The following is a 72,089-nucleotide window of genomic DNA, read 5'->3' as shown; positions in this document are numbered from 1 at the left end:
TAATGAACATTTTTTTATATATTTTCATTATGCTTTGAGATTTTGTAGGAAGGTTATAGATTATGCTAGGTATTATTAGCAATTTGTCATCTGATTGTTAAATAATATTTTTTGTCTTTTGCTTTGGAAATATATTACTATTTCAGCAATGAGCCTAAACTCTTGAAATTGATTTCACATTTTGCACTGCTAAGGTGACGCCATGTTGAGTTTGATCTGAATTATTTTGAAGAGCAGGGTGCTAGTATATTGAAGTGCAATGGCAATTATGCAGTCTTTTAAATGCTCTGGTTTATATTAGAAATGCTTTCCCATTTGAGTATCATGATGGATTACCTATGAAAGCTCATCTTTTCTCACCAGATGCATTCTTTATTGGTATTGGAAAATAGAACTGCAGTATCAGCCTCTTTGCTTTTTTTTTTTTTCTGCGGTTAATGGTCTTGGTGGAGTCTGAAGTATAAGTTCCATTTAATGTCTGAGAGAGGTAAATGGGGACACATGATTCGTGAATAGTGAATAGGAGATCATGCATTTGGGTATTCTAGTGAGGAATAAAACAAAAAGAGGGTGGATGAATGGGCTTTTAAACTTTTTGAGCTGCAGCAGTCTCTGAATCCATCTTTTTCACCAAAAGCTTCCTTCTCATCATTTCTAAATGCGTAAGAAATTGGATTCTTTGATATGACTTTTAGGAGGTTGCCAAATTGGTTGTGATGAATGTGCAACGTTGATTGTTCTACTCTCAGTATCTGGAACTTTCTTGAACTGGGAATTGCAATCATATGGTTCTTCACCGGATAAACTGATTTTATTTCTTGGTGCTCACATCCATTAAAAACTTTCAGAAACATCTGAAAATATAGGGAGAAGGGGAGGCAAGAAGAGAGTTTGAAGGGTATTTAGTATCTTTCTTTATCTTTGAAGTTGGAATTTGAAATAAGTTTATAAAATGCAACTGAAGTTAAAGTTTAGGAGAGATTGTGCAATTGTCTTTTTATCTATTAGTTATTGTGAGGGATCTTGTTATGATGAAATATTATTAATATTTTATTCTTTCAAAAGGATTTAGTGGATTGAAACTAGTCTACTAAATTAGTCTTGTGGTAGTTTAGTATCTACTGCTTCCCTTGATTAGCTTTTGATGTGCATGATATAACAAAATCTTTGTGACAAGTACTCAAGTTTGAAGGTTGAGGAGGTCATTTTGCTTTTCAGCTGAGGCTTGAGACTAACTAGTTGACTCATTAATTTCTTGCATTATCTGTTCTTTTTTGTTACCTTGGGTTGCTAGTGGTTCTTATATTTCTTGGAAGACAGCTGTTTCAAATTGATAGAAGTTTGATATATTCTTTGATAGAAGTTTGATATGTTCTTGGCTAGAGGTACAGTGTATGGTATGGTAATTACTTCCCCAGCAGCCCTTGCTATGATGAGCAATGAAGTTCCATTCATTGCAGTAAGTTCTTTTATTGTCCAAGTTGCGAGTTGCAAAAATAGAAGAATCACTATTAGTGAGGTGAGGCTTAAATTTCTAAAAACAATTCAAGAATATCTAAGTGATTGTTATAACAGTTATTTATATATTTATGAGATAGTGAAAAAGTTTTTGGAGGAGAGAAAGAGTATTTTTTTTTTCTTAATTTTTTTTAAAGAAAAATTAATAACAACATAATTAAAAGAAAGCTGAGAATTTAGTTGTCTTTGATGGCTTCTTTGACTTAAAAGAATCCTAGTTCACAAGATGTAAGTAAACGATAAGATGTGGTTGAGAAGTCAAGACTCAGTAATCACTGTTACAAGGACGATTAGACATGTAGAGGATATAGAAATCAACTTTGTATGAACTAGAGAATTCCTTTTTGAGCAAGATAGCTGTAACTTTAAGTAAAATGACTTGCAAAAAAAACTAGTGGGTGCCTCTTGCATCAGATGAGATGCTCACTTAACCGTAGAGAGACTCTACCTAAATGCACTAACGGTCAATTTCATATGCAAAGTGAAAGACTAATTCAGCTTTTGATAAGGTAGATCAATAGTGTCAAAAGAGTAATTCTGCTTTTGATTACTTTAAGAGCACTAATGCATTTCCTTTCTGCACCTTTGCTCTGTGGTGCATGCTCCATGTACCTTTGACCTTACTGGTTTTATTCAATGTCTATATTCTATATCTATGTGTTTTCTTCCTATGTACATTGTAATTGGTTGTTCTCCTCTGAAGAAGTTCAAACTTTCTGATATTTTTATTTGTATGACTGTTGCTTCCATGGTTTTAATTTGCGGGGCTTTATCATTTTTGTAGTAGGAGCTTGAAGTAAATATTTATGATCCAATAGTCGGCTCAGGTACTAAGTGAAACAATTTTTCACTAAGAATTTGTGAAAACCAATCATAGTTCGTAAACAATTAGGTGATGTCAATCTTATTGGATTCTTTATAACTTGGCACTGGCCAATCACTTCCCAAACCCATTGACGAATTTTGTTATTTGAATCATCTCTGAGTAAAATTTGGTGCGGACATTTGGTATGATGTCTTTCTTTTTCCATTCTGTAATGGCATCTTTCTGAATTATACTGAATCATTATGCCCCCCGCCCAATTTAGGTTTAGAAATAGGTGGTGAGATGAACTTGGCTGCGGGGATCCAGGTGGCTCAATTGGCTCTTAAACATCGCCAAAACAAAAAGCAGCAACAAAGGATTATTGTCTTTGCTGGAAGGTATGTTGGATAATACCTGTTAGCCACAGCGTTTTACATAGTCTGTTGTTGTAAAATGTTAATGAAACAATAGGTGCTTGCAGTTCCATCAAACATGATAAGAAGGCATTGGAGATGATTGGAAAAAAGTTGAAAAAGAATAATGTTGCACTTGATATTGTTGATTTTGGTGAAGAGGATGACGAAAAGGCAGAGAAGCTGGAAGCTCTTCTTGCAGCTGTTAACAGTAATGACACCAGCCACATTGTTCATGTTCCCCCTGGTCCAAGTGCTCTTTCTGATGTGCTTATTAGGTAGAGATTAATCTTCCCTTTATATTTTCCTTCTGAAAGTTTGGTTTCATTATTTTTCTGGTCGATAGAAGAGAGAGAATCGACTATGTTGTTTTACTGATTTCTTTTGTCCAATGGCAGTACACCCGTCTTCACTGGTGATGGGGAAGGTGGAAGTGGTTTTGCTGCTGCAGCAGCAGCAGCTGCAGCTGGTGGTGTCTCTGGTTTTGAATTTGGTGTGGATCCCAATCTGGATCCTGAACTGGCCCTTGCTCTTAGAGTTTCAATGGAGGAGGAGAGAGCCAGACAAGAAGCAGCTGCCAAAAAGGCTGCAGAGGAGGCTGCTAAGCAGGAAAAAGGAGGGGAACAGCCGTCTAGCTCACAGGATGCAACCATGACAGAAAGTGCCAGTGTCACTGCTTCTGAAGCTGACAACAAGAGACATGATTTGACGGTCAGTATCACTCTTTGCTTGAAACAAGAATTGTTGCTTGCTTTCAGTAATAGGCGGAACATCTTTTTACATGCTTATTTGTGTGATGAACTTTAATGTTTTTTCTTCTATGTTCCTGAACTTGCTTGTGCAATTTAATCTTGGTATCTCCCAGTTTGTGTAAACATTTGCGTTAGTTTGAACACTTGACCTGTCATGCTGAGCTCACATGGGGTTTCTTAACATGTTACCTGAGCATCAGGACTTGCTCTGTATATTTACTTATATTGAGAATGTTTTGGTGGAGATGCATGATTCTCCTATGGAATGAAGTTTATTATTTCACTTCCAATAAAAACAGTTATTCTTACTAGAGGTTTGGTCCTAAGTCCTATCTGATACCTTCTCATATCATTTCTTGGATTGTTTTATTGCTTGCTTGTTCTTCATAATCCCTGGCATGAGGTAAGTTAACCGGTTTACATTGTAACTGGCATTAATTTAATCATAGAATGAAGAGAATGCTCTCCTACAGCAAGCTCTTGCAATGTCAATGGATGATCCTGCCTCTAGCCAGGAATTGCGAGATACAGATATGTCAGAGGCAGCTGCAGATGATCCAGAGTTGGCACTAGGTGAGACCTTATGTCCTTTGGAGCAACTTTAATATTTAGGCATGGCTATATGGTTTGTCAGTCTTTTTTCTTCAGTGAAAGCAGAGCACTTAATTCTTCAAGTTTTTGAAGTTTGGGCTAGTTTCTTTGTACTATTTGGACAAAAACTCGGAAGTTTATGCAGTCACATGCTTAGATAGATGTATCTGGCAGGACTCAGGATTTGTGGCATTTTTATTTGGCAAGAAGTCTGCTGATCTTGTGTATCTTTGTCCTCTTCAATTGAGAGAGACCTGCACTCCCCTTAAAATCTGGGCATTCTAGAGTTTTAATTTCCTCTATGAATTCATTGTGTCGTTTTAAATACTGGGTTTATTATAATTGTTTGCAATTTCTGCAACTGTTTATGTTAAGTCCCTGTCTCTGGTGCTTGCAGCTCTTCAATTGTCTGTGCAGGACAGTCCAAAAGATTCAGGAAACCCAACAGATATGAGCAAGTTGTTGGCGGACCAGTCCTTTGTATCCTCCATCCTTGCTTCGGTATGTATGGCTTCTTCAATTTGCAATCAGTATCTTTATCTTCTTACCAACAAATAGAGTAAAAAGATACTGCTTTATGCAGTTGTATAACTAATCCATTGAATTCATTGCATTCGCAGCTTCCTGGCGTAGATCCAAATGATCCTTCAGTCAAAGATTTGCTTGCTTCCATGCAAAGCCAGTCTGAGGTGAGTTCATTAAGCTTTAAGGTAGGATGAATAAATTGGAGTGTTGGAAGAGGTTGAAGCTTGTTGCTGATTGGGGACCAATGATATGGTCCTTCAGTACTGATGACATTCTGGTCCTTCAGTATTTCTTTAAGTGCTGGGCCATGGGTGCTGTCTTCGGGTTTTCTGAGAAAATATTATAAATGCTGAAACGAAATAATTGTACAGCTAGATAATAAGATGTTGAGAGCTTCATCCACTGCAGTTGTTGAAGATTAAGATGTGATGATTTCTGATTCCATTATTTTATTAATCAATGTTACATTGCAGCCCCAAGAAAAGAAGGACGAAGACAAGCCGAAGGAGGAGAAATGACCACTCTCTGGTGTTGTATTCTCGTGTGAGATTCGAGTATCAGATTTCACCCAGTTAAAGAACTATTATCAGCTTAGTGAACGAATGTTCGAATTTGAAGGGGGCAGCACACCAACTTGTCGGACTTGGAGTGTCGTAACTAGCTTTTGGGTTCTGCAAATCTAAAAGTCCTTCAGTGCAACTGTTAATGTTTTCTTTGCATCCAAAAGGGCCTCAGACGGGCAGGCATTATTTGAAAGGTGAAGAATGTGCAGAACATTGGATTGTATCTCTGTGATGTTTCAATATTATATACCCTTTGAACTAAACCGGTCTTTTATTTTCTTCAGTTTTTTCGACCCTGATGTGTGCTACTTGTCACTTCTCCATTTTTCTGTAACTAATAAAAACAGTCGTGAAAATTGCGTGCATAGTTCGGTAGACGTCTGTTTTAGGCTGGTGTGTGGGGTGAAAACTAGCCGAGCCGTTATTATTTATAACGAGATTAAAAGCTCACGAACATGAGTAGAATTTTTGTTTTTTCAAGTTCGACTCGAATTCTTATCGAGTTTAAAAAAAATTAAATTCAAATTATTATATATTTTGAACCAACTTGAATAAAGCAAGCCGAGACAGAGTTCGAGTCAAGGTCGATACTCTGTCATCGTTTTATATCCGTAGGTGCTGGAAAGGGACAAAACATTAATCAATTAACGGAACTGCGTTTCTTCTCCAGTGCCCCTGCAAGAACGGGGCATGTGCGATGGGCATCAAGGCATAAATGTGGACAGTCCCAGACTACCTTCGGCTTAGGTTGAGGTGATCTATGCATGGTTAATAAATCTTTGGGCCTACAGAAACTTGTTATTTACTTATTCACCCCTGACTTTTGCCATATTATGCTAATTGGTCCCTCAACTTTTGATTTTGTTATACTAAATGCGTCTTCCGTGTAACTAATGGGCATTTCTTCAATTTTAAATAGGTAATCTTTTTAATAAATACTATTATGCGGTTCAAAGTATTAATAATTTTTAGTGTACTCATTAATACCATTAATTTTTATTGATATGATATGTCTTTCAGTATCATCAATAATCGATATTGGTCTTTTTCAATTTGCCACAGTCTAAAAAACTATTGAAATATTTGATCGGAATCAACGAATAATGGAGGATCACTATCAATTGGTTTGATTGTAAATGATAAGTATCAACTAGTTTGATCGGAAAAAAAATTAATTAAAGAGAGAGAAATATTAATATTTTTAAATCTAGCAATTTTCAAATGATTTAACTCATACCGTAGATTTTATTGTTCTACTAGATTTTCAACAAAACTAATTCTACAATAATCAAATATTATTTTGAAATTTTATATCATAAATTATTAACAATATCAGTGTATATACTAAAAATCGCTTAATAATTTAAAGTGTCTATTATTATTTTTTACAAAAACTTGTTTAAAAAACTGAAAAAGCATATAAACTTATATATATATATATATATTTTAAGAATAAAATTCTTTATTATAGGTCTTTTAGTTTGATGTGACTTGATGAGGGAGAGTTCAAAATTTTGGTTGGGGTCTATTTATGGCATGGTGGTACTCTCACATGGGTGGATTGAGTCTCTTTACGCCCTCCCAATTGATCATCTAATGAAAGGAAAAGAAACAGGGGATTATCCATAAATTAGAGGTAGGTACCATGTAACCATCAAGTATTAACAATTAAAATTTTGAACATATTACAGATGGTAATATTGTCCTTTTTTTTTAGTTACATACGACAGATATAGAGTAGGGGACTCGGATTTGAAATCTTATTAAATTGAAATATATATTTACTATCAGATTAAAGCTTATCGGTATTATTATGTAATATTGATAACCCACGTACGAAAAGAAATAAAATTGATGGACCATCAAATAATAAACAAATAATGTCCAAGTAGAGTAATTATAAAAATAAAATCATCATCATTTTTCACATGTTATTTGATTTTAGTTAGTGTTTGTTTTATTTAATGTTATCTTATATATTCAAAGAAAGTTATAATTATTTATTTTAATATTTTATTTATTTATTTGTCATGTCATGTTTAATTATTTATGTATAATAATTTTAGTAATTATTTTTTGTGTTATTATTATATAGTTTAAGTGAAAGGAGATTGAAGGCAGACGTATAAATGATCCTTCAAATGAGAGGTGGTCCAAGCAGTAGGTAGGTAGACACAGAATGTAATCTAATGAATCCTAGAGAGAGAGATAGCAACATTTCAAAGTCTGAGAATTATAGTTAAACTTGTATTACTATTAACATTATTTCGATTATAAAATTTAATTTAATTAATTAAAATTTAATATTAATTTATAATAATTCTAAAAATAATAGTAAATTATTTATTAATATTATCTTTAAATTAATACTATCAATAAATTATTTTTAAAATATTTATTTATTAATTATAATATTATATAAATTAATACTATCAATATAATTAATATTATCTTTTTTAAATTAAAAATTATTATATAATTAAATTAATTAATGTAATATTTAGAAATATTATTTTTATAATTAAAATAATTATCTAATTAGAAAATTAATTTATTAGTTAATATAATATTAACATATAATTGATATGCTATCTTTTATAATAATCATTATCTAATTAAAAAACTAATCATTATCTAATTAGAAAATTAATTTATTAGTAATATGTTATTTTTTAGGATTAAAATAAGTATTTAATTAGGAATGTAACTTATTAATCAATAAATTAATAGAAAAAACTACAAAATTACACATAAGCTTGAATTATGTGTCAAAAATAATAAACATATCAAAATAAAAATTTTACATATCAAAAATTAAGTACACGTATCAAAAAAAATTTTAGATCTCAAAAATTAAGATATATATTAATTTTTAAAAATTTTAATTTCCACTTACAAGTTTTATTAGTTAGAAAAATTAAATAAAGTTGATAGAAAGCAAATTAGAATGGTTAAACTATAATTTTTATATATATATTGTCATATACTTGGAACCAAATAAAATTTATAACTATAAGGAGGTTGTAATTTAATAAAAATTTAAGTATTAAATTTTTTTATATAATATTTAATTTTGTTGTTGAAATTATAACAACTAAATAAAAACATACATTAATATTATATCATGTAAATAAAACTGAAAAGATAAAACTATAATAAAGTAAGATAAAGAGTAATATATATATATATATATATATATATATATATATATATAAATATCTTCCTCCGATGGAACTTACAAAATTTATAACTTATTTCAATATAGAATTTATTTTTATTTACAACTGACTAAATTATGATCAAAATTTATATATATATATATATATATATATATATATATTATTTTAATTTTCACATGGCAGAACCTTATTGCTTTTAGATATATAATAAATATTTTTATAAATTATTTTATTTTAGCAGTTAGTATTATTTAATGTTACAAATGAATTTCTTATATATTTAAGAAAATTTGATTATTAATTTTAATTATTTATTTATTTATTTATTGTCATACAGTTTTTTATTATGTATGTGTTATATACTAAAAATTATCTTTTGTGTTATTATTATACAGTTTAAGTATAATTTTAAATGAGATATTAAATCTTTTTGTTAATTTGACCACTTTATAATTATTTTGACTGAATTCTTATGAGAAATAAAAGTTGACTTTCTAAAAAGTATAAGGAATTTTCACTGATGACAATTTTCAATTATATTATTAGTATATCAAACACGAATAAATAAAAGGTCTTGTTAAAATTAATTATAAATTTTATATTTTTAATCATTTTATTTAATTGTTTTAAAATTTTAAAATAAATTTTCATAATTTTAATTTGTTTTTAAAAATATTTTATGATGACAATTTTTTAAAATTTTACGATAAAAAGAATGATGTTGAAAGTCGATTGTGCCTACTAAAAGAATAATAATTGTGAATCAATGAGTATAGCTTATCCTAAACTTAACAATATAGTCATTAAAAATCTCACATATATGCATCATTTCGCATATATTATATCTAAATGTAACAAATTTTTAACGGACTCATCTTTAATTGTAGTAAGTACTATTGATTTGTCACGTCATTTTTCTTATTGTAATAATTTAAAAAATTATTAATGAAATTTATTTTTAAAAATAAACTAAAAATATAAATATTTATTTTAAAAATTGTTAAATAAGTAAATAAAATTATTAAAAAATATAAGATATAAAATTTAATTAATAATGAAACCTAATAAAAATCACCAATTTCATTTTCTGAACTCTACTTAAAATTAAACCAGACCACCTTAAAATTAGACTTTCATTGCTTGGTGCATGAAAAATCTTTTCCATGTTAGGAAGAATCGTATTAAAGAATAAACATTCCAAAAAGAATCGTTTAAGAAACTACATGATCTGTTGTATCACTCTAACCAGTATTGATGAGAGTGGAATTTCGATATTTATTTAAAGAATTATTAAAAAAAATTAAGAGAAATAAATATTTTAGAATAAGTATATAAAAGTACCACGCAATTTCATCATTTGAAAACTTTTAGTATGTGATTTTTTCAGATGAAAAGTGACATATGGTTACAAATCGTGACAAAAAAAAAAGCTATCATCGTCTAAAGATTTTAATCGGTAAAGACTTAGCCATCTTCACTCTGATTAGCCATTATTATTATATTTCTCATATTTGATAATATGAGTTTAAAGCTTAACAACTCAAAACGCCATTGTTTGACCGTTAAATAGATATCAACAGATCAATGACTTCTTAAATCGTTATTTAACGGTCAAATATTAGAATTAGAAATTATTAAGCTCTAAACTCATATTATCAAATACAAATTACATAATAAAAGTAGTTGAATTCTTACAAATCGAAACTTTTAAATAATGTAATACCTTTTTTTGTCACGATTTGTATCATGTGCCTCTTTTTGTCTAAGAAAATACATACTAAAAATTGTCAAATGATGAAATCACATTGTACTTTTATGTACTTATCCTTAAATGTTATTATTAAGACAAGAAAAATATAGTGATGGTTGACTCATTAAAAAATCTTACATTAAAAGAATCCATTGAGATAAAATCTTGGCAAAACAAAATAGTGCAACCGAGTTACATAACAGTCTCCTAGTCATGACTATTGATATCTTTGTATGAATGACCAACCTTGCAAGACAAAGAAGATGTGAGATAGGGAGCTAGTGGCGGACAAGCATGCCCATTCCGATGGTTAAGTCAATAAGGATTCAAGAGAGATTTATAATATGAGTGTGAGTTGCAATTATCTTACCTTCCTTCTTATACTCCTTTCTTATATAAATGGTTCTTTCTGGTCTCCCTTCCAACTCTCGCATGTCGTTGCTCCCATTTGGCGAACTCTCTTCTCATTGACTAAGGTCTGTTGTCATATTCAGAGTGTCCCTTTCTCCTCCTATCACGTTAGTATCGACTCTTTGGCTTGCTGAGGTTTACATAGTTGCCTTTTTCTCGTGTTCTCACTAGGGGCTACTATGATGACTTTCCTTGGCTTTGGCGCCTTGTCTTGTTGCCCAAGCCAGGTGATTGGGCGACCAGATCTAGGTACTAATTCTGGCTTAAAGTTTTGACACGTGTCTTAGCTTTCTTTGGCCAAAGGGGGTTGTTAGGGGATGGTCACCATCAGTCTACCTCTAGAGATTGAGCGGCCTCCTTATAAGATTTTCTAGTCTCCAATTTGGGTCTTGAGTTCAGTTTTTTATTTCGGTCTTTTCATACTAATTGTGATAGTTAGCTACAACAAGGTTATGAAGCCATAAAGGGGATTCATCCTCAACCTAAACACTAAAACTCTTACACACGTTACCTCCTCAGCGAGAGCATGCTCCGTCATATTACATTTCTTAGAAATAGCTTGGAAGCAACAAACCTAAAGAACATCAATAAGAGCATTAACATCCAAAACCAAATTCCCTATTTCAGCCAAGAAAGAATTTCCACTAATCAAGACAATGACATTATTCGCATAAAACTCATCCTTAATATCCATTACTTGACAATCTAAAGCTAGTTGAAGACCTTTCCTAACAACAATAAACTCGCCTTCTTCAACAATAATCAACTCGCATGTCTCTACGGATAATTAATGCCAATCAACCATTGCCAAAGCCGCCACATAGTTCTCATAGCCATCCCGAATTATTACTTTAATACCAATACACCTAATACTTTTATCAAAAGCAACACCAATGTTGAGCTTAAAAGCTCCTTAGTTAATACAAATCCATCTATCAAGCACTACATTCAACATGTAATGTTTAATGATCAATAAGAATTTGACTACATGAAAATGCTGAACTATAATACTACACCAGTTATAGACCAAAGTAACAAACAATAATGGCTTACCATGAATGACAATTGCACCTATATCAAGCCACCCAACAAAAAGTGATGAAAGTCTCCAACTTAGCAAAAGATAAAAGATCTTTAACATGCATCATTCTATCAAAAGGCACAAACATATGAAGAAAGTTAACTAAGTCCATAAATGTGTGTAGGATCATAAACTATGTGAGAAATTAATTTAGGATTGGAATAATATCCAAGCAGACTCTCCAAGAAAAAATCTAGACTTGAGGAGGTAGGGAAAGATTCCATATAAAGTTCCACCAGCTGAAAAATATATTTGAACATTTGAATTCACAATAAATAAAATAACATGTAGGAACCTTTGATAGAGTAATTGCATCTCTTATCAAAGTGTCAGCAGTAGCTATCAAGACATGCAAACCTAGGTTAGCCATCAAAAGACAGGAGCAAATGCGAAAGAAAAGGGAATCTTGAGAAAAGGATCTAGGTGATGAGACTCTGAAACTGTGCGGCATTGGAATCCAAGGGTCTATATAAACACTAGCATTTTTACAATTGCCAACTCTGACACGCAGATAAGCTTCTACCCCACATAACACTTCTAAAAGTATAGGAATATTTATTGCCAATAGTTATTGGAAGAATGTCCATTAGGAAAATACATGCTTTTTAAGACTCTAGCCATAAGAGACTTGAGATTATTTAAAATTCTCTGAACTTGCTTGGCAACCATTGCCTGATTAAAAAGTTTAAGATTCTGCAAGCCTATGCCAACCATACTGTTAGGCCATAGTGTTCATACTAAGATTCTCAATGCAACGACCTACCACTATCAAGTAATCCCCACCAAAAGCAAGCACACATCCACTCAATATTCTCCAAGATGCCGCCAGGAATGTGAAAATATGTCATAGCATAGGTTAATATAGACTGGATAACAACTTTGATCAAGGTCTCTCGGTCTCCATAAAAAGAGCTTATGATCTCATCCATTCAAATGCTACACTACCCGATCTTTGAGATATTTAAAGTGAAGTTGCTTATTCCTCATGGTGAAAGTAAGTGAGGCTAGATATAAGCCATGTCCATGAACTATTGAAATCCTAAACAACTACTTAATATAATCAATTGCTTTGTTATTTGTTACGAACTGAAAAAGATGATTGATTTATCAAAGTTAATTAGTTAATCTAATGCAAACTTATATTGTTATAAGCAAGATCTTAAATAACTAGATTTAGTAGCATTAGCCCTGCAAAAAATAAGATTATTGTTTGTGACGAAAAGATAAGAAATAAAGGGACTATATTTAGCTATTTTAACACCATATATAAGATTTAAGAAGTAAAGAGAACACGTGGATTAAATAAATAAGGAGAGAGTGGATCACCTTGCCTTACATCACAAGAAAGAATCATCTTACCTTAAATTTATTTGTTAATAAAAATAAATAAAAAATCGATATCCCATAGAGCATAATCAAAGCCACTCAGTCTTCATGAAAGTCTGATTTGCTCATTATATTCTTTATAAATCACCACTCTATCCTATCATATACTTTGTAAATAGCTAATTTTATTGAAGCATAGTTCTAATGGCCTGTTTGTAATTCTTGAGCTAATGAATATACTCAAATTCTAGCAAGACATTATCATTATTCTACTTTTTATCATTAATGAATTAGATTTGTAAAATATATTTGTCAAACACAAGAAAACGAACAAAATCACCAAGAAAAAGATTACATAAAGATGGTTACCATTAACCACTAAATTATAACGTTCTAACTATGCTTCAAATAGGCACGGGTTCAAATTAGAACTAGACCAAAATTAACTTGAGTCAAACTCAAAACTAGACTAGTGTCACGACCCCACCCGTGGGCCCGTGACCGGCACTAGGGAATGGGTAGGCTTAAGGCCACCGAAACCCGTAGTAAGCCTGACACTCACTGATTTAAACAAATCTCATCTCAAATTAATATTATTAAAGCCATAATTTATCTTAATAGTTACACTTTACAAAATTACTTGATACCGGAAAAACTAGGCGAGACCAAGCTCGGAAAATTTACAAGCGATACATTTACTATTACTACTGCGGAGAATCTAAGATTTACCAATTTACATACCAAATCAAATACATCACCCGATGATGAAGGAGTCGGGTTACTGAATAAGAGTCGCGGGAGAACTAACGATCACGAATCCGAAAAAAACATAAATGGAGGTATGGGTCTAGAGTGAGTTAAAATCAAATAATCCGGGGACTATTGCATTCTTCTCGGAAAATATAGATTATTCAAATCAGTATATCAAACCATGCACGTAAATACAAATCACATTATAATCAAATACCATAATAAATAAATAAATAAAAATATATATTTACTTTTACGGGACGAGTGGCTCAGTAGAACCCTAAACCCCAAAATCTAGTAGCCATTCGGCTCTCTTAATCCAATAAGATCGCTCGACCTTACCCACCGTCACTTAAGTATCCAAATAAGAAATCTAGTAGCCATTCGGCTCTCTTAATCCAATAAGGTAGCCCGAGAGCAATGCTCGACCGGGGACCTTACCTCCGGTCACTTAAGTATCCAAATAAGCCGGCCGAGAGCAATGCTCGACCAGGGACCTTACCTCCGGCAATTTACACAAATCAGCATAGAGAGCCATGCTCGACCAGGGCAAACCCATGAAAATCTTATTACATGTCCATGATCATTCGGTCGCGCGATCTGATGTAACCCATCAAAGTGGCATGTTCTACAAGCCACGTTTCCCAAGACACAATCATCCATTTAATAAATATCATTGTATAATGAAGTCATTCAACCATATCAAATTAATGATTAATAATTAAGAGTAAAACATCACGCATTTCGGTGGAAGCCCGATAATATTTGGAATTATTATAACATTACTATAATAATACTCATATTATCTTCAATAATTAATAATCCAAGAAATTAATTACGTTGAGATATTAGTAACCATGTTAAACATAAACTTCCAAAATAGCATATTAAAATCGGACTTAGCAATAGTGCAATGATTAAATGACTTTAACTCACAGGGATTGGGCGACCTCCTAGCTCGCTCCGGTGCCTCGGTTGGAGGCCGAGCCAGACAGATCATCTAATCACGGAAAATAATTTATCAATACCGAGACAATCGATCATTAATCCTAGGTCTAGACTCCTGGGGTGACAGAATCTCGACTCGGGAGAATTCTCACCGAAAATCCCGTGAACCTCCCCTACAACACGAAAATTACCCCCCGTAAAAATGGGTCCAAGACTGCCGGAAGAACACTTCAAATACTTAACGATTCAAACAATAGGAGTCGGGTCCCCGAACTTCACTATTTCCGACTCATGACAAAATCTGAGGCAAGCAAACGTGACAATTATTTTTGACTCACAAATAACATCAAATACTCAATATAATCCAATAGACACAATTAAACCAAGAATTTCTAAAATTAACGGGCCAAAGAAAATTACCAAGGGCGCTCGATCGCTCGGTCGACTACTTCTCCGTGGCCGGGAGTCCGATCGGCGATCCGAACACACCATCGAACTCAGCGGCGAAGGCGATCCAGCTTCCAATTTTTCGATCCGAAACCCGATCATCCGGGAGAGATTTGCGGACGATCTCGACCGTCGATTCGCGAAGCGAGCCCGATCGCCCACGAAGCCGGTGCCGATGCAAAGCTTGAGCCGAGGAGAGTCGGGATACGTCCTTCCATCGTCCATCCTCCGCCGGAGCTCGCCGGAAAAGTCGAAAATGCGGTTGCCCCTACTTTCTCTCTCCACCGGATCTTCCGTCTCCGGCCACCACAGGCGTTCTTGCCAAGAGAGCCGCACTTGACTCGGCCATGACCGGAAGCGGACGACCTCCGGCCAGCTCCTGCGCGATTCCATTGCCGACCAGCTTCTTCTTTGCTGCTCGACGCGCAGCATCGCATGCGATCCCGTGACACCTCCTCTCCTTCACGTCGGCCTTGCTTTCTCTCTCTCTTCCTCTCTTCTTCCCCGATTTCTTTCCCTTCAATACTCGACATTTGACCCCTGAACTTTTCCTTATTGCAATTTGGTCCCTCAACTTTCTTAATTACTTACAATTTCATTCTGCAGAATTCCAATTTGACCCCCAAACTTCTTTTAGCCTTTCAAATAAGCCCCTAACTATTTAATTTGGGCCAAATCCGAATTATTGAAAATACACAATTACAAAATACCTGACCGACATATTTATTTACAAAAATACCAAGCTCACAAATTTCCATTAAAACCCCATAAAAATAAAATTATACTTTTAATCCTTATTCCAAAATAATCCTCCAATTAAATCCTACACACAATTAAATTAAATAATCAATTTCCAACTTAAAATTTAATACTACTAATCAATTATAATACCAATTTTCTCAAAATTCTTTTATAAAAACATCCTTTATAATTTCTTCCAAAATTTTTTCAATATATAATTTTACTTATATAAATATGCATTTGGAAAAATTTTGAATAACCTAAATATAATCATTTCAAATTAAACCCAATAATAATGAAGCTAAAATTAACTTAAATAAAAACTCATTATTAAATATATAAAAATTCCGGGTGTTACAACTAGCTAACAATTTCATTTCATAAATTAATTTGGAATTGTCAAAGGAATGGCAAGACAAATTATGAGTTTATCTTATTTTCAAATAAATCAAAATTAACCGAATTGTATATAAATATGAATCGAACCGAACCAAATAGAGTGCAAATTACAATAATCGAACTGCACATAAAATTACTTTAAAAATTAAATTTCATATTAAAAACTTAAATTAAAATTAAAAAAATCAGTTATTTCGATTAATTTAGATTTTTAGCATAAAACCGAACCGATGTTATTTTAATTTTAAAAAAACTAAACCGAATAAACTGAATTTATAAAAAAAATAACTAAATTCATCTGAACAAAAATCGATTTCGATTTTAATTTTCGATTTTTTCAGATTTTACTTAACCCTGTTAGTAAGCTATGGTTGATGTCCAAAGAGGATCGAATAGGACACTCACAGAAGGGAACAAAGGTGAAATCAGTGACAGAAGATTAACAAAACAGAAAGCTGTTACGTGACATGTACTGACTGGCATTGTCCTTGTACTGTTTGTACACACATATTATTGCAATACCATGTCCAAGCAGGCAGAAACAAATACCATATATATTCTCATCCAAATACATGATAACAAATTAGTTTAATTGGTCTTTCAAAGAAAATAATTTACATAATTATTTTATTTTTGTAAAGAAAAAGATATACATTTAGTTCTGTATTCTTCTTTAGCTTAATGATATATATATTTTTTTAATCTCACATTTTTTCTTACATAAAATAATATTTTAATTTCTCATCTCTTAATTTATTATAGTTAAAATTACACTTGAAAACTCGGAAGTCCGCAAATATTATTTAGGATAAAAATTAAAAAACTATCAAAAATTCTTAAACAAATATTGTCTATCACGTCATTCATAAGTATATTAATAAAAATAAATCTTATTAATTAATGATGCCACAATCATAAATATATAATTGAAAAATATATTTAAAACTAATTATCTATATGGCATCTCATTAAACATATATTTAAAATCAATTATCTACATGGCATCTCATTTTTATTTTAAGTGTTTATAACTAATTTAGTATAAAAAATCTACATAGTAACAAAAAGAACTATTGTGTACCTAAATTTTAAGAAGTTGAGAACAGTTAGTTTATTCATTAAGAGTAGAGAACAAAAATTATGGGATTCATAGTTAATACCATTTGAAATTTTCTTTTAACATAGAAATTATTATTATTATTATTATTTTATTTTATATTGAGTTCTTTTTATATTTCAACTAATAATTTTATATTTTAGAGACGACTTCAATTATATCAAGAAAAAAAGACCTTTTTTAAAGATGTTGGAGCCATCCGTAAGATACCAATAATATATACATATTTGATTTTCATGGTATTCATGTGTAATGGTGTTGACATTTTACATGGATTTTCTTATCTAAATTATGATGTAATAGATCACAACATGCATACCGGTCTAATAGGCCTAAGTCTCGAGTTTGAGTTGTTTTCTTTACGCTATGTGAGTTTTTGTCTTTACAACGAGTGTAAATTTTATTTTTTTATCTTTGTGGCGAGTGTAAGAAGATGACTATCCGTTATTGTATAGTTCATGGCTTGTTAGTCTTCTATTAAATAAAGAAAAAATATTTTGAATTCTAAGTGTACGGCTCTATGATTTATATACTAAATATATATATTTTTTTAATTTTTTTTATTAACATGAATTGAGTTTATACAAAGTGTAAATCTATATTATTTTAAATATTAAGTTAATATAATATTAAAGATACAACTAATTTTATTTTATAGTTAGAATAAAATTATAATTTGATTAAAAATAACTTATTAATTAATAAATAAATTATAAATAATATAAAAATTATATATTATTATAATATATATATGTCAGAAATAAATAAATTTGTCAAAAATCCTATAATTAATGTGAAATCATTATATAATTATAAAACTAAACTATTAGTTAATATAATATTTAAGATATAATGAAAACGTTATTAATTAAAATTAAAATTACTATTTAATTAGAAAATTAATTTAATAATTAATAAATTGATATGAAAAATTACAAAATTATAAAATTATATATCAATTTTAATTCCATGTATTAAAAAAAATATTATTCATTAAATAAAATTAAGGAGAGAATAGTATACACAGCTGTCGGCTTTAAAAACTAAAAATGGTGGACGAAAATGTAGGTATTTTTCTTTTCTTGAAAATGCATTCAATATTTTAAAAAGAGTGGAGTATCAGAATGGATAAAATATCTCAAAATCTGAAAGCTCCTTAATGTAAGCAATCCAAAAAAATCACAAGATGAAGCTATAGTTGTTAATTACTAAATAATAATGTCAAAAATAAAAAAAAAAAAAGAAAGAAAAGAAAAGAAAAAGGTGACTGTCAATGATAATGGCATTACATTTATAAGTCAATCGAATCACTTCTCAATCTTGAATGGAGATTTCATAGTAATGGGTCCCAGCACATTGTTTTCCAATCCTTAAAATGTTGAAAACTTTATCTGCAAAAATCTGTTTTACATACAATGTCAGTATCACTGTAAAAACGATCATCTTCCATGTTCCCGCTCACTAAAAACAAAAGCTTTTATTCTTTTGGCCGGCTCAGAAATGTCAGAGATGAAACCGAAGATCATTTGTCAGTACTTGCCAATGCCAATTTTAAAACCTCCATTTGCCTCTATATATTGGTATCAGTCCAAAAAACAAAAAAAAAAAAGATGGGAAAAAAGGAAAGAACTTGACCCTTCTTTAATGCTTAGAAACTACTACTGGGTATTGACATGGGCAACTTTGAGAGTGTTATAACATGGGTTTTTATCTGTTTCTTTGTTTCTGGCGTTGGTTTGTTTTTCACAGTCAATGGTAGTTATGTGAAGTACAATACTGGTAGTGGAGTTGTACCTGGAAAAATCAATGTCCATTTGGTAGCACATTCACATGATGATGTTGGTTGGTTAAAAACTGTTGATCAGTACTATGTTGGATCAAATAACAGTATTCAGGTTCTAATTTCTAAGTATATATGATACTGAAGTTCTAGTTTTCTTGTGTTTTTTTAGTGTGTGTTAATTAATTAGTTCCTTCAATTTTGTTACTTGTTCTTGTGGCAGGGTGCTTGTGTTGAGAATGTGCTGGATTCAGTTGTGGTATCACTGCTTAGAGATCCAAATAGGAAGTTTATTTTTGTTGAAATGGTAAGCAGAAAAAAAGTTCTTCCGATATGTTTGCTTTTCCATTGTTTGATATTGGGTTTATGAGTTTGGTTTTACATATGTTAGCAGTTGGAATTTCTGAGACGATAATGATTCTGATGATGCATGTATGTAAACTCACTTTGCATAAAAGTTCAAACTTCAATCTGCAAGCTTCATTGAATAATCAGGCAACTAATGAATGATTAATTATTTGCAGAAAGCAATTTGATTTTACGTGATATGCACATTGCGCATAGTTAACACTTTCTGGTAATTCATACCTGGTCACCTATTTGATTATAATTAAAATGGAAAATCCTTAGCTTTTATACTTTTGGATTATGGCATATAATGAATTTGAATTTCCATTCAACTGAAAATAAAATTAAACACATATTTTTATCAATTTTAAGAATTTAAACAATCATTGTCGGATTGAATGATTAATAAAAATAAATAAAGCTTAGCTTTCCTGCCACAATCATGAGACTGATAACTGAAAATAATGATGGTATATGTATTCTTGAGAATTCACTAATCAGTAACATAATTAATGATCAGTTGACTCAGGCATAATTTAGAATGGATAATTTTTCTGCAACCACATATAAATTTGGATGTTAGGTGTGCATATAGCTGAAAGTGTTATCAAGATTGTCACACAGTATCATTGAGTGTCCTCAATGTTTTGCTGTACATTTTGGTTGTTTTGGGCGGTTTATTAGTTTTGCATCTGAGAGAGTGATGTGAATTGTCTTGTGTCACTTGTTATTCTTTTCTCTTTGTATTTGCTCAAAAAGTGTCATATACTGATATCTAATGAAGCTTAAATGCACCATAGGCTTTTTTCCAAAGATGGTGGCTAGAACAAAGTGAGGAAATACAAGACCAAGTGAGGAAACTCGTAGATGCTGGCCAATTGGAATTTGCGTATGAAACTTTTAATCATTTTCTAGTTTGATGTGCTGAAGACAGAAAAGAAAAAAAAGAGAGAGAAAGAGAAAGAGAAAATTCACTTATTGGATAGTCTGGTTGCTACTTATGACAAGCATTTAAATTCTCATTTGCAGAAATGGTGGGTGGTGTATGCACGATGAAGCAACATGTCATTACATAGATATGATTGACCAAACAACTCTCGGTCATCTTGCAATAAAGGAGCAGTTCAACAAGACTCCTCGTGCTGGTTGGCAAATAGATCCATTTGGACACTCTGCTGTGCAAGCTTATCTGCTGGGAGCTGAGGTACTTGAATTTATAAATTGTCTATCAGTTAACGTGATGATTGATGCATTTCTCATAATACAATTCTGGTCCAAGCATGCTTCACTAGCTCCATTAGGCAGTTATCAGTACCTTCCTAGCAACTTGCAACTGTTTTATTATCTTTGAGATATGTTGGTTTCTTCTGTCTGTTTTTCAGCTTAGGGGTTGATACATTCTGATTGGTTTTATTGCAGCTTGGTTTCGATTCTGTACATTTCGCAAGGATTGATTACCAGGACAGAGCAAAGCGCAAAGTAGATAAGTCTCTAGAAGTTATATGGCGTGGGTCCAAAACTTTTGGTTCTTCCTCTCAGGTCTCAAACAATTACTGCTCCACTTTTATCAAATATTTTCTTTGATATGTTTATTCATGTTTACTTTCAAATTTTGTTTTCTGGTGCCCTTTTCAGATTTTTGCCAATACTTTTCCTGTACATTATAGTCCTCCACCAGGCTTCCATTTTGAAGTGTCCGAGGACTTTGTGCCTGTTCAGGTGATGTAATTGAGTTTTACTTTTCAAAATTACTATGGATTCTCTTAATTGAGCTTTCTCTTGATCTGCTGCAATTCATGTTGCAGGATAATCCTCTTCTGTTTGATTACAACGTTGAGCAGCGGGTTAATGATTTTGTAGATGCTGCTATGACCCAAGTAAAATCTAAACTCTCTGCTTCTGCGTGTCTCTAGTTATGGTTTATATTCTCATTATCTTATTCAAGTTATGGCTTCTAAACAGATATTTATTCAGAAATTTATTTTATTTCATATCAGCATAAATCAGTAATACTATTTACTATCATGATATCATTTTTCACAGGCAAATGTGACAAGGACAAACCATATTATGTGGACCATGGGTGATGATTTTCAGTACCAATATGCTGAGTCTTGGTTCAAGCAAATGGACAAATTGATTCATTATGTTAATAAGGTAGACATTTATATAACATAAGAAACAGAATCTTTCGATTCTTAGTATTCTGAGTGTAAACATCACATGCTCCTTCTCTGGCCATATCTGCCGCACCAGCGCCTCCCTTAATCCATGGTTTTTTCTGTTATCTGATGTGTAGTGCATGATCGTTTAAGATTCTTAAAAACTTCTCTTAATATAAACTTTAGAAAGTAGCTCCTAAATGTGTAAAGAGTCAAAGCATTTTGTCAGAAGAAAAAATTAATGAAAGGAGATACAACTGTAAGGTTATGGTATCATTAGCAGTATGTACTATAGGGGCCAAGTAAATCTTTTTCCTTTAAATTTTTGTTGTCTATATTTGATTCAAAATGTTTCATCTTTGTCTCCCATAGTTGATATGATAGCTATCAGAGTAGATATTTTTGGGAACTGAAACATACAGAACTTGCACCATTATATTGTTTGCATGACTTAATGTCTGTTTTAATTATTAGCATTATGAGTTCGGAAATGTGCCAATCATTGTAACATTTAATTCTTCCAATTGTCCACTAGAATATGACACATCTTTTGGGTGAGAAGTTTGATCTCGTCTAGAATCTTTATAGAGGCAAATACAGCCTTCCCAAGTTTTATTGGTTCTTTCTTCTTTAATTTCTTTGTGTTCGCTATGAATAATTGTTCTCCCTTTATAAATTCATATCTTTCGCAGTTGCATAAGATCCCATATGTAAATATTTTTTCCTAATGAGATTTAAATATTTAATCTATTTGAACTTCATGTAGATAAGTTTTTTTTTTTTTTCATTTTATTTACTTTTTTACTCTATCACTTCTTCAACATACTTGGTCTAAATGAGCAACTTCTATGCAACATTCAGGACGGTCGTGTGAATGCCTTGTATTCTACACCTTCTATCTACACTGATATGAAAAATGCAGCAAGTGAATCATGGCCACTGAAAATCGATGATTATTTTCCGTAAGAGTTGCTTGTATATTTTCTTCCATTTCTTGTCCTCTTGATAAAAAAGGTTTTTCGACTGAGTCTTTCTGTATATATTACTTGTTGCTTGTTTACTGGCAGGTATGCAGATAGGGAAGATGCCTATTGGACTGGGTTTTTTACTAGTCGTCCAGGCTTGAAGCGATATGTTCGGCATCTGAGCGGATATTATTTGGTATAACATCAAAATCACATTTCCTTATTGCTTATATTAACTTTGAAACACATAGGAAAGATCCTACCTTTTGGATGCAATCTGCCCCAAATAATCCTGGTTTTGTATGTTTTTGTTGAGAAAATATGTTTGCATTTGATCAATGTAGCAATCCTGTGGATCCTCCCTCTTAGATGTAACTCACCCTGAAATATGGTAGTTCTGTTATTGGTTGAGAGCTTATGTTGGCCTTTATATTCTGCATGAGCTAGCTGAAAAAAGAAAAGTTCCATGGGGCAAGAGAAAACTTCTTATAATGAACTCTGCCTGAGATTTCTGATATATATATATATATATATATATATATATATTTCAAATCACTGATAAGTTATGTTCTTGTTCAAAACAGGCTACACGACAACTTGAGTTTTTGGTTGGGAAAAAGTCTGCTGGTCCAAGCACTTATCGTCTAGCAGATGCTTTAGGAATAGCACAGCACCACGATGCAGTAACTGGAACTGCCAAACAACATACTACAGATGACTATGCAAAACGGCTATCTATTGGGGCATCTGAGGTAGGCAGGGCAATTTCCTCTCAAATTTCAGCTACTCACTTTTTCACTTCATCACCATAATGCTTTGTGAATTCTGAATTCTTTCATTATATTGCTTGAAATTAACTTGTTCTACAGGCTGAAGCTACTGCAAATTCTGCTCTCTCATGCTTAATTAGCAGTAAATCTGGAGATCAATGTACAGCATCTGCATCAGTTTTCAGTCAGGTATCTCTAATTTTTATTCTTTTATTCTTCTTTTCTTTTGTCCCTACAGTAGATGCGTTTTCCCTATTTATGTTGCAGATAATTAAGACCTATTTTTGAATGATCCTGTCATGGTTAGAGCAATGGTGAAATACTTTAAAATTTTGTTTTTTTCCTGCATCTTGTTGTGAGCCACATGCGTGATTTAGATAATCAAGTTAATGGTTCTCTCCTAATCAAGCTGATTTTTCCTTGTTCCTTACAATTTTGAGCAGTGCCAATTACTAAATATCAGTTACTGTCCGCCGACTGAGGAAACTGGAAGTGGAAAGAGTTTGGTACTGTTTTCATTTTATCTCTGGTTTTGGCTATATGATACACCACAGAGTTATATATTTATTGCGTGCAACTGATTAACTGTCAGGTGCTAGTAGTGTACAACCCTCTTGGATGGAACCGCACAGACATTATTAGAATACCAGTAAGTAAAAGTTTGTTTTGTTGTCAATACTGCCAAGACAAAATGACTTTTAAGTGTTTATAATGTTTACAACCATACACAATACCAGAATTTATAAAATCACGGACCTTATTTTGTAGTGTATCTCCCTCATAACTATAGCTGAAGTTAAGATGAATAAATCCTTATGGATTTGTGAATAACTTGGCTTGGGATGTTTACTTTTCTATAATAAAGTTTATGAGCGTGCTGATAAGATTTAGAAGAATTTCAGTTTTTGTTGTATGTAACTTCTGTCTCTTATTAATGCATTTAGCATTTCAACTTTAGTTTGTTCCTACAAATGGTTATATTTTTCTGCAACTTTTCTGCTAGGTGCTAAACATTGAAAAACTGGTGCCAGCCATTAATTATCTGAATCATTTTGTATTTCATGGTCTACATTCATGTTTAAATATGTTTAGCCTAAACCATTTCTGGAAAGCTAGTGTGCAATAACTTATGGTTTTTGGTGACAGTTGTTCTTGTTACTTTGCTCATTATAACTTTTTCTATCTGATGTGAGCCTATTAGGAAGATGTTGGTTTCTATAGTTGAAATGTTTCAGTCATTGTTTTGGTTTCTATAGTTCAAATGCTTCTCTGGATTGTAAGTTCTGATGATATCTAGTGTCTTCGCTTTTCCAGTTTTTTTTTTTAAGTATTTTTTTTGTTTTCAACTTCTTATGTGATTTTATTTTTCATGGGGTTTAAGATTTATATGCGTACTATAACCTATAAATGGCAATGCATACCCAGGTTAATGATGCCAATCTTGCAGTCTCTGATTCCTCTGGCAAAACCGTTGAGTCACAGTATGTGATCATGGATAATGTTACAAGCAACTTAAGAAACTTCTATTTGAAGGCCTATATAGGATCATCACCCAAACAAGTTCCTAAGTACTGGCTTGTCTTTCCAGTGTGTGTGCCACCACTTGGATGGAGTACTTACTTCGTATCTGATGCACCTGCAATAGGTAAAAGATCTTATTATATTTTTTCTAGATCTTATTATATTTTTTCTTTCTTGGTCAATTTTTATTTTTTTTATTAATATTTTCTTTCAATTTTCTTTATGTGGAACTGAAATGATGCAGGGAAAAGGAGAAATGGACTCTCGGTTACAGAAAGTCCACAGAATGACACCATTGAGATTGGACCTGGAAATTTGAAAATGTCTTTTTCTTCTACCACTGGCCAACTCAAACGAATGTATAATTCCAAAACAGGGGTAAGTTGCTTCACATTTCCTTTTCCATTGCAGGTTTAGAATGTTGAATATCTTCATCAGCTGCTTTTCTTGTTTTACATTAGGGAAATATAGGATGCACTCCTTGTAAGGACTAAGAATCAGGGGCATTAGCATTGTTGTTGACAATTTCACATCGTTTTGTGTTGGTTCATTGTCCATGATATAAATATCTTAAGGAAAAAGAAAAGAAACAGAATGAAGATCTCATATTGCTCGTTTGTTGACTATGGAGATGCTTTGACTATGAAAGTATAGATCATGTATAATTCGTTCGTCACTTTTGACTAGGTTGATGTACCAATTCAGCAAAGCTATCTTTGGTATGGCTCGAGCTCGGATTACTCGGTATGTAATTTCTGTGTCTTGGTTAGGATTTCATGTGTTTTAATTTCATGAATCTGATATGCCTGTGAGCTTTACAGCAATCTTCTGGTGCATACATTTTCCGGCCTAATGGGTCCCCTCCCACTATTGTTGCAAGAACAGTGAGTTCATTTTCCATTTTCCTCTTTCCTATGTGCTTACAGCATTGTCAAACTGTTCTGATATATAATGTAAAGAAAATAAGATAAACAATGACTTGAAATTAAAAAAAGAAGACAGAAAAAAGAGAAGCAACCTGAAGGAAGAAAAACCTTATTGAAATGCAAGAGTAAATAGAGGAAGAAGACGAATTGTTTCTTGTGTGTTGTATTGAGCAATTTACATGTATATATACAAGATGGATTGACCAAAATAGGAAGGTCAACTACTAATCAAATCCCTATATCAAATCCCCATAATTAAGCTATTTTATACTAATATGATTCTCTATAATCTATACTGATATGTACAGGCTGTAAAAATTTATATAATCTCAATTTAAGTCATCTTAACATCTATATGTATTCACTAAGAAACGTATGTTACATCCTTCTTTTTGCATGTGTGCATTATGTCTCTCATATCATGACCTATCTAAAGCTAACTATTTCTAGTAGTACAATTTGAGCTGTTGTTTATGGTTCCCTGAATTGCTATTTAAAAAATTGTCTTGTATGATCTCCAGGTGCCCTTAAAGGTCAACCGTGGACCTGTAGTTGATGAAGTCCACCAACAATTTAATTCATGGATTTACCAGGTCATCAATTTATGCAGACCCTTGTTCAATATACATGGATCAATGCTATTGTCTCTATTTGTATGATAAGTCTGGATTTCTTATATTGATTGGTGATATAAGTTTTGCTGCATGCATTAACAATTGTAAACATCTATTGACGTCTCTTCGATCTAGAATTGTAAATATCCTTTTGACAATAAATTTACTTGATGGACTTTATGCCTAATGGTTATTGCTCAAGAGTGAGTATTGACTGAAAAAATACATACAATGGGGACTTCTACCATTAGTTCCCTTGTATTTTTATTTAAATATTTGTTTTTGGGTCATGGAGGAAACTTCTAAATATGGAAGTTTAAGAGATCGAGTCCTTGGCCTCTCGACTATTTCTGGCAACATTCAACCATTTCTGGCTAACTTTAGTTTGTCTTGTTTTGTAGGTCACAAGACTTTACAAAGACAAAGAGCATGCTGAAATTGAGTACACCGTGAGTGGAATTATCTGGATTTTATATCATTTATTTATTCCTAAAAGAGAGGTTCTCTTTCAAATAAGTTAATTCTGCTAATGACTAAGATCACCATATTCTCTAATGTTCTTGCTCCTGTAAACTAAAATAGTTGATTCACTATATTCAAAACAATTAACGTCTAACAATTCTTCTTACTGAAGATTGGTCCAATTCCCTTAGACGATGGTCTTGGGAAAGAGGTTATAACACGAATGACAGCGAATATGGCCACAGACAAGGTGTTCTATACTGATTCTAATGGAAGGGACTTTCTAAAGCGGGTAACTCTGTGACTGATTTCTTTCTGTTGAATAAAAAGATTATAGGACATTTATCTGTTGAAATCTTCTTGCTGTTTTATTAGAAGGGTTTACAAGCAATAAATTACTAGGTGCCAAGAACATGATGCAATAATTGTTAACTACAGAATGGATCCTTGTTATCGGCTGATCATGTGTAGGAATCAACTGGGAAGTTGAAAATGCCCTTTATTTATTGCTGCCTTAAGTTTTGAGAAACTGAAAATTAGAATTATATTTGGGAAATTACTAAATATTTGTTCAACACGTATTGTGGAAGACACTATCTACAACTTATTCCCTTTTCTGTGATTTCCTATATCAGATGGATTAACATCCACATGCTCAGTAATACTAAATTGAAAAAATTTCGCTTTTTCTACTAAATTGAAAAAATTTCGCGTTTTCCTTGCAGATTCGAGACTATAGAGCTGATTGGAATCTTTCAGTTAATCAACCTGAAGCAGGAAACTATTATCCAGTAATTTTCTTAGTCCAAAATATTCAATATTAAGTGTATATATGCATATGCATGTTTAATAACTTGCAATATCTGATTCTGTTTTCGGCAATGTACGGGTTCTATATAGCTGGAGAAACACCTGTCAAAATAGTTTTACTGCTGGCCTGCATTTTTCCTGTCTTTCAATGCCCAAGTTTACTTATGTTACCCAACATTTAGAAGTTTGGTGGCTACTTTCTTTGATTTTTGTTATGTTATTTGGTTATCTGAAACACAAAAGATATTTAGGGCTTTTTGTTGCACCCTAGAGCTCATGAGATACTAGATGATGCAGAAACGAAAGTTTCTATTGAATTCATTTAGATTATGTTTTCTTTAGATAACTTATTTTCCTATTTGTGCAATGATAAGAAGATATTTTTTCTATTTAAATCCTATTAGGTTTTCCTTTGGGATTTTATGTATAATTCTTAGTGGTTTCAAATGGCACTTTAAGATCCAGCTTTTTGACAATTATGGTAGCTTCTAACAGTTGTTTGATATATGTAATCATGTTAGGAATTGTCTTTTTGAATTACTTGATGCCAAATTCTGGATATAAGTATATGCTCATACACATGTACGATTTTTTTGTATATATGTATATAGATATTATAACTGTGTTTTTATGAAAAAGCTCAATATTACCTTTTGTTAAGACCAAATAGTATATAGGCTGAAAAGTGATTGTCTACCAACTGTAATATAGTTTGTCAAGGTTCCTCAAATTGGCGAAAAGTTTCTTGTATTGTTTAATCATTTTAAAAGAAGTTCAATGGCTAAAATAGCCCCTCTTTTATTGACATTAATCTTTTCTTTATTTTCCAGCTTAACCTTGGAATGTTCATAACGGATCAGAAATCTGAATTGTCGGTCTTGGTTGATCGTGCCACTGGAGGATCCAGCATTCGAGATGGTCAAGTAGAACTGATGCTTCATAGGTTGAAATAGTTATATATTTTTCTCTTCAATATCAATGAATTACATGTACATTTTAGGTACAGCAGTGTTAATGGATTGTTGTTTGTTTTACTACTGCAGGCGAATACTCTATGATGATGGCAGAGGAGTTGGTGAACCACTTGTTGAAAGTGTTTGCGTTAAAGATACATGTGAAGGACTCACAGTATGTTATCCTGTAACAGTTAAACTTTTAGAAATCCTTAATGAATATTTCTCATAGGCATGGCTTCTCAGTTCTTATCCTAAATCTTGATTGAATATATTTTGTGATAGTTTACACTATTGAAATTGAGATAACCATGAAAGATTGGAAAGTGTACCTGAGTTAAAAATGCATCTTTTGAATTTTCTACCCATAACTTGAAACAAAAGGCCATCTAAAAGTGCACAAGTGATATCTATGCTTCACTTGATCTTTTTTCTAACACCTGAATATACTTCATTCAGGTTCGAGGAAACTATTATTTAAGCATCAACCAGCTAGGAGCTGGATCAGCCTGGCGCCGGACAGTTGGTCAAGAAGTTTATTCACCACTTCTTTTAGCTTTCACTCATGAGGTAGGGCTTTGTTTTACTTGCATTGAGCATGAATTTTCATAGATCTTAATTTGGTTAAACAATTAACTGTTCAGAAGGAGGAGAAGTGGAGGGCCTCATATTCGACCAAAGGAACTGCCATGGATCCAGCCTACAGCTTGCCCTTGAACGTTGCTATGATTACTCTTCAGGTGAGGGTGCCAACAATGTTGTAGAATAAATTTAGAGTTCAATTTCTCTCTATCTCTCTGATCACAGTCTTGCAGGAGCTCAATGATGGAAGTGTACTTCTTCGTCTTGCACATTTATATGAGGTAATTTACATCATACATCAGGCTATTTGTTTCCCCATTCTCTCTGCTACAATCAATGTCTTAGCCCACATCCTTGAACACCTTCTTAAGCCACAAAATCTGCAGCTGGATTTCCATATAACAATTCTTTGAATATAATAATATCACAAACTTCCCAGCAATCTTGCATGGACCCTTTTGTTCCAACAGTCAAGGTGACCAAATCCATTGTCTCAAATTATACCTATGCTTTCTTTATTCAAGATTAGCAAATAGGAGGTTGGGGGAAGGAACCGGTGTTTACATCCGGACACTAGCTGTTAAGAATTTAGATACCAAAAGGTGAATACTATCTGCCAATGATGGATGTTAAAAACTTTAAAGATTGTACTATCATGATAATCGTGTTCACCAAATAATTTCATATTCATGACGTGTACTTATGTATGCTTACTGATACAATGCTGCTAATATGGTCAGGAGGGAGAAGATGCCAAGTATTCAGCACTGGCTAAAGTTGAACTCAAGAAGATGTTTTCTGAAAAAACAGTAAGAATATGCATTTAGTTTCTGTTGCTCCATGCTCATCCCATCAGAGATACACATGAAAAAAATCTAGATTAGACCATTCTATGATAGCCTTTAAATCCTGAAGTATTGATTAATGCAAAAGAGAATAAAATTCGGTAATTCAGACATGAGTTCCTAAACTAGATCTCACAAGGATCATACAAGACAATGGCATATGTAAGTGCGAAATTTGGCTCTTTACAAGCTAGAGACATAGAAATATATTCAGTAGAATTCAAATAGCTTGCAGTTTGGCTGCTTTTTCTTTCTTTTCTTTTTTTTGCTGTCATTGTATTATCATATTGATCTGGTGGCAATTTCATAATGATAATGGTAACTGAATTTGCATTCCACTCCATGCTTCTTTTTTCTTACCTCTTGTGCCAAAATACAAGTAACATTCAGAGGATTGATGTTTAAACTTTCAGATAAAGGAGCTGAAAGAAATGAGTTTATCAGCGAACCAATACAAGTCAGGGATGAAGAAGATGACATGGAAAGTTGAGGGTGATAATAGAGATCAAATCTCACCTCTTAGAGGTGGCCCTGTTGATAGTTTAAGCCTGGTTGTTGAGCTTGGTCCAATGGAAATTCGCACTTTCTTGCTAAAGTTTTGAAATCTTTGTATTCAATCTCTTTTCAATATTTATTACAACTGAAATAAGATAATAAATAAATCTCTTTCTTTATAAAAGGGAAGATGATTCCTTGCCTGGAAAGAAACCTCACTAGGTATTCGTACATTATTTTAAGGGTTATTCTTTAAAATTTTTATAGTTCGTTTTCTTTCAAAAACACATTCCCTCTAGTTTTCCAGGCCAAATATGTATACGAAAACGCCAAAAAGTTGAGTCAAAAAAAGAAAATTAAAGGAGATCCAGTTAGCTTTAAACCAAAGTTGACTCATCTAAATGAAACAAAATGCAGGGTATGATCCATTTAAATGGAATTCTGCATCTTACAAGTCCTTTCCATCCCCCAAAAAATACTTGATTTGTTTTTGTATTAAGTTTGTAACTCACCATAGCAAAAAAGTCTAGTTGAAGCTTGAAGATGTCAAGAAACAGCCTTGATACCGTCGCTTCTCAACCAAGGGCTCTTTGCAGACATGAACACACTGATTTGCTAACTTCTTGGAGTTTGGATAACCTAGGGTGCAGATATTTGCATTGCAGATTAAGCCAATAGGTTAGAGATTGTTGTTATTTCTAGTGGGTTGAGTAACCATATAATGGTAGGGTAAGGGAAATATTAGGTGAGCTATTGACGAAGAAGAAATGCTTAGAAGAAAATTTGAAAGCGCACATTTGAAATATATAGAGCAAAGGTTCGAGTTGATTATGGAAGAAAATTATGGGTTAGTTGAAGAAGTTTACAGAGCCAATGATGCAAAGGCTATAGTGGAAATTGAGAAATAGAAATGGTCCCTAGAGAAGCAGGAATTGAAGCAAGAAAAAAGATGTTTATGGGCAAATATTTGATCTTTTTACTGGTTTACCTTGTAATATATTTGTTGTCTTTGGTTTGAAGCAGAGTAACAACTAGAATTATTGTACTTGGCTTAGTTCCTGATGTTTGTTAATCAATAGAAAACTTGGATTATTTGTACAAATTAAAAATTAGACAAAAAACATTGGATATTATTTAAGCAAAACAACATTGATAAAATGGCACAGTATATCATGCATGCCTCCAACACACCTTTCAAAAAATTATTAATATATTACTGGCATTAATAGTTCATATTGTCACAAAAACTAGTGTATTCCACTCATTATAAGAATAAAAAAGGTTCTTGGCTCGCTATGATTGCCTTGGTTATTTCCATCTTACGTGACACTGCTCCTCTGACTTAGGAATAAGCATCTTGCTAATGATTGATTGATGCTAATTGATAGTGTAATATTTGAAATTTTTTTTAATAATAATAATATTAGTAATAATTAATAATGAGTTTTATTTAAATTAATGTTATTTTATTTTCAATTAATTTAATTGGGATGATTTAAAATAGAATTTCAATGCTAGATAAAAATGAGAGAATTATTTTTCTATATCTAATTAGTTTGATTTTTAAGAAATTAATTAAGTAAACTTCTTAGAAAATAAATTATAGTTTTGGTCACTTAATTTTCTCCTCATATAAATATATGAATTAAATTCTATATTTAAAAGTTATAAAAGAATCGATAAGTTATATTTTTATAAAAGAATTTATTTGGGGAATAGCAAATTTTAATTGGCTAATGGTATTGATTTTAATTGGGACATAGTTAGTAAATTGATTAATTAAGTTAATTTAGTGTTAGGATTAAATTGACAATTAATTTTGGAATAAGGATTAAAATATAATTGCTTTAATTTGGGGCTTTAAATGAAAATTTACATGGTTTGTATTTTTATAATTAAATGTGTCGGTAAAGGCATTTTGGTAATTTTACATTTAAAAGCAAGGGTAAATAGGTAATTCTCTATTTTTAATAATTATATTTTGGTCCAAATTAAGTAGTTAGGGGCTTAATTGAAAAACTAATGAAAAGTTGGAGGATTAAACAGAAATTTTGCAGGGCGAAATTGTTAGTAATTAAAAAAGATGAGGGGACTGAATGGTGAAGAAGAAAAATTCAGGGACCAAATATCGATATAGAGAAAGAAAGAAAAAGAAAGGAGAAGAAGGATCGGGGAGATAGAAGAGAAGGGGGAGTCGGCTGCCGTCCGTGGCGGGGGAAGAAGGAGGCTCCGTCCGAGCGAGGTGGCGGTGGCTGGAGGAGCAGCTGGCATCGACGGCAGTGAACGACGGCGACAAGCATGGAAAGGAGAAAGGCGCTGCAACTTCCTTGCCAATTGTTCTAGGCTCAAAATGATTAGCAAGTTTTGGGCTTCCTTTTCCGACCATCGCCACCCCTTGAGGCTACCAGAATTGCAAAATCCGTTGAGGTGAAAAGAATAGGGGCAGTTTAGACTTTTTACTTTTTCAGCCGGTGTCGTTGAGCTTCCGACGATCGGAGAGCATATCCGGACTCTCCTCAGCTCAAGTTTTCCAACGGCATTAGTTTCGCAGCGATCAGACTCCGTTTGAAAATTAACGGCTGAGATCGTCCATAAATCTCTCCAGATGATCAGGGGTTAGATCAGAAGATCGAGCGCTGGAATCATCATCAACGCATTGTTTTGAGTCAATAGGCGCGTTCGGATCGTCAATAGGACTCTAGCGACTGGAGGCGAGTCGACCGAGTGATCAAGCGTCTCGGTAATACTCTAGCCCGTAGATTTTAGAGTTTGTTGATATAAATTATGTGTTTAATTATTGTGTTGAGCATTCCGTAGATTTTAGAGTTTGTTGATATAAATTATGTGTTTAATTATTGTGTTGAGCATTAGAAAAATTATGTGATGTTTGTTTATCGAAATAATTGTTTCGGACTGTCTGCCGATAATCGTGATTTATGATGTGTGACGGAGTCGAAAAAAATAATAAAGTCTTTGTGACCCAACTCCCATTAAATAAATTGTTGGAATTTGAAGTATTTTATGGCAGGTCCTGGATCCGTTATACAGGGGGTAGACGTCCGTGTTTAGGGGAGGTTCTGCCGAATTTTTAATAGAATTTACCAAGTCGAAATTCTTAGACAGTTAATTCTAAGAGTCTAGGCCTAGGGTTATTTATTAAATGTTTTACTTTTTCTGATTGAATTGTTTCCATGATTAGATAGGTCCATTAGTTCGGCTCGCTCTACCGAGGCATCGAAGTAGGCTAGGAGGTCGTCAGAATTGTGAGTTAAAGTCATATATCTGTTCTGCATGTGTAATGCACATATTTTAAATAGCAAATTGTGATTAATTGATTATAGACTTAAATTAGTCATTTATTTACTATTCATATATTATCATTTCTTCATCGTTGATTTTATGATTGCATGATGACTCCGGATGAGACGACAATAAAGCATGCCACCTGATGGGATGCATCAGGACCGCATGTGCACCGGTATGAATCTGAGTCAAGTAGTAGAAGAATGATTTAGGACTTGCCCTGATTGAGTTTAATTCTCTAGGCTGAGTAGAGTGTGTTTGTCGGAGTAAAGGTCCCTGGTCGAGCGTTGCTCCCTGGGCGCCGGCTTTGTTGGAAATTTAAGTGACCAGACTAGATTTAAGACCCTGGTCGAGCTTTGCTCTCTAGGTGCCAGTTCTGTTGGAACGAGAGAGCCGAAAGGCTAAGACTGTTTAGTAATGGGGATTAGAGTTCTTCTGAGGTACTCAGTCCCGTAGTATGTAAATTCATTTTATAAGAAGCATGGCATGACACATATTTTTGCATGGCTTAATATTTTATTTTAAATTAAATAAATATGTTATTGAAGTGGTTGTATTTATTTTTGGATATATGATTTTAACTCACTCTCGAGACTGACAGTCTCAATTTCACTGTTTTTCAGGTGTTGTTAGTTTTTTTGTAGGTCTTTTCTTCTAGCAGCCCGATTTCTTCATCTTACGGTTAAACGTAACTGAATTTATTGGTATGTTGACTTTTAAAATTCTAGAATCTCTACATTAGAAATTTCAAATTTACCTTTTTATAACTTTATATAAATTCAGGTATTGCCTAATTATACTAGCAGATCAAATTTAATTTGTAGTATCTGGTGGCTAAATTTTAATTGTGAAAAGTGTCAATGGATAAAATCTAGATTGCAAATTATTTGAGTTAGTGAATAGTCAGGCTTACTACAGAATTTGGTGGTCTTATGCCTACCCATTCCCTAGTGCCGGTCACGGACCACAAATCGGGTCGTGACAGATAGGGTCAACTTATTATTAGAAGTTGGATGCTAGAGGTGGCCTTGTTCCATCTAGGGAAATTGCACTAGTTACAACAACTGCTGTTGAACCACCAGTTACATAGTTTATTCTTGTCTCATCAAAATTCTAAACTTATCACATTTTGGAAAATAAAATATAATAAACAGCTTGCTCAATGAAGTTCACATAGATTACCACCCTACTTACCTTATAATAAACATTGCTACACTCAAATCTGTAATTTTGCCGTATCTGTATAAAAATAATAAGTGTTAAATGGATAATTGCTATCAAGCATTAGACACTTTGTTATTGTATTAAAAAATAAAAATATAACAAACACTAACCATCATTCTTTCTTTGAACTCATTGGCAATAGTTTCATCAACCTTCTTGCTAGACTTTCTAATCCTAGGTTGGACAGTCCTAGGTGCAACATTTTATTTTTTTTGTTCCACTTGAATTTTCTTTGTCTTGTTTTGGTGGCTTGTCCTTTTCTCCTGTCAAATAATATTGCATTTTGATGTAAGTCATGGCTTAGAGACCTTGGGTTTTGGTATGGCGAAGTTGTTGAAGCTTTTCCTTTTATCTTTCATGTTCTTTTGTTGTGTCCAAACTGGAAGTAAATTTGACATTTCATTTTGTTCCAGTTCTAGGTAGCTTGTTTGGATTCATTTCTTCCTTAATTGGATCCTTCCTTCTATTGATTCTTGGCCTTTCTGATTGCTTGACAAAAATTAGAAGTAGGATTGGGTTTTCATTTGGCACCTTTGGCCATTACTTGTCACCATGTATTGAATCTAAAGCACACTCATATATGGACAAGTAGGCTTGCTTTGTATAATTGGATCCATATATCCTACTGGATTCTGCCTAAGGTAGTGTATACATGATATTGCATGGCAACATGGGAGTCATTATAACTCCCATGCTCTGCATGTGCATGTCATATCATTCAGGTCCACCACATAGCCTTCATCATGAAATGCAACTTAGTACTTCTTAGGTTCAACATAACAATAATTTATAAGCAGCTTGATTTTTTCTATCTTTTCCTAAACATAGGATAAATGACATCTTATAAGCTTTAATCTATTTTAGGATTTCATGCATTATAATCATTAAAGGGTCCTAATGGCCTCTAGCATGTCTATGATTGATTTTGTTCTTGATTTAGCTATATAACCATTAAATGTTTTACAGATATTATTATCAATAACTTCTGTCTTGTTTTAGGAATCCCTTAAAGATCTACAAAATACTATAGGGTTCTTATTCAAGAATGCTTCATAAGATTCTTTAGACTCTTCCTTCAAAGCTTATAGACAATTATAAAATTATGACTCGCATATGCTCTTTTTAGCATTCAAAAACAGTTTTTTAAACTTAGGTTCACTATACACATTCTTCCAGTTGACATATATATGCCTTCCATAGTTTTTGTGCTCTGCGTTTAATGCCAACTTCTTCACAATATTTAACAACTCCTGCATAAAAACAAACAAGTGAATATATTTTTAACACTGACAAATAAAAAAGTGGATATATTATTACATAAAGAAATAAGACTTACTTTCTATTGATCACTCATAAAACACCAACCTAAACCATTAATAATACTTAACTCATCAAATAAAATTTGTAAGATCTAAGTCCATATTTTTTTCATTCTCTCGTTCTACCACTGTCCATACAACATGATACATCTTATTGTTGGCATCTTTAGCCACAGCTGAAATAAGTGTCCCTTCTAAAATAGTCTTAAAAAAAGCAAGTATCAAAGCCTAAAAGCCCTCTACAACCAACAAAATAAGCTTTCCTAAGTGCACTAAGACCTAGGTAGAATCTTTAAAAAATACCTTCTGCATCTAGTGAGATGTATAGCTCAAATATGTCATCTATGCCAACTTTATACAACTCGGCTATATAGCTCCTTAGCTTAGTATAATGATGCTTAAAAAAACCCCTAAGCTTGTTCAGAGCTTCCACTTAGCTCGGTAACAAGCTATAAAAGTAACACCAACATCAAATTGCTTTTTTGCATCGTCCTTTAAATGCTTCATATTATAGTTAAGGTTTCTCTTGAAAATGTCCAGATATTACACTAAAATCCACTCATAGGTACATTTCTTATTCTTTCGCTCTCTCCAAAGACTATGTTTACCACAGTATGTCTTAATAATATAAGTGTCTTCATCTTGTTGTTTGCTTGCATATAGTCTCCAATTACACCCTAGAACACAAACAGCTTGAACCCTACCACTACCAAACTTGTTCCATGTGATATTTTGTCCAATCAAAATGGCCCACATCTGAATTGCAGACTTGCATTCATCACGATCTTTAAGACTCAACCCAATTCCAATATAATCCTAGCTACTAGTATAGTCCTATGAAATAATACTCTAGCAGCTACTAATGTTTCAGCTTATGGAGTTGCTTTTCATTACCTTTTATAACACTATTTGCTTTTGCTACAGGTCTCTCACTAGTAACTTCATTACCATCGAATTCATTCTCATGTTGCCTAGCCCACTTCAGATTCCTCCTTGCCTCCAAGTGCTCCTCATCATCTGAGTTGAAATCTTATTCACTCATTCCATCTTCTGTGTTACTAACCATAATAGGATTTCAATTTTGATCTTCGGGCTCACTTTCCCCTTCTGAATCAACATTGTCCTGAATTTTTCCTTTAATTTTCAAAGCCTCTCCATGTGCTTGCCCTTCACCATCACCTATAACAAGATTTTCAATAGCTTGGTTTTCACTGTGTTCACTAGCATTATCAATTATTTCCTCAACAATCTCATCAGCTTCTATAAAAATACTTAATCATTTCTATTACACCTTTGTCATCTTGAACATCTTAATTATACCAGCACTTGGATCCATATATCTAGCCTTCAAAGTCTTAAAGTGTACATAGCTCTTAACATCATCCTCTATATCAAACCAACTCGTTTTATTTGGATCACAATTATCCACTATCTCTATTTGCCCCCCAGCATACTTTTATCACATCTTCATTATCCACAAAGGATCCATCATATATGATGCAAATTCATATAAATATTCTATCATTGTAGTACAATCATGTTTTTCAATCAAACCATGCATGAACAAGTCTATATTTACTATTTCAAACTCGATATGGACAAAACGAACTTAACAACAATGTATGTACAACCATTCTTAAGAGTCCACTGATTATTATTTTATCCTTAAATAACTAAACTCTAGGTACCGGTTATTTTAATACTACTATGTTCACAATATTATAATACTACTAACTATTTTCAAATATAAAAATCAGTTTAATAAAGTTTAACTACTTGTGCTATTTGTCTTTATGCTTCTCTATCAATCCACCAACAATGCACGTCAAGAGACCACAAATCCCACTAGGTAATGCTTTAATCGATGAACTTAGTGCTTTCAAGAATCACTTTTGCCTTCCTTCTTGTTTGCTACAGGTGATGGGAATTGTAGGTTTCATCAATTAACTCCCCAATAGCAAAAATACTATGATAAGTTGAATTAGAAGAAAACCAAAAATTACCAATTTAATCCATAAATTTGGATCGTTCAAAGATTGAAGTAAGAAGATGGATGATACTTAACCCCTTTACCAATCTCTTTAAGCTTTGAACTTGGATTCACATCAACAGGTAAGTTAAAGAAGAGGATTTTACTTGATAATCTGTAATTACCAATGGTTTTCCATTGACAAATAGTTATTTAGTTATTAGTAAATTAATCGTTACTTTTTCGATAATCCATGGATGTTTTTAATATTTTTTAAAGATTAAAAACATACGTTAATAATGCGTAGTAATTTCTAAATTTTTTAAAAATTAAAAGAAAATTCATTGGTAAAAAATTTAAATCCATGTTGCTTAACATGTAGCCTTAAATTCACTAATAACAAAATAAGAATGAGTTCCTTGGATTTAAAATATTTTAGAATTTTTATCTTCATAATATACAATTTATATTATAATAAGATATAATAATAAAACTCAATTTCATATATATGTAAATATTTTAATGTATAATTAGTTTAGCATATAAAAAATATTAATGACCGGAAATAATTCACTTGCAATAAGCCTATAAATGAAATCTTGTAATTATGAATATATTATCAATAGAATAAAATTAAAAATATTTTACCTTTTCTTTGACTTGCTTCAACTTTTGTAAAGACTTCTATTGAGCTATTTGAAATCCTTCGTAGGTATATATATAGTTTGATATAATAGTTCTTAAAACATGTATAGAATTAGTTTAATACCCATGTTTTGTACGAAACTTAATAAAATTAATGTATATTTTATTTATGAATTAGTATTATATTCATATTTTATGGCTAAATTTATTATACCTTATATAATAAATATATTTATAATTTCTAACATAAACTAAATAATTAATATAGCATATATGTTGCATATTCTATATTAATATTAATTCGTATATCAAATATAAATATAATAATTATCATAGCATATATATAGACGTCGTGATAATAGTCTGGCCAACTCTAATTTTGGCTTGATCCAATCAATTTTTAAGAAATAAAAATTAATTAAAATGAATTTCTTTTACAAGTTAGATTTGGAACTAATAGTTCCAGTTCTAGCTGAGGGAGAAATCGATCTCGACCGGCTTCTGATTTTGAGCTAGTTCTAGTCTGTTTTGATTATTCTCGTTCTATTTACCGGACTTATAAATTTTTGATCTAATTGTTGAATACTAATATAGATAATATGAGAATCTATAAAAAGAAATTAAAAAAAAAACTTAAACTCTATTTTATGATAATATAAAATATATATAAACAAATACAATTAATTATTCATTATTAATTAGATTTCAATAAATATAAAATAAAATAAAAATAAAAATGAAATTGAAATATTGAATTATAGAGATAAAAAGAAAAAAAATAATGCAATTTAAGAAAAAACTTAAATGGTTTTTATACCTTTTTATTTAAATAAACTTTCTCATTTTCTTCTTTAAGGCCGCTCTAGGTAGAAATCATAAAATCTTATAAAATTATATACTACTTAAACTTTTTCTACAACTAATAAATGAAAAGAATTCCTCAAAAAAAAAGGTATAAATAAATGAAAATGTTATATTAAAATGAATAAAAGCAACAAAATAAATTAAATAACCTATAAAAGAAAAAGAAGACATAAAATCATTAATCAACTTAAGTAAGTAAATAAAGAAAAAGAAAATATATCAAATAATAATCAAATTTAAATCAAGACTTTATAATATAGCAAAACATACCATATAAAAATAAGAAAAATTAATTAATTAATTAAAATAATAACAAAAAAAGTACGTACAAAAACTAAAATTTAAAAGGTTTTTATTATCACAATTATAAATTAAAGAAGAAAAGAATTATTTTTTATTAATTAATATTTAGTTGTCCTATGTAGCAAGCTGTGGTTAAACCATTTTCTTTATTTCAGCTTTAATATATAAATATATATATATATATCATAATATTTATATACTTTTATAGTCTTTTCTATTAATTAATTTATTAATTAATAATTTATTTTCATAATTCAATAATCATTCCAATCATAAAAATTAGTTTTTAAATTATATTTTTAATATTGTATTAATTAAAAAATTAATTTTTTAATTAGATAATGATTTTAATCCTAGAAAATAACATGATAAATTATGTTTTTAATATTATATTAACTCATAATTTAGTTTTCTATCATACAATAATTTCTAATCATAAAAAAAATAAAAGAAACTTATTATTACCCTTAAGGTTTGTTAGAATTTATAAGTTCAACCATACATTTTTAAAAATGAATTAGTACCCCCTTGACGTTTGTTTTCATTAACTACTATCTCTTTTCATTTATTTATTTATTTGTCAACTAGTCAGAGGGCTTAATTAACTAAAAAAACTCAATTTAATTGTTAAACTTATTATCAAGTATCAAACTTGTCTAAAATTAAATACTTATTAGATTTTAGTAAAATATTATTTTTTTCTAATATTTAATTTATTTTCTAAAAATTAGTATTTTTAAATTGATACAACAATTTAGTATTCTTTTAGTTACAAATTTCATCAATATGTGTAACATCATGAAATTTTCTGAATTTAAAAATTCTAAATTCTTATCCACATTTTAATATTTTGATGGGAGTTATAATTCTTTAATTTGATTTAAAATAATATGAGTTAAATTTATATATTAGAATATGATAATTATAACGAAGAATAAAAATAAAGTATTTAATTATTTTGAAAATTTTAAAAGTTGCATATTCTTAATTATTGTATACTTGTTATAAATTCAATGTTGAATTTTCATGTATGATGCATTTGTATGCTTAAATTGTCTAACTTGGTTATTACCGGTGTTTTCGAGTAATTAAATTTGAGTATAAATGTATTTTAAATTATTATATGTCAATTGAAACCTTAAAATAACTTTATTATGTCCATTTGATTATTTAGTATGCTTGAACTATAAAATTTTACATGGCCTATTATGTTCAAAGGTTAAATCATATGTTAAAAAATTATATTTTTATCTTTAAAAAGAATATGTTAAGAAAATAGAATTATTAATAGTACACTAAAAATAAAATTACATTATTATGGATGAGTATATACTTACATTATTCTAAAAACAGTTTAAATATCAATTTAATAAACATTTAACTTTAGACGAGTTTGATATTTTATAATAAATTTAAAGACTAAATTAAATTTTCTTTTGATCAACTAAATCCTTTAACTAGTTAACTAATAAAAAGATAGATGGAAAGGATAATAGTTAATGGAAACAAACGTAATGGAATATTGATTCATTTTTAAAAATTTAGAGTTGGACTTATAAATCACCTATCTTTATACTATTAATTTATATAATACTAAAATTTAAGAATAAATATTTGTAGAATAATTTTTATATTATTACGCTAATAAAATTTTAAAATATTAATTTTAAGAAAAAATTTAATTTATTGTTATTTTCAAAATTATATAAAAATTAAAATAGAATAGAAATAAAATAAAATAAGATTAATTATTGATTTATTCTAATAATATTTTAATCACTATTAAAAAATTTAGTATAGTGATTATATATTTTTATATATTAATTTTGTTGATCACATATAATAAAAATTGTTTTCTATATTTGTGATATTTGATAATGATAAAAATGATGATGCAATAAATAATTTAAAATACCCATCAAATCTTATTATTTTTTATGTTTTATTTTTTTTACAAATAATTATAGTTTATTTAGATGTTGTTTTAGGATATGGACATGATTTATAAATATTTGATTTTTATTAGAATTTTTATTTTACTTCAATAAAATCTTAACAATAAACTTCAATAAAATTTTAATAATAAAATACTATTATATATATATATATAACATTCCCCGATATTATATTTTCTAATTTTTTTTAAAAAATTATACTCTCTTATCGTATTATATTATAGCGTGTTTTATATTTTTGCTTTTATTTTCATATAATAATATTATTAATTATCTTAAAATAAGTATTTATTTAACTTAATTGTAAGGATAAAATTAGTAAATATTATTTTCATATTAAGCGTAGTAATAATACCATGGCTTTCAATAAAAGAAAAGGAAAATAAAATGTACAAGTGAAAAATGGTAAAAGAAAAAAGAAAAAGAAATAAAAGAAAAAAGAGTAATAAAAGGCAAAGTTGATTGTCCTTCACTAGTCTACTAGAGCAAGAAGCAGCTCTGACCTAACTCCTAATCCTCCGATGCAATCTCTTTGACCTATTTCCCTTTTAGATTTTAGGGTTTTCTTTCAATTGTTTCCGATTCAGGTACTCCACTTCAGCAATGTAATTTTTAGTTTATATTTTTGTTTTTTTAATGATGATTTTTGGTTTTATAGCTATTGCCTTCTGTTTGGTTGATTGTGCCCAAGTTAAGATAAGCTGTGAGATTCTTTTTTTTTCTTGATTGCTTTCAATTGGGGGATTTTTTTAAGTGAGACCCAATTGTATACATTGATGGTTTTTTACATTTATTTATTTTATAAGCCTGTATTTGATGTAATGCTTTAACTGAGTAGAATGCTTTCACTGCAATGCACCAAGTGTTAGTACTGGATGAGATGTCATTTAACTTATATCACATACACTTGATTTAGTTTTGGGAATACTGATTGATGGGTGTGTCTAATTTACCAGATTTATGTACATGAAGGTAGGGGCAAGGCAAGCTTGATTGGGGATCATTTCTTATGTTTGTGTTTGCGAGTATATTAATTAAGAAGCAAATATTTAATAACAATAGAGTGCTGGTGTTTAATGGTGAAGGACAAGGAGAAAGGATAGTTGGAACTACAGCTATAAGTACTAAGTGATTGTCGATTCGAAATCGCTTCCATGTCCTGGCAGATTTCATAGCTTTTAGCTTTATATATTTTTTGCTTAACAAGATTTATAGTTAGACTAGATCTCTATTTTTTCATTCATGGAGGTCCTACCATAGGGGATCGGTACTTAGAATGATCTTTTTATAATCTGTTACATCCAAATGCAGAAATTTAGTTGAGCTGAGACCCATTTAGATGTACTTTGGATAATTGTCCTAATTTAGATCAGGTGTAACCTGGGTGAACTACCTGAACTGAATTGAGCCTAAGTTAATGGGAACCATTCTTTGGTGGGTTTTACTACATTAAACTCCAGTTACTCTGCTTACCTTGCCCTTCCAAGACCGTAACAAGATGACTTGAATCTTTATGTGGGCAGAGAATTAAACAATCACTAAATTATGATTCCCTGGTCCTTAAATTCACTGGTCACTTGCATTTGAACTTGAACTATGTTTCAACTGATAGATAGTTGGTAATTCTAATAGATATAGGCTTGTTGGAATTGGTTCGCTACGGGATTTACATTATACGCTACAGAAGCACCTGAAGTACTAAATGGAATAGGTATTAGTTTGCTAATGGTTGGAGCAGCAAACTCGATTCGGCAATGAGAAATACAACATCCATTGCTTCGTGGTCTTATATACCATACTCTCGGTACCCTCTTAATGTGGAAAATTGTATGACAAAAGTTTTAAATCCTCCACTAGCAACTGATATAAAACATAGTTACCTGGCTCTGGATGTCTATGCAATTGAAAATTCCCGACCATGTAGAGTATATTGGGTTTCTCATTTAGTGGACATGCAAATGTTATTCCATCTTAACTTACTCCCAAACTAATTATTAGCAGTATCTGTCAATATACTGAAGACTGCTAGATTGCCTATGGAATTTTGTTTTTTAATGGATTATAGAGCTGAAATAAATCTATGGGGCTATATCTAATTCTATTTGAAAGTATATTGTTGGGACTGCCAATATTGGGGGGAGTATGGTCGTCAAGGACATGGACTAGTGGGTTTTTCTTAATTATCTTTGTCCCTTCTATGATTCGTTCTGATGATTGAAGGTTTATTTTCAGTTTGACGTTGCATCACTTTGGATTTTAGTAATGTAATTATATCTTAAATTTGATAAAGTCTTAGTAAAGCTGGTCTCAATGTGCTTAGTTCATCATAAAAATGGTTTCTGTGATGCAAATTTTCTGTCTATTTATTTGGTAATTCTTATGATATAGGATGCTGGTTGTTCATACAGCAAGTTGGAGTTTGGCATTAAGTTTGATTGCACTTTTGATCACATCATGATGTTTGGTTCTCTTGCTTAATATGAAAAGTTATCCATTTTGAAAATGAAGGATTGTTCATTTGTCATTTACTTATTTACATTGATGTGCAACTCAATCGTCAATGTTTAGCCCATATCATTTTCTTTGTAGCTAAATCAGATCCATTAAGCATTTTGGCTTGTACTACTACGAATCATGCTAACCATGAGTTTTGCTATATGGTATTTGACTCAATACAGTAAATACTGAATGATTTGCTTGTGTATTGGTCTTTTAACTGCTTGCTTGTATGTTGATATGGTTTATAACTGCAAATAGACTTGCTGTCAATATAATTAAATGATTTATTTTGTAATATTTGATTATATGGTTATGTAAAATATATCTATATATAGACACCATTTTCGTAAAATCTGTTGTGACTTGTTCCTGGACTTTGCAGAAGCATCTGATCTAGACTGAATGGAACAGGTCAGTTAAGACTTACATTTTTGTGCCATGCATCCATGTATTGTGGTTTTTGCTGGACCCACACCAAGTTTCCTTGAAATTATTTTTCTTGTTCTAATGTTCAAATATTGCAGTATGAGAAAGTTGAAAAGATTGGTGAAGGAACATATGGAGTGGTATACAAGGCTCGTGATCGTGTAACCAATGAGACTATAGCTCTGAAGAAAATACGCTTGGAGCAGGAAGATGAAGGCGTTCCAAGCACTGCAATTAGAGAAATTTCCCTCTTGAAAGAAATGCAGCATGGTAACATTGTCAGGTAACTTGTTCAAATATTTTATTGAAATAATCTTTGGACCATCACTAAATTTGGTACTGTTTGCCAGCCTCTTCTTCCCCTGCTGAATAATCTTTTCTTATTTTTTTTTGCTGAAGTTCATTCTTGGATTAGTTATATTTATGTCTGCGGTCTTCCCCAATCATTTTTCCTCGATGATGTTTTTCTTTTTAAACTCTTATAATCATAATAACTTATCTGATTTTTCTGTTGGCAGGCTGCAGGATGTGGTGCACAGTGAGAAGCGCTTGTATTTGGTTTTTGAGTATCTGGACTTAGATTTGAAGAAGCACATGGACTCTTGTCCTGAATTTGCTAAGGATCCTCGTCTAGTAAAAGTGAGTCAAATTTTCCTTTTATACCCTATGTAGATTTGTGCGTTCACATTTATAGCCCTCTGCTATATCCAGATGAAAATGTTCAAATTTTTATTTATCCATTATAAAAACCTACTGGTAGTTTAAGACAATCCTGATATTTTGGTTGTATCTTTTGTTTTGCCTGCCTTCATTGTCACTGTTTCCATTACCATTATATCCTTAGCTTGCCCTGTCAGATATTTGACTGCACATCTTTGATATATCTGGCTTCAGATCTTTAAGAACTGGGATGATGGATGTTACTTATGATAGAATAATCATTTGATATATTTCCTCTTTTTTGTAGACTTTCCTCTATCAAATACTTCGTGGAATTGCTTACTGTCATTCTCATAGAGTTCTTCACCGAGATTTAAAACCACAAAATCTGCTCATTGATCGCCGTACCAACGCGCTGAAGCTTGCAGATTTTGGATTGGCCAGAGCATTTGGCATACCTGTTAGAACATTTACACATGAGGTATCAATTTTAGTATTCTTGCTCACTCATGCTGCCTTAAAGATATACTTGAGTTGGATTCACTATTCTTTTAATATAATCCTAGTTTTTTGTTTTCTTCTATGAAGTCTTATTACATTCTGCAAATTCATGTTTCTTTGTTTTCAAACTGAGAACTAAGGGCTAGAAATATTTCAACGTACAGGGTGCTAAATATTGTTCAAAGAAGTAACATTATATGTTAAAACACATGCTTCTCCTTTGTTTGAAATAGCCTAAGATTGTTTTTCTTCTCACTACCAAATAGAAATAAATTAAGAAGAGCATTAATCATAGTTGAATTACTACCCAATGAAGTGAGAAACAGAGAAAAGACTGTTCATCGTCTCATGGTTAAATATAACCAACCCTGAGTATGAGGTGATGCTGTTTGCTCTAAACTTCTTGCTTGCCAATATATAACCCTTTCATACTCCCAATGCTTAAATATTATTTGTATTCAAATCCATAATACCTAGTATTCCAAATTTGCTAGTTCACCAGTGATGCTATATCTAAATGTATATCTTTTTGTCCCCTTTTCTTGCGGTTGTTGTCATCATCGTCGTCATCTAGAGATAGTAAAGATGTAGTTTGTTTTGAGTTTTTCCTCCTCTTTTCACCTTAGAATGAATAACTGAACAACTGCAATAAGTGATAGGTTTCTAATGCGTATAAAATATCAGCAATGCTACTTACTGACATTTGTAATGCTTAAATAATTGTTGTCCATGTTTGCTGAGTCATCTCTCTAGGTGGTAACCCTGTGGTATAGAGCACCAGAAATTCTTCTTGGATCTCGACATTACTCAACTCCAGTTGATGTGTGGTCAGTGGGATGTATATTTGCTGAGATGGTGAACCAGCGGCCGCTGTTCCCTGGGGACTCTGAGATTGATGAGCTATTTAAGATTTTCAGGTGCTATAACTTCTCTTCCTTGAGATTTATGTATATGTCATTCAAAGTTTGACTAGCCATGCTTAATCTATTTTCTGTGTTCAAATTTTTGTTGGCCACTCGTGAATTTCTCCTAAAGTGTTATGCTATAAAAGAAGATAATGTGGAGATAATGTGGGATAAACAAGTTAACATTTTCGTTCTTGCTGCAAGTTGGTTTTTTTTCTTTGGTTGGTCCTAATTATATTACCATTAGAAACAGCCTCATTTAAGAATTTATAATTTTGGAGTTTCTTGGTTTGGCTTCTCTGGCTTGAAGTCATAGTTGTTAAAGGCGAAAAGCGCACCAAGGCGATAAAGGCTCTTGGTGCCTAAGGCGCAAGGGCGCGCTTGATTGAAGTAAGGCGCAAAAAATAAAATAAAATAAAACTAAGACTCATAACACAATAAATGCATAAAATAGAAAACTTAACACAACCAAAGAAAAGAAATTAAAAGATCACGACAATCATGTTCAAGAAGCATTTAACAAACAATAAAGGGATGTGTTTAAAAGAGATAATAAAAATTTCTATTACTAATTTACTATAAGTCTATAATCATGGTCTTAATCTAAGTTGAGGCTTAGTTGAATAATTTCTTGAAGAGGAAAAAGAGCTGTAAGGTGGCTGTCAACAACTTGTGTGGCACAAATTACTCCATTTTTTTGTCGATATTGTCTTTGTTTTGCCATAATATTCTTTCTATTTTCAAAAAAGAAAATTTAAGAAATAATAAGGTGTGAGCAAATGTACATAACCTGTATTAATCTTATGATGAATGGCTGAGATTATTTCATGTCTTAAAAGAAAAATACTTAAATGCCAAAATATTAGAAAGGAGCGCCTCACCTCAAGTCTCAGGTGCACCAAGGCGCACGCCTTACACATATTGCCTGCCTTTCTTATCCTGAGGCCCCAAGGCTTGCGCTTTGTGCGCCTCTCGCCTCAAGCGCGCATTTGACAATTATGGTTGAAGTGTTTGTAGTTCACCCATGTTAGAGGTTGTATTTATCCCACATTGCTTGGTTACTGGATTGTTATAGTGTATATAAGTGGATTGGACATCCTTTTTCTTTGAGCTAGCTTTTGGGAATGAGTTTTACCTAAGCCCATTTATCATGGTATCAGAGTCCGCCTTTTATTTGTAATGATGGGTTTAGACCTGGCCCATTTGCATGTCACGCTAAGTGTGAGGGAAGGTGTTAGAAGTTGTATTTATCCCACATCGTTTGGTTACTGGCCTCTTATAGTGTACATAAGTGGATTAGATAACCTCTTTTTTTAGGCTAGCTTTTGGGAATGCGTTCTACCCAAATCCCATTTATCAACCCATAAAAAAGGGAACCAATAAATATTGATACAAACATGTACCTTTGTATTATCCTAGTGACCCCCATGCTACAAGCAATGAAGGGTGCTTTTGCTTCCACTTTTTGAACATATAGACTCACAGACACCCACAAACAAATAAACTTGGTATTTTAGTGCTATGGAGGAGTTTGATTTTTGTGGAATGTCTATTCATGCCATTGTAGTCAAAATGTATCATGGAGATGATAAAAGATCACCACTATCAAACTGTAACTGAGCATTCTACTATTTAATTTTTTGGTGCGCAGAATCTTGGGAACTCCAAATGAGGACACATGGCCTGGCGTGACGTCATTGCCTGACTTTAAGTCTGCCTTCCCTAAGTGGCCTCCTAAGGTCTTTTTAGTCATTTATGGTGTCGTGCAATGTTATTTTATGTTTACGTATGAAATTTCCGTTAGTATTGTTCATGCTTTTATTTTTTATTTTTTGCCAGGACTTGGCATCTGTAGTTCCAACTCTTGAATCAGCTGGGGTTGACCTTCTTTGTGTAAGTTCAGACTTTATAGTAGCATGTGATGTCAAAAACTGTCTCTCAGAAATGTGCTGAACATGCTTTCATCTAGCCTTTAGAGTCAGTTGATCACTATCGTAAATGGTCTAAAAACCGCACTCCCAAACAATGGGAGGACCATTGGTTCGCTGTTACTCTGGTTTTTGTAATAACCTAGAGTTTAAAATCTATTCCCTCATGACTATGCAGTATATTATTGTGAGCCTCCATAACATTCTATATGGTCAACAATAGACCACTTCTATGCAACTTATTTTCCCGTCTCCGATGCGATTCTGTTGTTTCGTTTGCTCATATAGTGCTTTAACATGCCAGAAAATGCTATGCTTGGATCCGAGCAAAAGAATTACAGCCAGGAGTGCTCTTGAGCATGAATACTTCAAGGATATTGGTTTTCTACCCTAGTCCCTTTCTCAATCTATAACATATAATATCATTGTATAGCACTTTGGTGGATATTTTTTATTGTGTGTGAAACATGCATCTCCCTGCAATTTGCTCTCCTTTCAATTTTTCTGGGCTTTGAACTTATTAGTTGTCTTGGATTCTTAGCATCAAATGAGGTTCTTATGCTATCTGTGTTCTAGAGATATATGCGATAGAGAGTGGGATTTTCGCTCTTTTGCGGTTTGCTTGTAATGGAACTTTTTATGCTCAATTAAATGTAATGTTCCAGCCTTCTTTTTCTTTTTTTCTTTTTTCCATTAATTAGCAAAAGATTTTGCTCTGCCATTTTGTTGTTTATATGCTTTTCTGCCAGTTCATTGTTTCAGTGACTGAAAGACTATGAAAAGAATTTAATCTTGTCTAGATATTGGTCTAATGGGGGTGTTTCAGATAGTTATTGAGTAGTTACTGATTGTGTTGAAAAAAGTTGGATTTGCTTTGCATAATCTTTTATAGCTGCTTTAGAATCTTTTATAGCTGCTTTAGAATGTTGAGGCTGATAAGTTTGTCCTCAGTATTTGTGCAAACATTGAATTCTTTTTGTGCAAATATTGAAATTCTTTTTCTGTAATATAATAGGTACGGAACTTAAGATAGAAATCAAAATAAAATGCAATATTAAAATAAAATAATCTAAGAAAAATATAATAATTTAAATATAATTAATAAAAAATAAATTAACACGTTTAAATATATTTTAAAGTATTTAATGTCTTGAAAATATTAAATTGATAGTATTCTTAGAAAAATATTTAAATAAAATAAAAATTCATATTATTACAATAAATAATAAGAATTCAATCATATTTAATATATATATATATATATATATATATATATATCTCAAACTAATCTTAAATAATCTATTTTCTTTTTCTTCTTTAATACATACACATAATAAAATTGAAAAAAGAATAATGGGTTGTATTGGCAAGTTGATCGTTGTTTCTTTTGTATTCGCAAGTTGATCGTTGTTTCTTTTCTTTTACGAAAAAGTAGAAATTGATCTAAAAATAATACGTTATACAAAAATGAGGAAAAATAAAATTAAGTGCTTTTTATGCTGTAGAATTAGTTATGTTAAATGATTTTATTGATGTTTAGTTGATATTTAGTTGATATTTGATTGATGTTTGGTCTATATAAGGTTGATTTTTGGATTTATAAAGAATTGTCTTCATTCTTTTTTCTTCTGTGGATTTCAATTGTTTTTTTTCTTTTTTTGATCTCTCTCATTTAAGTTTTTTTTATTATGTAAAAAAAAACTAGTTATTTTGATTTTCTTAAAATTTTTCGGATTTTGTTCTTTATAAAAAAAGTTCGGTTTTTTCTTAAAGACTTTTTATAAGAAATTATTTTGGTTTTCTATATATATATGTTTTGGAGTCTTCTAATTTTTGGACTATATTTACAATTTCATCATGAATTTTTTTAAGATTTTATGTAATTAAATAATTTGGTTGATATTTGATTGATTTTCAGATGTATGAAGAAGCATCTTTAATTTCTTTTTTTGAACTATTATTTACCTATTGAAAATAATCCACAATATTAGAAATTAACTTTTTTTTGTTGAAAAAATATTTTTAAATTCCTTGAACTCTTATTTACACGTTGAAGAGAATCTAAAATATTATGAATTAATTTTTTTGTTAAAAAATTATTTGTGTTTAAATTTACCTTGTTTTGTACTTGATTGTGGTGATTTCTATTTGTCGTTGATGTAAAAAAAATTAAAAATGAAAAGAAAATATTGAAGACATGACTGCAACTAAAAAGTGATCGGCATAGATTTTCACATTATTAGATAAAAAATAAAATAATGACTATAGAGAAATTATAATATAATAAAATTAATTTTATAATTATTTGATAAAAAAGAACCTATCAAAAAGAAAAATAATAAAAAATATCGATATATTAATTTTATATTTTTATTTTAAGATATTTATTACTTGAAGATATTTATATTTTATTTTTACAAAAATATAAAAATCTCACAACAATTTGTGATAAATGTAATACTTATTTAATTTTAATTATGAAGGTAAATCAGTGTAAAATATTAAAATTAAAACTTAACAAATAATTAAATTTATAGAGAAAAAAATGAATGACTAATTACTACAAAGACTATCATATGTTTTAGAAATTCAAAAATATGTGTCACCATTACTTCAAATATAATGTTTTAATTTGAAAAAATATTTATTTAAGATTTTAATTTAATAAATAAGTTATAGACAGCGTTCCAAGACAAATAGTGGTTAAAACATGTAACTGTGACAATTTTAGAACTTTAAAATATTAAAAGTATTTTTTAGTAAACTAAGCATATTGGCTAATTAAGAAAATGTAATTATATTGATAATATAGGCTATAACTTTTAAAATTTAAAAAAATATGAAAAAAATGAAAAATAAGAAATTACTTTCTCTTGAACAATACATGTGGCACTTATAAAAACACTTAAAGAAACACATGAAATTGAGTTGAAAAATTAAGAGGGATTTTTTACAAAAACATTTAGCTTAAAAGAGGATTTTTGTGAGCTTTTGTTTTTGCTAGTAAAAATATTATTGACATGATAAAAAAGGAAATTTATGTAAATACCCCAAATTTTTATCTTCATTAGACAAGCTTATATAGAGGTGAGCACGGTTTGGAAAAATTCAGAAATTTAAAAATTTTTAGAATCGTATTAGATATTAGAAATTTCAAAATTAGATCTCCAGAATCATACTGCAGTATAAATATTTATGTCTGAAACGTACCAATTTTGTGGGACCGTCTATTATGGATATTTCGGTCTAATAAGACAGTTTGATAAAAACAATATAGTAAATTTTTTATTTTAAATAATTAAAAACATATTTTTAGCTTAAATCAATTGGGCTGAAGTTAATTTAAAATATATATAACAAAAAATAAAAATCATCATAATTACATTATACTTGTATTCAACACATATATATTAGAGAAGCATATTTGGTATCAGAGCCTATTGGGTTCCGGGAAAGAAGCATCATCTGCATAAAAAAGATTTTAAACTCATTTTAATCTGCATCATATCACTGATAAACAAGCACTGTTCATTTATGCACAGTAGTAAGTCCCGTTTGGTGTAAGGGCAGTAAATCTGTTGGCTTGGTTCATGTTTGTTTAGAAAGTAATTTTGGTTTATTTTAAAATGAATTTAGAACCATTTTTCTGTAGATCTTCTTCTTTTTCAAACTCTTCTACCTCTGAGTCCTCAAGGTACAAAGGTTTAGTAAATAGTTAAGAAATCACTATTGAAGATTTTACAAAGCATATTGATGATTGGGAAATACCCAAAGTCCAAAAGAAACAAATTTATGAATTTTCAAAGTTTCCTCTCTTCAAAACTGATTTTACTATCAAAACTGAAGAAAGAGATATTCAGATTTCAAAGCCTTTTGAAGAAATTTATCTTTTAAATCCAAAGATCCTCCAGAAGCATAAAGAAAAAGATTATAAGTATATCCATATAAGCCTTGTCCAGGTAGGAATAAAGCCCCCTTACCAGAGAAGGTTTAGATACTTCCATCTTAACAGTCCTTAAAGATGCTAGGTTTACAAATTTTTATGATTCTTTATTAGGTACTGTTGAGTCGAGCCTCAATAAAGGACCAATTTCTTTCAATTGTTTTCCAAACATTACAATTTCATTAAATGATAAAAATATTTTAAAAAGCATTGTTCTTCAAATAAAGACACATAATTACAAAATGCTTGAAGGATCTATTCCGATAGCATTGATTTTCAAAATACATTACAAAGCCATGATTTCTACTTTTGGTTCAAAACACAAGCTCCATTCACCAAAAGGAAAAACCTTATTCCTTCAAACAGATCTCTCCAAATCCAACGCAACAATTCCAAAAACCATTCAATGGAAAGACATCACTCTACCAGAAGAATGGATCCTTGAAGGTGCAACCCAACCTGAATCCCCAAAGCAAACAGAACCAAATACAAATCTCAAAAATATAACCCAATTCCCAGATGGAAAAGTAAAGCTTACATTCAACAGAAAATCAACCTCTTCTAGATTTTCTGATGATGATTCTTCAACATCAACCATAGATATTGGAAGAGTATCAAAAATACCTTCTATTATTTATGCTCCTTACAAAGAACCAACTCCATCTCAAACACAACCCCGATTTTCAACATCTGATTTACCAAATACAAACAATATACTTCAGAATGTTGATTACCAAAGCAATATCCCCAGACCAGTCTACAATGAACCAAAGAAAGATAATGAGGATATAGAGATCGTCTCTACCTCCTCTTCACCATCACCATCTGCCATAACACAAAATCTAGAAGCAGAAATCAACATGATTTCAAAAGATTTTCAAATTGACAAAAAGCTTTTACATGAAGATTTCTATTCAAAGAAAAACCATTCTAAAAAACTTTGCTTTTTTAAGAATTTTTTACAAGAAAAAGACAGTATTCAAGAAAGATACTATCATTTTTGCATTCAAAACAAAGTCCAAATCAAATTTTTTGATTGGTTTCAAATTTATTGCAAAGAAAATAGTATTCTTTATCCTTTCAAAGAAAAGATCATTAGTCCTGTCACGGTAAGAAACAAGGCTCCAGAGTGGAAGGTCGGAGAAAACCTAACCATCCAATCTGAACATCCTCCCCTTAGGAAGATAACCATTCCTTATGGAGAGAATGAGATAGAGGCCACACCTTACAAATTGATAGGAGAAGATCTTGAGAAGAATGTCAAGAATATTGTTCAACAGAACAATTTCTCGAATACCTATCTTAACACAATAGGGAAGCAGCTTGTTAGGATAGAAAGCCAGATCCAAAAACCTCCTATAGTCTTCACCTCTCCAATCCCCAACACTGAACATCCAAAAGAGATAAGCCAATCGGAAAAGCTCAAAAATCCAGTCTTCAAACACTACCAAATCTCAAAGCCTAGCCAAGATCAATTTCAAAAGCAAACTGAGTTTGCTAGAGCAGTCAGAGAACAGCTTAGCAAATTAGCAACTTCTGAATCCTCCAAAAACCTAGTACCAAATACTCCTCAAAGCAGTAGGAATATCAGTGCTTTAGATCAAGCCCAAAGCGATGAATCCAATGATTCAGAGCTTGAAAGTCTCATTGACAAACCATCCAACATCAACAGATTGGGATGGCAAGCCCCTAGATTAACCCGGCATACTCCTAGGAGTACTGCTCCGGATCTAGGAATAGAAAAAAGGAACAATATCCTAACCCAGTCTAGATTCAATGCCTCCTCCGTCTATGAATGGAATATAGATGGAATGTCGGAATACAACATTCTTGGTCTCTTACAACAGATGACCATGGCAGCAAATGCCTACAAAACCCAAAGCGGTACCTCTGATAGAGCAATTGCTGAGCTCCTAATAGCTGGATTTTCTGGCCAGCTTAGAGGATGGTGGGATTACCATCTCACACAAGCACAACAGCCCCAAATCCTAGGTGCCATCCAAACCACAATAGAAGGGATCCCCATCTTAGATGAATTAGGAAATCCAATTGAGGATGCTGTGTCAACCTTGATCCTAACGATTTTCCTTCACTTCATAGGAGACCCTTCTCTTCTGAAAGATAAGAATGCTGAGCTTCTCAGCAATCTTACCTACAAAAAGCTTAGCAATTTCCAAACCTACAAAGACACCTTCCTAACCAGAGTCATGCTTAGGGAAGATTCAAGCCAACCTTTTTGGAAAGAGAAGTTCTTAGCTGGTTTACCTAAGATTCTAGGTGAAAGAGTTAGGAATACCATAAGAGAAGCCCATAATGGCCAGATCCCTTATGATTTCTACACTTATGGTGAATTAGTTAGCTCACCCAGAAAGAAGGATTAAAGATATGCCATGACCTTAAGCTCCAAAGATAGCTCAAATGGGAGATGAAAAAGACTAGGCAAGAACTAGGTAGTTTTTACAACCAATTTGAGTATAATCCCATAAAGCCCTCTACTACCTGCAAAGGGAAATGCAAAGAAGATTTTTTCAAATCTTTTAAGAAAAAATAATTTTTCAAAAATAGAAAGACTCCTAAAAATAAGGAGAATTTCTACAAAAAGCCATCTTCTTCTAAATTTCCAAAACAAAATTTCAAAAGAGATTTTAGTAAAATTACATGCTTTAAATGTGGCAAGAAAGGCCATACTTCAAAGTATTGTAAGTTTTCCAAAAAACTCCATGAGCTCCAAATAGAAGAAGAAGTTTTAACAAAAATTTATGCTCTTCTAGTTGATTCCTCTGAATCAGAATTCTCGAATAATGAGGAAGAATTTCAAATTGATGAAATCAAAACCTCATCCGATTATTCTGAAACAGATTCTGAAAGTATTTCAAAGAATATTAATATGCTCACTAGGCAACAAGAAGCTCTTCTTGAAGCCGTGAAACATATTAATGATCCTCAAATCCAAAAACAGGTTTTGAAAGAGATTTTAAAAACTGAATCCCTTGTCCCTTCTTCTAGTAAGAATACTTATGATCTTACTATGATTTTGGATAAAGGAAAAAAGCTGAAAAACCCTCTTCCTACCGTTCAAGAACTTCAAAAAGAAATCAAAGCCATCAAAACAGAGCTCAAAGATTTGAAAGAAAAACAACAAAATGATTCTGTTTTGCTTCAAAGTCTGATCCTCAAACAGAATAGTGATTCTGATTCTGAAGAGGAAAATGATTTTCAAAACCTTGAAGTTTCTGAAAATGTTCCAGAAAACTTCATTAATGAGGAAAATGATTTTCAAAACCTTGAAGTTTCTGAAAATGTTCCAGAAAACTTCATTAATGTTTTAAAAGAAATTACTTCAAGGAAATATTTGATCCAAATAAAGCTTGTTTTCCCTGGTGATTTCCAGATAGAAACCATCGCTTTGTTCGATACAGGAGCAGACCTCAACTGTATCAACTGTGAGCTGGTTCCTAAAAGGTATTATCATGATACTAAAGAAAGGCTAACTTCAGCCAATAGTTCAAAGATTAAGATTGCAGGTAAAACTGAAGCCGCAATTCTTAATAATAACATTGCTTTAAAAAATGTTTTCATTCTTACAAAAGATCTTCAGCAAACGGTTATTTTGGGAACTCCCTTTATCAATCTTATTACTCCTTTTAAAGTAACTACTGCTGGTATTATTTTTAAAGCCAAAGATTCAAAGATTATTTTCCCTTTTATAGAAAAACCCAAAAAGAGAAATCTCAATCTCATTAAAGCCCATTCGATTTACAATTTTGAGATAAATGCTTTGATCAAAGGAAAACAAACCCAGCTTTCCCATTTGAAACAAGATATGGGTTTAAAAAGAATCCAAGATCAAATGCAAAATGATTTTGTCCAAAGAAAAATCTCTGATTTACAAAAGAAGATTGAAAATGAACTCTGTTCTGATCTTCCAAATGCTTTTTGGAAAAGAAAATAACATATGGTAGATTTACCATATGAAAACGATTTTTCTGATAAGCAAATTCCTACCAAAGCAAGACCCATCCAGATGAATAAGTCTTTAGAAAGCCATTGTAGATTAGAAATCAAAGACCTATAACAGAAAGGTTTGATTACAAAGTCTAGATCCCCCTGGTCTTGTGCAGCTTTCTATGTCAACAAGAATAGTGAGATAGAAAGAGGAACACCTAGGTTGGTGATCAATTACAAGCCTTTGAATAAAGCCCTAAAGTGGATTAGGTATCCAATTCCAAACAAAAAAGATCTTCTTCAAAAGCTTCATTCTGCATTCATTTTTTCAAAGTTTGATATGAAATCAGGATTTTGGCAAATCCAGATTCATCCAAAAGACAGATACAAAACTGCTTTTACAGTTCCATTTGGCCAGTACGAATGGAATGTGATGCCATTCGGATTGAAAAATGCTCCTTCTGAATTTCAAAAAATCATGAATGACATTTTTAATCCTTATTCAAAGTTTTGCATTGTCTACATTGATGATGTGTTAATCTTTTCAAATTCCATAGAACAACATTTCAAACACTTAGAAACATTTTTCTATGTTGTTAAAAAGAGTGGTTTAGTGGTTTCAAAATCCAAGATATCTCTATTTCAAACAAAAATTAGATTTCTTGGACACTATATCTCCCGGGGAACTATCACCCCAATTGAAAGATCTTTAGCATTCACTTCAAAGTTTTCAGACAAAATTTTGGAAAAAACACAATTATAAAGATTTCTTGGAAGTTTAAATTATGTCATGGATTTCTATCCAAATTTAAACTGTCTTGCAAAACCCCTTCATGATAGGTTAAGGAAAAATCCCCCTGCATGGACCGATGAGCATACAAAAATTGTCCAAAGCATAAAAAAGTAAGTTTTAGAAATTCCATGTTTACACCTAGCTGATCCATCTGCATTCAAAATTGTTGAAACTGATGCATTCAATTTAGGTTATAGTGGGATTCTTAAACAAGTCCAAAATAACAAAGAATGTATTGTCCAGTTTACTTCTGCACACTGGAATGATACACAAAAGAATTACTCAACTATCAAAAAAGAAATTCTTTCGATAGTTTTGTGTATTTCAAAATTTCAAAGTGATCTTTTAAATCAAAAATTTCTTTTAAGGATTGATTGCAAATCTGCAAAAGAAGTTTTACAAAAAGATGTTCAAAATATAGCTTCCAAACAAATTTTTGCCAGATGGCAAGCTATTCTTTCTATTTTTGACTTTGAAATCGAATACATAAGAGGAGATTCGAATTCAATTCCAGACTTTCTAACCAGAGAGTTTCTTCAAAAATAGGAGTGAAAAATGCCGAGAAAATCAAAATCAAAAGAAGAAAAATCGACAGCAAGTTCAAAGACTGTCCAAAGCCCAAAGAAGGAAATTTTGCCTTCTTCTTCAAAGCCCATCAGAACCTGGACCGAAATCATCCAGGAAGAAATTGATCAAAGCAAAACTGATCCGGCCCAACAACAAGTCCAAATCCAGGAATGGCTTGCACAGCAAGACCCTGAATTCCTTAAAAGGGTTGAAGAATATTCAAAGCAAATGATACAATTTCAACTAGAAGCATCTCCAAAGTCATCCTTCTCCTCCAACAAGGGTAAAGGTATACTCTCTATCCCTTTTTCAAAAACTGAGATAGAAATTTTCCCTCAAAACCTATCTCAGAGTTCTAAAAGCATTTCAAAGCCCAACTCTCAAGAAATAGTTTTGTCACAAATAAAACGTTTTAAATCCAACGAATATATAGAAAAATAAAATTTTCAAAGCATTTTAACTGTTGAGGAAGGATTCTGTACAGAAAGCCCCTCAAAACTGATTTTAAAGATTTTCCCCCCAGGATAGTATTTCAAGCCCTGGAATATTTCAAAGCCTCAATCCTATTACCAGTCTATCCTTGAGATAACTGGTTCTGCAAAATTCAAACATTTTAAAAAACACAAAGACCATAAAGACCCTGCATATTCTACATGCACTATACAAAGAATCCTTCACCCTACAGATTGGGAAATGGATTTACACTCTTCAAGATCTTTCCCAACTTCCCTTCAAAGAACCTACCCTTCAAACCTCAATACTTCCTTCAACTATTGGGATTACCAACAAGCTTGGTTCAATACCTTTCTTCTCCAAAACGAAGGACAAAGCCATTCTTGGCTTTTCTACTTCGATACAAGCTTTATTCAAACTTCAAAGATCCCCTACTGGTTCAAACAATGGTGGAATTATTATGGCAATGTCCCTGAAACCATAATTCCAGAAGTCCTACTTTGTTTAACCTTTTCAAAGCCCACTACAAGCCAAACAAAATAGAACGACGTTTTCCCCCGTTACTTCTATTTTGTTCAAATTTCTTTCTCCCCTGGGTATGTGTTTGGTATTTCCATTTCAATCAAGCACAAGATGGAGAAATCATTCTTACCTGTAGATTCAAAGTCAAATGGTGGGATAAATTTAACCACCAATATAAATTATCCCTCAAATCTGTCCAAAGCTTCCTTTCAAAACATAGCTTCTTGCCACCCCCAAAAGAACAAACCACTTTCTTGGCACAAAAGTCCTTTATAATTCCAAAGCTAGCAGCAGCCCAAACAGAAGAGGATTTCTTACAGTTGATCAAACAATTGTCAGAAACCGCTTCTTCCAAAGGAAAACCAAAAGCCTCATCTTCCTCCTCCAGCACCAGCTCGGCGGCAATCGACCTGGATGGTGACTCAAACGAGGATGACTGTTTTGGAATTTTCAAGCCCATTAAATGACATCCCTGTAAAGCCCATTGGTTGAAAACCAGAAATGGCAGCCCAAAAATATTTTCAAAGAGGGCCAAAAGGCCCAATAAAAAAAAGAAAGAAAAGAAAAAAGACAAAAGAAAAGCAAATTATTCTTTTTCAAAGCATGGCCGACAACTTTCTCAAAAGATGTAAAGCATCTTACTTCATTATCACAAGACTACAAGAACAAGTGGAGCCCTCTTTATTCCACTAAGAAGAGCATCCAAAGCTTCAATGAGAGCATCCAAAGCTTGAAGACCTCTATATATAGAGGAGTTCCTCTTAAAAGAAGGCAGACTGAAAAATACGAAGAAAAACCTCTTCTATTCTTCAAGTCGCACAAAGAAGAAGAAATATAGAAAGAAAAGAGAGAAAATAGAGTGAGAGAGAGATAGTGAGAAGAAACACTTTCCCTCTTGTATTCTTTTCTTCCTCTTGTAAGTTATATTTCTCTAGTTTAAAGCTTTCAAAGTTACATTCAAAGTTTGTATATTTGTTTCAAAGTTTATGTTCAAAGTTTGTGAGTATCAATAAAGTTTATCTTCTTTATCTACCTTTTAAGATTTAACAAGCGTATGCTTTGTGCTTGCCTCGTCTGAGGATCCTGCGCACCAGAAACTTGTTGATCTATTTCTGTTTTTCTTTACCCTCTATCTTGTGATATATATATATACTAAACTAAACATTTACAATATTTTGTTGTCCAACTGGTAAATATATTTCATCTAATCCCTCTAATGTAATATAGTGTTGTTTTATTAAAAGAGATTAATAAAAATTCTATTTTATTAATTATTTAAAAGACTCGTTACTAATAATAATTATTTTATAAATATGATTAATGTCATAATAGCACTACATCATAATAAGTTAATAATGTAATACCCGGCAATTTTTTCTTTAATAATGATAACATTAATAATAATTGATAAATAAATTTTACTTTATTTTACTTGGTTTGAATTGGAATGATTTAAATGGAATTTTGAATTTTTATGTTAGACAAATAAAGAAGTTATTTTCTATATCCAATTAGTTTGATTTTTAAGAAATTAATTAAGTAAATTCTTTGAGAAATAAATTATATTTTTGGTTATTCAAATTTTTCTCCTAAATGAATATATTTAAATTAAATTCTATGTTTGAGAAGTTTGGAAAAAATTTGTAAAGAATATTTTATAAAAGAATTTTTGGGGAAAATGGCATTTTAATTAGCTAATGGTATTAAATTTTAATTGAAAAATATTTAGCAAATTGATTAATTAAATTAATTGTGTGTTAGGATTAAATTGAAAAATTAATTTGAAATAAGGATTAAAAGTATAATTTTATTAATATGGGGTTTTAATGAAAATTTATAAGTTTGGTATTTTTGTAATTAAATATGTCAGCAAGGTCTTTTTGATAATTTTACATTTAAAAGCAAGGGTAAATATGTAATTTGTATATTTTCAATAATTTCAATTTGGGCCAAATTAAATAGTTAGGGGCTTAATTGAAAAGTTAAAGAAAAGTTCAAGGGTTAATTAAAAATTTTGCAGAATGAAATTGTTGTAATTAAAAAAGTTTAGGGATTAAATAGAAAAGATGATAAGTTCAGGGACTGAAAGTTGATATGGAGAGAAAAAAAAAAGAAAGAAAAGAAGAAAAAGAGAAAGGGATGATCGAGGGGGGAGGAAGGGAAGCTTTTGCTGCCGGAAGTGGTTAGTAAGGGCGGAGGGCGTGCGGAGGCCGTCGAGCTTCGGCAAGGAGCGCTCCAGCGTCATTGCCGAGCTTCGAGGAGTGCTCTAGCCGCCGCGCTTATCTTCGCTCTATCCGCTTGTCGCCATCGCCGGTACCGGTTGTCGAAGCAGCCGAGTTAGCAAGCATGGTAGTAACTCCGGCAACCATTTTAGTGGTTCTAGTTTCAAATGGCCAGCGGCCGGTGGGTTTCTTCGAGGATAACATCAAATGTGAAGGTTGTTGAGGAAGGAGATCCAGCAAGAAGAGCTTGTAAGGACAGTTCGGTTTTTGGAGTTTTTCTGGCTAGTGCCGTTGACCTTCGGACGATCTGAACACGCATTCGGACTCTCCTCGTCACAAGCTTTCCAACGGCAGTAGTTTCGTAGCAATCGAACTCCGTTTGTAAATCGACGGTCGAGATCGTCCGTAAATCTCTTCGGATGATCGAGGGTAGGATCGGAAGATCGGAAGCGGGGATCGTCATCAGCGCGTCGTTTCGAGTCCGTTGGTGTGTTCAGATCATCAATCGGACTTCGGCGGCTAGAGGCGAGTCAACCGAGCTATCAAGCGTCTCGATAATTTTTTTTGACTCGTTGATTTTAGAATTCTTTGGTAAAGTTATATGTTTATTGAATTGTATTGAGTATTAGAAAATATTATGAGTCAAAATAATTATTTGTTGGACTGCCTGCCTTAGGCCATGTTTTGGGATGTGTGGCGGAGTCGGGAAAAATATTGAAGTCTTAGGGACCCGACACCCGTTGTATTAAATTATTGAATATTTAAAGTGTTTTTTTGGCAAGTCCTGGACCTATTTTACAGGGGGTAAACGTCCGTGTTGTAGGAGAGGTTTTGCCAAATTTTCGGTAGAATTTACCCGAGTCGAGATTCTTAGACAGTCAATCCTAGAAATCTAGACCTAGGGTTAATTGTCAACTGTTTCAGCGTTATTGATAAATTCTTTCCATGATTAGATAATCTGTCTGTTCGGCTCGCTCCATCCGAAGCATCGGAGCAGAGCTAGGAGGTCGTCAAAGCTGTGAGTTAAAATCATATATCTGCTATGCACATGTCATGCAAATTTTAAATAGTTATTGTGATTAAATGATTGCAAGTTAAATTATTCATTTAATTGTTATTCATATGTATCGTGCTCCTTGATTACTATTCATATATATATATATATATATATATATATATCATGTTCTTCATCACTGAATTTGTTATTGTCTGATGACTTGGGATGGGACGGCAGTAGAACATATTAGTTTGATGAGTGTACCGGTATAGATTCGAGAGTGATAGAAAAAGGGCAAATTAGTAAATTTAAAAAGGAAAGTTTAGGACTTGCCCTGGTCGAGCATCGCTCTCTGGGCTTAGTAGAGTGTGGTTGCCGGAGTAAAAGTCCCTGATCGAGCATTGTTCTCTGGGCGCCGGCTTATTTGGAAACCTAAGTGACTAGACTGGAGGTAAGGTCCCTGGTGGAGCTTCGCTCTCTCGGCGCCAGTCTTATTGGAATAAGAGAGCCGAAATACTAAGGCTGATAGTGAAAATTAAGTGACCGGACGGGAGTTAAGGACCTTGGTCGAGCTTCGCTCTCTGGGCGCCAGTTCTGTTGGAATGAGATTAGTCGAGATGTTAGAGTTGAGATTAGTCGAGATGTCAGTGTTGAGATTGATCGAGATGTTAGTGTTGGGATTAGGGTTCTACTGAAGTACTCCGTCCCATATTATGTGAAAACTATTTTATTTAAGCATGATCTAATGTTTATTTCGCGATCGAATAAATCGCTCCTGATACGGAAAAAAAAAATCCATTGTTTAGTTTTAAAAAAAAAATTTCTGACTTTTCTCGTTCATTAAAATTTCAATTTAAATGAAAGAATTTTTATATTTTATTTTTAATGGGATTCTATTAGAATAGAAAAAAGCTTGGTTAACCGTATTCTAAAACATGGAAAAAAACCCGACCCAAGAGTACCCATTTTATTTTGGGAATGTCAACGTATCCGGGAAAAAATGACTTTTTTTTTCTTATTTTATTGTATTAGCAAATAATTTTTTTTCCACAACAATCAACAAACATTTATCGAATTTGATATTGGAATAATTTCAAAGGTTTTCCTTGACTTTAACGAAATTTTTGATATTATTTTTCTATTTCTTAATTTAAATAAATGTGTTATTGAAGTATTTGCAATTATTTTTGGATATATGATTTTAACTCACTCTCGAGACTGACAGCCTCAATTTTACTGTTTTTCAGATCCGTGATTGTTAGTCTTTTCGCGGCTCTTATCAAGCAACTCGACTCCTTCATCATCGGGTGACGTGTTTAATTCAGTTTTTCTGACTTGTAAAAATTTAGATTCTCCGTAGTAGAAATAGTAGATATATATCAGTTGTAATTTTCTGTAGTTTCGGGTATCGCCTAATTCTTATGGCAAACAGAATTAATTATGTAAAATTTAACGGTTAAGATAAATTGTGGTATCAATAATATTAGATGAGATTTATTTAAGTCAGTGAATGTCAGGCTTACTACGAGATTCGGTAGCCTTATGCCTACCCATTCCCTAGTTCCGGTCACGGACCCACAGATGGGGTCGTGACAAATAAGTTAATTTGTTTGGTACCAGAATAATTTCTTATTATTAAAATTTTAAAAAAACATTAAATCCTATATTTTTTAATTAAATAAATAATGATGATGTCAACTTAAAATTTTACTAAAAGTTGAGATAAAATTAAAAAATAAATAATATTGTGATAAATATAAACTTAGGAATGTGTATTTAGTTAAGACTTTTATAAACTTTTTTTTTAAATGAATTACTTTTAAAGACTTTCTGAACTTTTAATGACTTTTAGAGAGTTTATGATTTGATGAATGACTTTCACAGACTTTATTTAAAAATACTTTTATAGACATTGGTAGATTTTTATTGATTTTCACAAACTATGATTTATCTATTATTTAATTATTTAAAAATAAATTTAATCATTTTACTTTTATTATTTTTTTCATTTTTGTATGTTTACTTTAACCATTATTCCATATAATATTATATGTAAAGTAATGAACATCATTTCATTATTGTAAAATTGATACCAATTTTTAATTTTTTATCTCACAACATGAATATTTTTTTTTATCAAGATAATAATTCATTTTAAAAAAATTATTATATTACAATTTGTCTCCAATTAAACCACCAAATTTATGTCATATTTGTTATATTTTATTTATTACTTATTTGATAAATACATAAACCAATAATATTCACGCTTACTAAATTATTTGATAAATACTTAAACCGACAATTATATTTACCAACAGAAAAAAATTATTCAAATAATCTTCCTAATAAAACCTAGAAGTTTATAAATAGTGGAGTTGCTTGCTCAAAATAATTCATTAAATATTTTGTTTTAAATGCATATTCTTTACGAGGGTCTTTTTAAAATTAATAAAAACTTTTAATTAATTTTAATATGTGTAAATATAAAAAAATATTATTAATAAATAATTTTTAACTTCTAAAATTTAATCTAATTTCTTATATCTTTTAAAACGGAGAATATAATAAAGAAAAATAAAGACGATAATGCAGAAAAATTTAAAAAGAAGAAAGATGAGTTTAAAAAAAAAGTCTATTAAAATCTTAAAGAAAAATGAAAGCGAAATATTGAGAATTCTTATTTATAAAAATGCATAAAAAGCTTATAAAAGTATGTAAAAATCAATGACTTTTTAAATACTATATTACTTTTAAAGATTTTATAAAAATTATAATTAAATACTCCTTAATTTTTATAGATTATTTAAAAAGTTTTAAAAGTCTATATTGAAACCCCATAACTTATAGAGGGTTTTTCAAAATTACTATTAAATACATCTTAACTTTAAAACTCCATCAGAGTTTTTAAAAGTATTAACTGAATACACCATCTTTAGTGTTTCTATTTTAGATTTGAGCCATTGAGCTTGTATTTATTAGAATAAAATTGTAAAACTTTGTATTTAGCAAGGCTTTTATGTTTAATTTTTAATTTGATATTAAGATTTGAACTTATTTATTATAAAGATAATTACATTTATATATATATATGTCACGACCCGATCTGTGGGCCCATGACCGGCATTAGGGAATGGATAGGCGTAAGGTTACCGAATCCCATAGTAAGCCTGATACTCACTAACTCAATTAAATCTCATCTAATATTACTGATGCCATAATTATTTTAACCGTTAAATTTTACATATTTAATTCGGTCTGTCAGAAGAATTAGGTGAGACCTGAGATCACACAAAATTACAACTAATAAGTCTATTACTTTACTGCGAAGAATCTAAGATTTTACAATTTAACATACCAAATCAATTACATTACCTGATGATGAAGGAGTTGGGTTGCTAGATAAAAGCTGCGGAAAGATTAACAATCACAGATCTGAAAAACAGTGAAATTGAGACTGTCAGTCTCGAGAGTGAGTTAAAATCATATATCCTAAAAATAGTTTCAAACACTTCAATAACACATTTATTTAATTTGAAATAAATATTAAGCCATGCAACAATATTCGTGTCATGCCATGCTTAAATAAAAGTAAAAATATAATCTTCACATACAACGGGACGGGGTACCTCAGCAGAACCTTACTCTCAACACTAACATCTCGACTAATCTCAACACTAACATCTCGACTTTCTCATTCTAACAGAACTGGCGCCCAGAGAGCGAAGCTCGACCAGGGTCCTTAACTCCAGTCTGGTCACTTAGGTTCCAAATAAGCCGGCGCTCAGAGAGCAATGCTCGACCAGGGACCTTTACTCCGGCAACACATTCTACTATGCCCAGAGAGCGATGCTCGACCAGGGCAAGTCCTAAACTTTCCTTTTTAAATTTACCATTTTACCCTTTTTCCATCACTCTTGGATTTATACCAGTGCAATCATCAAAATACTATGTTCTACTGTCGTCCCGTCCAGAGCCAACACAAAATCGATAAAATCATAATGTGCAAAAATGAAACATATATAAACAATATATAACTAAATAATCAAAATATTAATCATTTATTCAGAGATATCGCGTAAAATGTTAGCATGACACACATAAGCAGATATATGACTTTAACTCACAGCTTTAATGACCTCCTATCTCTGCTCCGATGCCTCGGGTGGAGTGAGCCAAACTGACGGATTTATCTAATCAGGAAAAACAATTTATCAATAACGCTGAAATGGCTAGATCCCTAGGACTGACTGTCTAAGAATCTCAACTCGGGTAAATTCTACCGAAAATTTGGCAGAACCTCCCCTACAATACGGACATTTACCCCCCGTAAAACTTGTCCAAGACCTACCAGAAAACACTTCAAATAATCAATATTTCATTTTAACGGGAGTCGGGTCCCCAAGACTTCATTAGTTTCCGACTCCGCCGCACATCACAAAACATGACCCAAGGCAGGCAGTCCGACAAACAATTATTTTAACACACAATATTTTTTAATACTCAATACAATTCAATAAGCATATAATTTTACCAAAGAATTCTAAAATCAATGGGGCAGAGAATTACCGAGACGCTTGATCGCTCGGTTGACTCGCCTCCAGCTGCCGGAGTCCGATCGACGATCTGAACATACCAACGGACTTGAAACAATACGTTGATGACGATCTTTGCTTTCGATCTTCCGTTTCGACCCTCGATCATCCGGAGAGATTTACAAACGATCTCGGCCGTCGATTTGCAAACGGAGTCCGATCGCCACGAAACCGGTGTCATTGTGAAGCTTGAGCTAAGAAGAGTCCGGATATACCCCCCGATCATCCAAAGCTCGCCGGAAAAGCCCGAAAACACGGTTGCCACCCACTTTCTCTCTCCACCACGAACTTCCATCTCCGGCCACCATTCGCGTCGCCGCTGCAGCCAAAAGAAATCTCACGGCGATGGGAGTCGATCGCCACGCGACTCGGTCGCCAATGCCGCCGGAAACTGTTCAGAATGGCGTTCGGAAGCCGCTGCCTTCTTCCTCGGGTCTTCAGGCTCGCCAAGCATCCACCAATGACCGTAGCCCCGAATTCTCCTTCTCCCCCGCGGCTTCTCTCTCCCCCGATCTCTTCCTTTCTTTTCTTTTCTTTTCTTTTCTTTTTCCTTCCATATCGACAATTGGCCCCCAAACATTTCTTCCTTACCATTTGGTCTCTCAACTTTTTTAATTACAATAATTTCATCTTACAAAAATTCCAATTAACCCCTAAATTTTTCTTTAGCTTTTTAATTAAGTGCCTAACTATTTGATTTGGGCCAATTTAGAATGATTGAAAATATACAATTACATATTTACCCTTGCTTTTAAATATAAAATTACCAAAAAGCCCTTACCGACATATTTAACTATAAAAATACCAAACATACAAATTTCCATTAAAACCACATATTAATAAAATTATACTTTTAATCCTTACCCCAAAATAAATTTCCAATTTAGTCCTAACATACAATTAATTTAATTAATTAATTTACTAAATATTTTTCAATTTAAAATTTAACACCACTAGCTAATTAAAATGCCCTTTTTCTAAATAATTCTTTTATAAAATATTCCTTACAAATTCTTCCATAATTCTCAAAATATAGAATTTAATTTATATATATTTGTTTGGGAAAAAAATTTGATTAACCAAAAATATAATTTATTTCTAATAGAATTTACTTAATTAATTCCTTAAAAATCAAACTAATAGGATATAGAAAATAACTCCTTTATTTGTCTAGCATTAAAATTCTCATTTAAATCATTATAATTTAAACCAAATAAAAATAAAATAAAATTTATTTAAATAAAAACTCATTTATTAATTATTATTAATATTATCATTATTAAAGAAAAATTTCGGGTATTACAATATACATATATATAAATAAATACATAATATTTTAAAATCTGTTCTAGTTTCACTTTTTTGGTTCAGAATAATATGGCATGCTTCAGTACAGTTCTCAATATGAATAACTAATATGATCTAGAACTATATTTTCAGTGCCATTCATTTTGAAAAAGGTCGAATGATCCACAAATATATATATATACACACGTAAATCTTAGTTGAGCTACATAAATATTTAATTCGGTAAACAAATACTTATTTGATAAATACTTAAACTAATAATAATCACGCTTATTAAATTATTTGATAAATACTTAAACCAACAATTATACTTATCAACAAAAAAAATTATCCAAATAATTTTTCTAATAAAATCTAAAAATCTATATATAGTGGAGTTGTTTGCTCAAAACAATTCATTAAATGCTTCATTTTAAATGCATATTTTCACGAGGGTTTTTTTTAAATTAATAAAAACTTTTAATTAATTTTTTATTTGTGTAAATACAAAAAAATATTATTAGTAAATAATTTTTAACTTCTAAAATTTCATCTAATTTCTTATATCTTTTAAGACGGAGAATATAGTAAAGAGAAATGAAGACGATAATGCAGGAAAATTAAAAATAAAAAAGATGAATTTTTTTTATAAAAAGAAGTCTATTGAAATCTTGAAAAAAAAGTGAAAGATAAATCTTGAGAATTTATATTTATAAAAATATATAAAAAATCAATAAAAGTATATAAAATTCAAATAACTTTTTAAATACTAGCTTACTTAATATCCCCTGATGTTTATAGGTTTTTTAAAAAAATTTAAAAATCTATATTGAAACTCCATGACTTAGAGAGAGTTTTTCAAAGTTACTATTGAATACATATTGACTTTAAAACTCCATTAGATTCTTTAAAAGTATTAACTGAATATACCATCTTTAATATTTCTATATTAGATTTGGGCCAATGAGCTTATATTTATTAAAATAAAATTGTTAACTCTACACTTACCAAGGTTTTTATGTTTATTTTTAAATTTGAGCTTAAGATTTAAACTTATTTATTATAAAAATAATTATATATATAAATAAATAAATAATATTTTAAAATTGATTACAGTTTCATTTTTGGTTCAAAATAATACGGCATAGTTCAAGATGCAGTTCTCAATATGAATAACTAATATGATTTAGAACCGTATATATATATATATATATATATATTTGGGCCATGCCCAAAGACTCCCATGTTCTTCTTGGTTGGACCAACCCAACCGGTGATTGTAGTCTTCCAAGAGCAAGAATTAGTCTCTTTTTTTTTTTTTTTTTTTCGGGGGGGGGGGAGGGGGGGAGGCGGGGGGAGCAAAGCTGTCAAAAGAATGAAGCAACCCAAATGATTGTTCTAGAATGGTTATTTCTTATTTGTCCGTGTTTGTCCTTTGCCTTGAAAGCAATGTTTCTCCCGATAGCTTTATCTCTAGGGGAGCGAGCCCTCTCCTTTGGATTATGTAAGTTAGGCTTCTCCGGGGGTCTTGCCTTCGCCATTATTAGGTTTAGAGTGAGGGCGCTCTTCTCGGGGAGTCTTGAGGTAGTCTGTTGGATGGATGAGGCGTCGGCTTTCCCTAGGGGCTCAAAATCTACGTCTTCATTGCCCTCACCATCCGACCCATCCAGTGAGTCCTCGGGGGGAGGGGGAACGGATTCCTTCGGAATACAGGTTCTCTTGGAATCTTATTCTTCAAAAGAAGGGGAATTATCAGTGAATCAGCCCCCCGCTGATCAAGTTGTTGTTCCGGTTCTGGAAGAAGCTGCTAGATCTCCGCACGTGGTCCCTTATCCGTATCACCCAGATTAAGTGATAGGAGGTGATTCGGTCTCTACGATCGAGCGGCGGCTCTTAGCTGTTTCTCCGACCCCGACCTACTTTGAACTAAGTCAGGCCCGAATGGAGGCCGAAGACCTATTCGAGGTCAAGGTCGAGATTGTCAGGGTCATGTTGGGCCTTCATCCAGAAGGAGATTGGATGGGACGGGGAGCCCGGGCCCTCGACAATCCCCGCACCTTCACGGGAGAACAATCCCTGGAGAAACTGATTACCCTTCTTTCGGATCTCCAAAGTGGGGGGGTCCATTCTGATTCCTTTAAGGAATTGAAAGGGAAAGTTTTCCTGCGGAGGGATGATGAAGACGAACACTCTGCCGCATAGCGAGGAGCGAGGACTACTAGTTGCAATGGAGATCATCGTGTACAACAACCTTAACCGCACAAGCCGGGAGGATCGTTTAGGTCAATTTAGTAACCTCGGCTGAAAGGTATAACTTTCAAACTGGCTTTTACCTATTGAATAAAATTTTTAGTTATGACTCGTAGGGAATCTTACCTCACGTCCATGAAGCACTGGATAGGTGGCAAATAGTACGGAAAGCATATCTCTTTATCTTTCGCGTACGAGATCTAGGGGCTAAGAGATTTTTCCGCCTCAAGCTAAAGGAAATTCAACCTTTGTCGATACAATGGTGAAATAAGACCTGTAAGCACATAAACTCGATTGCCCTTGCTTCGGGAGGGAGTTTAGCAAGACAAGGATTAGGACCTGAATGAAAGGCTTACTGAAAGTCTTATACCTTAGGGTGAAGGACCCTAATCCACTCGATACAAGACTGACAACACAAAGAGCCTTACTTTCCTTAGCGCTCTTTTTTTTACTTCTTTCAAAACTGATAATCTTTTCTCTCTTGATTGAGTCAAGGAAAGCCCTTGAATTGAAATCTTTCAGCATCGTTGGGCTTGTTACAGTTAATCCAAAAGTAGGCATATCCGTTGTTCTGTTTGCGAGGAACTGACATAACATAAGAATTTACGAGGAGGAAGCGCTCTTTTTGGCAATAGAAGATAGAGCTCTGCCTTTTGAAGCTGCTTGACTGTCTTGCTAGCCATTTCAATGTGTTATGTTACGCATGCTCCATAGCCGGAGGTTGAAAGATTCAAGGAGCACAGGCTTTGGAGAGTGATCTCTCTCACTTTCTTAAGGAATTTCTAGAGTCATATAGCATGGCTATGGTTTCAACTCTTTTGAGTTCCAATCTTTTCTTTGCCGAGGGTATAAAGAAAGTCAAGTATGACAGAACCATTAGCTATGAAGAATGTGAAGAAATCGACTGCATTAGCACCTTAGGAAACGAAAAGCAATAGGCCCTGCTCCCAAGCCAAGTCGTGTTGAATCAGAGCTCTTCTTGCTAACAGGGGGAGAAGCTGTGAATCGATAAATGATCTTAGGAGTCAGTTCTCTTTTTGTTTTCATGAATCCTAACGGAAAGAAGCCCTCGCTAAGGAGGGATGGATTGCAGCTCGGTTGATCAGCCGGGATTGGGGGTAGGGAAGGAATAGACAAAATTCTAGAGCTTTAAGCTAGCTTTGAAACAAACGAGGCAAATACACGAAGTTAGATCAAAAGCAAGCGAGCAAGGTGGGTGGGAATAGATTGTAAGTCGTACTAATTCTTTTCCATGGGAGGGGTAAGGGCAGCTAAAGTAAGCTATTCAAAAAGCTGAAAGTCGAGCTGCTCTAATCGAGCTGTGAAATAGGTGTGGTAAGGTATTGGAAGTGTTCAACGAATATAGAGAAAGACACTAAAAAAGAGCACCGTGCTATACCGGCAAAGGCTTCAAAGAAACGAGGTAGATAGCTTTTGCTAATGAGAGATGGGTTTGGGGATTCGA

The 72,089-nt window shown here is 32.0% G+C and overlaps 3 protein-coding genes, 1 long non-coding RNA gene and 1 pseudogene across 7 annotated transcripts in view; 4 read left to right on the top strand and 1 right to left on the bottom strand.

The window, feature by feature from the left end:
* The window catches only part of LOC8267747 (26S proteasome non-ATPase regulatory subunit 4 homolog), a 6,241-nt gene extending 707 nt beyond the window's left edge, over positions 1-5,534 (top strand). For 2 of the 3 annotated variants that reach the window (XM_002530788.4, XM_015726398.1), the window contains 7 exons: positions 2,607-2,721; positions 2,805-3,014; positions 3,135-3,447; positions 3,938-4,061; positions 4,477-4,580; positions 4,700-4,768; positions 5,078-5,534. In XM_002530788.4, coding sequence (XP_002530834.1) covers positions 2,607-2,721; positions 2,805-3,014; positions 3,135-3,447; positions 3,938-4,061; positions 4,477-4,580; positions 4,700-4,768; positions 5,078-5,122 — 980 coding nt within the window. In that variant the 3' untranslated portion in view covers positions 5,123-5,534. The remainder of the gene's footprint in view (positions 1-2,606; positions 2,722-2,804; positions 3,015-3,134; positions 3,448-3,937; positions 4,062-4,476; positions 4,581-4,699; positions 4,769-5,077) is intronic. The other variant, XM_015726399.2, reaches the window with a different exon arrangement.
* Positions 5,535-18,747: 13,213 nt separating this feature from the next.
* On the top strand, positions 18,748-30,733 carry LOC8267744 (alpha-mannosidase). The gene is made up of 29 exons (XM_048378996.1): positions 18,748-19,211; positions 19,320-19,403; positions 20,245-20,333; positions 20,474-20,648; positions 20,864-20,983; positions 21,080-21,163; positions 21,250-21,321; positions 21,488-21,601; positions 22,468-22,568; positions 22,674-22,767; positions 23,156-23,323; positions 23,441-23,530; positions 23,785-23,847; positions 23,934-23,990; positions 24,767-24,986; positions 25,107-25,240; positions 25,550-25,606; positions 25,684-25,746; positions 26,310-26,381; positions 26,804-26,851; positions 27,037-27,156; positions 27,590-27,655; positions 28,505-28,617; positions 28,718-28,802; positions 29,087-29,197; positions 29,272-29,367; positions 29,443-29,490; positions 29,950-30,018; positions 30,468-30,733. Exons 1-29 carry the CDS (start codon positions 18,990-18,992, stop codon positions 30,654-30,656), a joined length of 3,024 nt encoding a protein of 1,007 aa, XP_048234953.1. The 5' UTR covers positions 18,748-18,989; the 3' UTR covers positions 30,657-30,733.
* Positions 30,734-42,569: 11,836 nt separating this feature from the next.
* On the top strand, positions 42,570-49,726 carry LOC8267743 (cell division control protein 2 homolog A). Its single transcript, XM_048377833.1, has 9 exons — positions 42,570-42,718; positions 45,013-45,041; positions 45,155-45,339; positions 45,575-45,695; positions 46,024-46,197; positions 46,971-47,134; positions 48,774-48,861; positions 48,962-49,015; positions 49,355-49,726. The coding sequence occupies exons 2-9, from the start codon at positions 45,033-45,035 to the stop codon at positions 49,442-49,444; spliced, it is 885 nt and encodes a 294-aa protein (XP_048233790.1). The 5' UTR covers positions 42,570-42,718; positions 45,013-45,032; the 3' UTR covers positions 49,445-49,726.
* A 15,951-nt stretch (positions 49,727-65,677) lies between these two features.
* Positions 65,678-67,516, bottom strand: LOC125369119. 2 transcript variants are annotated; one of them, XR_007214619.1, is made up of 4 exons: positions 67,062-67,516; positions 66,620-66,685; positions 65,868-65,927; positions 65,678-65,773 (listed from the first exon to the last, which is right to left on the bottom strand). It is a non-coding gene; the product is annotated as an uncharacterized LOC125369119 (long non-coding RNA). The 2 variants fall into 2 exon arrangements; XR_007214618.1 differs by having other exon boundaries at positions 65,678-65,927.
* A 2,212-nt stretch (positions 67,517-69,728) lies between these two features.
* Positions 69,729-70,644, top strand: LOC125369048 (annotated as a pseudogene).
* Positions 70,645-72,089: the final 1,445 nt, after the last annotated feature.

The sequence above is a fragment of the Ricinus communis genome, chromosome 1 (assembly GCF_019578655.1).
Source record: "Ricinus communis isolate WT05 ecotype wild-type chromosome 1, ASM1957865v1, whole genome shotgun sequence".
NCBI lineage: Eukaryota > Viridiplantae > Streptophyta > Magnoliopsida > Malpighiales > Euphorbiaceae > Ricinus > Ricinus communis.
This window is presented reverse-complemented; position numbering and strand designations above follow the sequence as displayed.

Bases quoted from the DNA above. Each gene is read 5' to 3' on its own strand.
- LOC8267744 (XM_048378996.1), top strand. From the start codon at position 18,990: ATGGGCAACTTTGAGAGTGTTATAACATGGGTTTTTATCTGTTTCTTT. The intron at 26,382-26,803 runs GTCATCAATTTA...CTTGTTTTGTAG, and splicing joins TTAATTCATGGATTTACCAG to GTCACAAGACTTTACAAAGA. The intron at 30,019-30,467 runs GTAAGAATATGC...TTAAACTTTCAG, and splicing joins AGATGTTTTCTGAAAAAACA to ATAAAGGAGCTGAAAGAAAT.
- LOC8267743 (XM_048377833.1), top strand. The intron at 45,696-46,023 runs GTGAGTCAAATT...TCTTTTTTGTAG, and splicing joins AGGATCCTCGTCTAGTAAAA to ACTTTCCTCTATCAAATACT. The intron at 46,198-46,970 runs GTATCAATTTTA...TCATCTCTCTAG, and splicing joins TTAGAACATTTACACATGAG to GTGGTAACCCTGTGGTATAG.